Source organism: Mytilus galloprovincialis, chromosome 2 (assembly GCF_965363235.1).
Source record: "Mytilus galloprovincialis chromosome 2, xbMytGall1.hap1.1, whole genome shotgun sequence".
NCBI lineage: Eukaryota > Metazoa > Mollusca > Bivalvia > Mytilida > Mytilidae > Mytilus > Mytilus galloprovincialis.
Window position 1 is genome coordinate 46,592,777 of NC_134839.1, and position 72,089 is coordinate 46,664,865.

Consider the following 72,089-nt stretch of genomic DNA (forward strand, 5'->3'; position numbering starts at 1 on the left):
CGTAAACGCAAACTACGATGGGGACCCCAAGTTGAATTTTGACGTACAAAGTAATTTGAATAGAACTATTCGCTCACAGTAGAAGCAGAATACCAGGAGTCTATAAACTTTAACAACACGTTTATTATACGTTCTATCTATATAGCCATGATAGTAGAAAGGTCAATTACAGGTTAAAATATAAACAAAAACGGTACTATACTTTAAATCATAGCTTAAATCAATAACATAGTGATTATTCTTTGTTTATATAATTCAATTGTTTATTGTTTAATTCTGGTATCACCTAAGATGAACAAAGGTAAACAGAAAAAAACATATTAAATTACATTACATTGCGTTGTAAATTTGTTGAGGAAGCATAAATAGAGAAATACTGAACACTACTAAATTTTCAACACTTTAATTGTTTTCTCTTTTTTTTTGTAGGCATGATCTTTAGTTTTGCAAAAAAATGCTGTACTCAATTACTTTATTTGTCTTGGTCATATTGCCGTATACAAAAGGAGATCTTTTAAAAAATGCTGTAAGTATTTTTGCCATATAAAAGTATAACGTGATGATTTTGAGCACGTCACGGGTTTTCGGAATAAAGCATTTACACATGAAAAGATTGTAACACAATTGAAAAGATTGAAACAGGGAATCTAAGGAATATGATGAACAATGAACCAAAAGTTTATCTTGATCAAAAATACCATATTACCGTTGTCTTTAAGTATCTGGAAAAAAACATTCATAAAGCTGCAAGGCCTACAATTTTGTACACCAGAGTGAGTCACTTTTTATTTATAAAAGAGTCATCAATTGGAAAGTATTTTTTACGTAAATTTACGAAATGTTTTACCAAATACGATACACCTAAAATAATCTATCCCTGTGGTAGAACATCTTTAGTTTCTCTAACAATTTAATAAAAAATCATGTATTTATGAATATGAAGATATTATTGATCTGGCATATAAAAATACCAAACTCCAGGGTAAATTACATAAACGGGGAGTACATACAAACTGACATATTAAAACGTATTAACTTTCGACACGAGTGAACATCAAATGATATATTCATGACATGGTACAATGCACATGTATTTCCCAAAGAAAATGGTGGGTTAAACATGGTTTCATACAAATGAAAGGTTTAGCTAGCTATAAACCAGTTTAATTTGCCATTTCCTACATTAGGATATGCCGTTACTAATTCAGGAATATGACAGTTATTTGAGCAGTAGCATCAACACAGTGGTTGAAAAAATCTCATTCAATATACCAGGTCTATAATGTACACTACAAATAACTCGCAATATTACCTTTCAGTATCTCGACTGATATGAGTATAACTAGTCACCACTGTCGTGATTTAAAATCATGTGTCATTGCTGTCTTTGTGAATCTTGACTAAAACAATGAGATATCGTTATCCTTTCATAAATCAACTGAAGATCACAGTTTTCCTTCTGTATCTTGTTTACTGTTGTCTTGTGTGGAGACAAAGTGTTTTCTTAGTTTTCGGATCTGCTTGAAATAAGCTTTTTCATGGTTTAATATAAAAACACACAGCACTATCAAAAATGTTTAGGGGATTATATATAATATATACGAATGTATTTCCTGAATACCTTTTTTGTATCAGAATTACAACATTGCAATGTATGCTGATGTATTTATTTTACATTATTTCATATCTAATTTATGGATGATTTTATTACCAAACTGCAACTAGAAATACAGACAACAGTAGTATACCGGTGTTCACGATTCATTAATAGAACACTTCCTGCTGTTTTTATCTACCAAATATAGTAAGAAAGTGGTATTTCGTACAATGTCGATTCCATGACACGTCACATTTCTTCACAATCTGGGCTTTATTTACGATAGAATGATATTTATCTCTTATCAAAAGTTTCATAAATATAATTGTAGCATTTTTTAGCTGCATCAGTACTTGAACAATATGAAGTCAATGTCAGAAAAACACCATCTCTTCTGTACGAAACTGTAAAATGTCTAGGTAAACCTCGTCCCTCTATATAAAAACGCTGAGGTTTTAATGAAATTGACCTAATATTGTATAGTTATGCATGGTTTTCCTTCCTGGCTCGTTGATAAATATATAGACTTGACGCAAAAATATGAAAAAAATTAAAACCTATTATATTTACCAATGTTGAAAGTTAACAGTATACTTTGTTTTATCCATAAAAGATCATATTGTTTTTTTACTTGAAATAACACTCATTCAATATCTTTATAGGTAAATAAGATTAGTAAAAAAGCTAATGAAGAATGTAAAATACAAATTGAAGATCGACAGCTCGTCGGATGTGATATTGATTCAGTTAATGAAAATGTTCCATCTGGAGCTTTGTGTACCTACATAAGTGATGGTAGGATCCAATCTGATAATCCTGTAGAAACATTTGTGTGTGAACAGGGATATTTCATCTACTTACATCACAAAAGTACAGGCTAGTATTTACCATGCTGGTGAAGTGTATGATATATGAGTTTTTTTAACATCAATATTGTCTGATATATTGTACTCCGCTAATTGTGGGCTCATCTAATAGAAAAACACATCTCCTTCGTTTACTACAGCAAGGGGCGCCCTCCGTCGGACACATTTTAACATTTCAGTGTATCTTTTCAACAGTATTGTATTAGATAATACTCTGTTGAGTATAACGCATTTACGAGAATGACTGTTTTTTTTTCAAGAAATTATATGTAGAAGTTATCATTTACGTATCTTCACAGGTACAGCAAATGGACACGTGATATCGAAAAGATGGTTTTGGGTTGCTGCTGCTGCATTTGTTGGCGGGGCTATACTGTGTGCTGCATTTTGTGGTGGAGGTGGAGGTGGAGGCATACGTAAGGGATATCATCAAATCTAATTGGTCTTTTGACTATTGTGCATGTAAAATCAAATTATAAAGACGCCAGTCTATTGACTAGAAGTTGATCTTAACATGTTCATTTTTTTAGTGTCAACGTCATAGAATAATCATCTATTTTTTTTTGTTAGATTTCAAAACGATAAATTATTGAGTTTATTTATTGTTAATAAGTTAAATCAGAAAAATGTGTGAAAGGAATTACAAAACTGTACTATATAAGATCCACTACTGATCTGATTAGAGAATCTGTGTTTTCGATTGCTATTAAACATTTATATAAATAGCCTTTAACATATATTTACAAATAATATATATCATGTGCAAGTACATGTGTGTGAATTTTCAAGTTTTCATTTGTGTCAATTATCAAGTTGAAAAATAGATTAGCGCAGAATATATATGCATATCATTACAAGATAACATTGCATTGTTTTTGTTATTTACAATGTACACATGTATTATTTTCTACCCACTATATTTGGTGATATTTTGAACGAATTTTGAACATTTCCATTTAGTTTATATCATAAGACCTTTTATTTATCAACTTACAGAGTATGTTGTTAATAAACCACCTACAATTACATGTCCATCTGTAGATGGTCCGTTCTATCCGGACAAAGGGATGGATACTGTGGTTGTGACATGGGACGTGCCTATTGCAACTGATCCCGAAGGAAAGCTGGATAGGTTTGTAAAATATTTACTGAATATGTCAAAATTCAAATTAGCATTTCAGTGTAAGTTGTTGTTGGTGACATGATATTATTGAGAGCATATTAGTGATCCGAGTTCTCTAGAAAATACACCTACAAGTTTGAATACATATTGCAATTCTACATTGGGAAAACAATTACTTATATATTTTTTTTAAAATACAAGTGATCACGTAGCTCATATAGAGGTTAAGCAAGCAGACGTGTATGGATATGTGTACGTGTGACTGGGAAATCCCCGGTTTATAAATATAGATTATAACATGAATTTGTTCATTTCTGACCCCTTATCAGGCCAAGAGCTAAGCCAATGGGCCCATAAGGGTTCTGATGTAAAAATGACTTGTTATGTACTTTTTTTCATATACTTCAGCGGAAGCTATACAGTCAAGACAACTATTTAAAACTTTATAGTTGTCGAACTAGATGTAGAACGTTAATTGCTTAATCTCTCTATAAACAAAGTCAACAAAATGAGAACACAGCTAATCGTTTATGCTTAAAACAATTATGAAAGTTATAAATTGCAGGTTGTTCAACGACAGAATCCCAAGAGCAAAAGTGCAAACTTAAATGCACAACCGCCTTTTGAGAATAAGCCAGTGATTCAAAACAATAAATGATGCCAATTATATGTATATCTCAAATTATTAATTTCACCACGTTTGACTGGAGTACGATCTGAAACATGATTTTTATATAAACTGTATTATAAATACATGATATATCATGCATTAGACCAAACTATAAAAATTAAAAGAAAATAAAGAGAGCAAAATAAATTACACTTCATATAACTTTTTGGTTATATAATATAAGTTATATTATCCTTTAAAGAACTGATTTGGATGGAGCACCACCAAATTCAAAGTTTGGAGATGGTAGTCATACGATTCTTTATACAGCTATAGATGATATTGGAAACACTGCTACTTGTACCATTAGATTTCAGGTCAAAGGTGAGTTTTACTTTTTATGTCAAGATCAGGTTTGTTATAATGCATTAGGGTTTACTGTCCGTCTAATGAATATAAAGATAAAGTTTTGTAATTAGCAAGCGCTAAAGGATAAGAAACAAAAAGAACCATTGAAATGGTAAAATCAAAAGCTTAAAACATACACATCAGTAGAACAGAAATATCTTATTCCTTACTTGAGTGAAAGAAGAGTCTCTATTTTTGGTAGACTGGTCTTGAAACGTTGGACTCCAAAATTATAATTCAAATTTGTGTCAAAAGGTTTTTATATAGTTATTTGGTTAATAGAATTTCCGTAATTTCATCTAAAATGGAAATTTGAAAAATGGCGTTTAACCATCGAACAATTCTAAGATATTTATGGCGGTCAATGAAATGAGATACGCAAGTAATTAAATGGACCAAAAAGATAAGAGTGTATTTAGAACAACACAACATTTGTATGCTTTCATGTATAGGCATTTATTATACCTTTACCTTACCAAATAACCCTGTGTTATGATACTTGAAACCCCACGAACGGTATAACCAAAGTGTTTTGAAAGAGTTTTTGCAGTTTCTCCGTTATGTTAGCAGCCGCGATACGCAAATATAGTGTTGGGTGACATGTCTTTTTACAAACTGCTAACTACATTTCACGTTGAAAAATGGCGAGTATATTCATTGTGAAATATTGATGTTAAAGTTATCCTTAAATCCAGTAAACATAAAGTTTGAAAGAGTGATTAGTATATACCCCTTTCTCAAGGTTATTGATTTCATAAGGAATAAGTAATTCATAAAATTTAAGTCATATATAAATAGTCACACTAATATGGTTAACTTACTCATTTCAGTTATATATTGTTATTTCGGCGGTAGTTTGTATGCAGAGCATGGAAGAGCGATATGTCATACACCTGCTTTGTATGGAAACACCTGTGAATTTGTCTGTAATACGGGGTACCAGCTTGCAATGTCTAGTCCAACAACAAAAATATGTGAAAAAAGTGGATCGATTGGAGAATGGCAACCTTTAAATAATTTTGTGTGCGAAAGTAAGTATGTAAAAAAATAAAACAAATAACAAAAACGTAAAACCAAAGAAAGGGATGCTATAGTTTTTTAATAATTTACGATAATTCGTTCGAATTGAATGAATTAACTTTGGGAAGTGTCAGATTATGAGGAAACAAAGATCATTTTGGGCTTATCATTTTATGATCATATTGTTGACGAGGAATTATAAAAAAAAACGGAAAAAAGAAAATGAGATTTTGAGATTTGAGTCATCGAAATTTTGGCGGTAAATGGTTCTCTCTCTACTTTTTATACATAGACCATTGACATCTTTCTCTATCAATAACTATGGCAACATAACAAGGAGTCTATAAGGTTCAATAAATGGCTTTTCAAACTATATGTAATAAAATTATGAAATGAAAAGTTGAGGTAAGCGAACAAAATTTTAAATGACACTTCATGAATAAAACTAGTGAATTGTGAATATCAAACAAAAAGGTCAAAAGCAAAAGAAGCAAAAAATTTTCAATTTAGATTCCCTTTAGATTTTGCGATATTCTAAGAGAATGTTTCAAGAGAATTTAACACCTTTATTTCAGAGAAGAAGTGCAGCGATCCACCTGCGTATTGTAATGGACAGTTGCTATGTTCTGATGGAAACAATTTCGATTCTGTATGTTACCCAACATGCGCTGACGGATATTCCACAGATATGACAAAGAATTTCAGATGTAATGGTGATGAATGGATAGGTGTTGACATTATACAACCATGTCTGGGTAAGTAAAATATGTGCCACTGTCCATTGATGATATAGATTTGCCGTTTTTGGTTGTTTTTTTTTTTTTTGTAAAATAGCGTTTAACTGAGATTGATATAGTTCAGTTTAGTATTAGCATATCTTTTCTTACAAGCTTATACCTTTCACGCAAATTCATTCAAATAGAAAGATTCAGATTCTCTAGTGTGACGGGTTCTTTTTATTTGTAGGCTTACTGAAAATTCTTTTACCACCCTCAAGAATCAAACAAAAAAATCATCTAAACAAGGATTGTAAAAAAAGTTTTGATCATGATGCAATTTAATTGAATACTAATTAGAACCAAAAACTGACACACTAGTTCACTGTTTAATGAGCACACCAATATAAAGCGAAAATGTAGTTGATGTAGCTTGTAAATACTGTAGACCGTACCAAACACACCATTTCCGAAATTTCTTTGAACTTATATTTATAATGTTTTGAACTCATATACATAAAGGAGAAATGTTATATGTAACCCATTAAGAATATTGCCTATTGATATTTTATATAATCTGTTTTGTTACTTCTTTATTTAACACATGCTTTGGCTTTTGTCTAGCTGTGGCTTAAGATCATAAAATTAAGTTTATTCAATTCATATTTATATAGATTGTCAAAATTGTTTGTGTCTTTAAATCATAAAAAACCCAAATTAGTTGTAAACGACTTTTAAATTATGTTACAAGAAAAAATTCCAAAGGAAGAGAGAAATTATTATGAAAAACTTTACTCCTCAAAAGAAGACTCTGCCAAATATTCCGGTGATTCTATTTTTTTAGTGTTCATGATTAAATGGTTTTTTTCTAAAATCGAAGCAACATGAATTAGATGAAATAAATTTTACAAAGGATTTCCCCTTTCCATTAAATGGAAAGATGGTTTTAAAACCATACTAGGTTTAAAATTTCATGCTTTTGAAGAAATGGTTAGTTCTAACTGAGACTGTTAATATCTGTGCAAGCTTTCCTTTAATTTTTTAAAAGACGTCTGGGAATCGTTTAAAATATTATTATCTTAGAAAAGACAATCACGTATCTGTTTTCGACAGAAGGGTGATTTATGGAATTTATTCAATTTATATAGACTATGATTATCAATTTCATGAACTCCAAAGTATTCAAAGATGTATCATATAATTATCAATTATGGGCTTTTGACGAGGTTGATATGTGATATATGGACCTGTTGAGATTATATTGACCTAGGACAAAATCCGAGTGTCAAAATAATCTAATGGGTCCATATATTAGTATAACGTATCGACTGTCCTTAATTCGTGTATAACATATGTAAATAATGTATTCGACAAATGGAATTCAATGTTCTTCCGTATATTTTAAAAAATAAATTGCAAGATCTTTAACATGATATTGAAAATATAAATAAACAATTTTAACTTGTTTTATTGTAAACTAAACATAACAATTTTTTCTGTTAAGAACAAATAAGAACTCATTTCAGTCTACTTGCAAATTTGTTTTCGCAATCTGTGTGTCATCCACCATGATTTTTATGTGTGACGTCACAGATTTTTAATATTGACCGTCAATATACGTATAAATAGAAACATATCCTATGAAAACAGGAGAACGATACACCACACTTAATACTAATAAATATTAAATATTTCTTATTCGTATAATAACAATTATTACAATGTGATAAATTTTTATTCACTTATGTCTTATATCATGTGTATGCACTGAGGTCCACCAAAACATTAATAATGAAAAAAGAAATGTATAATTGTTATTGAAATAAAACAAACAGACCCATTGAATTGGTGGCCTTCGGCTGTTATCTGCTCTTTAGTCGGGTTGTTGTCTCTTTGACATTTTTCCAATTTCCATTGCCAATTTTATGTTTAAAATTGTTCATTGTTCATATGAACATTGGTCGTCTTTGTAAGATTAACGCTTAATTGTTGAATCATCCAATAATTTTCTTTAATGTCGTAACAGATAATAAATTCATATATTGTTTTTTTGGCGACAGATGTTCAGCCTCCCGAGTTTACGTTGTGTCCAGAGTCAGTTCATGCATTTTCTGATGAAAATGGTTTTGCAATTGTTGATTGGCCAATACCAGAAGCATTTGATAATTCGGAAAATGCAGACGATTGCGGAGGTAGCAGTGGAATAACTGTATCCCAAGTACTTGGAAAAGCTCCAAGATCAAACTTTGAAATAGGTTACCATGACATAACTTACACCGCAACAGACAATAACAATAATGGTGGATTGTGTAAATTTACAGTCATAGTTGAAGGTACGACGAATATATTCCCCTCTTTTTAGTCATAAAAACGAACTGGTTCAGAAGTTCCATACGGAGGTGTTTTTATGGTTTTTTCCTGAATAATATGTCAACATATCAAAATCCGAATAATATTTTTTAATTTCATTGATTTTTAACCAGCAGGTAAACAGGTTAGTTTCTGTTTTTCCCCATTATACCATTAATATAAACGATAACAATTGCCTAAATGCATTATATAATTATTATTTATTTTTACAGAGCTTTCTTGTGATCCGCTTGTTGTTGAAGATCAGTTTTTACTTGTTCAGTGCTTAAATGGTTATTCACTAGGATCAATATGTGAATTTGCCTGTTTTTTAAGCTACGAGCTACGAGGCGGCATGAATGTTACATGTCGAAAACATCAAAATTTTGAAAACAAAGCATTTTGGGATTGGCAAAATGGCAACGAATCTTACTGTGAAAAATTAAGTAAGTGTTATTATGTGTTTTATGTCTTCTATAGTACGTACAAATATATACAAAATAAATTATCATTCCTGGTCAACATATCCTCCTATATACAGGGGAAACAAACTTAAATGTAAAGCATCGCAATATACGTACTGATCATCAGTTTTTCGATAAGATAAATCAAGAAAAACGGTTCGGAAGCACAAATCTAATAAAGTGTTATTCGTAATCACTTAAGCTCTTAATCAAGAGACGCGGTTCTAATTTGTTGCCGATGAACTGCTAATCTATGAAGGTAAAACAAGCTCGTAAAATGTTTCGGTTTTAAAACGATTTGCAACATGCTTCTTTTTTGTGTGAATTTTCTGTTGTTAATATAGGAAATTATTAGTTAAAGGTTCCAACGCACCAAAAAAAAAGTTCACTTTACATTCAGTTTGAAATTCTGTAATTTTTTTCTCGTTTTCGTGTTGCTCCAGCTCTTGACATAATAATTCATTTGATGGGACATTTTCTCGCCATAATTGTGCATTTAGATGAAATAGATTATATTCTGAAAAATAGTCCAATATTTGGATTGTCTTTGCTTTCAAAACATCGGACACAATACTTAATGAAACTCCAATCAGATACCAACACGTCATAAAAGGGAATTGAACGAGTCGAAATTTAAAACAGTAATGCTTAGGAAAATAAGCTTTCAAAAATTTGAAAATTGTACAAATATAAGTTTATACATCAAAGTTTGAATATAATTCAATGGCAGAATTTAATGAAAGACTAAAACGTATAAATTAATCCTTTGTTTTATAAGTGTTGTTTCAAAGTAGAATTATTAAACATTGCAATTACATATTGGTCGCCTTGGCATGAAAAGGTTTAAAAACATGAAATTATACAAACGATTTGAAAAAAAATGGATTGTGCAAAAAGGTTGAATATTTCTTAAATGAAATTTGAAGCTCGATGTTTTATGTTTGTGGTGATTGCAAATATTAAGGACGATATAGAATTCAGAACACATTTTTGTCCAGTCACAAAAATATTGATGGAGGGTGACTATTTATAATGATTATGCACTTTTCATTACTTTTATAAATTAAATAAAAAATAATAAGTTTCATGTTCAAAAATCGTACTTAAATCGTATTAAATCTACTGTAAAACAGAATTCGATATTTTTTTCAATTTATCAGAAGTCATGACAGATAAGGGTGTTTTATCCCATTGAGACACTTGAAATTGACAAATTTTGGCGCAAAAAAATGCCATTTACATTTTCATAACTTAACTACGAAAAGGAATAAATGTGTAATTGTATGAAGTGTGTAAATAAAATATTAGCAAAAATATCGAACAAAAATCTGATTTCAATAAGGAGAAAGTCCATATAGTACGGTGACCAGACCCAATATTTTTTAGATTTAATCGTCAAACATACTATATGGCTATATTATATATCATTGGATTCGGAAAAATGAGTACTATTGAAATATCGATGTCGTCAAAAAGAAATGTGGTAACAGTTTTGCATAAAATGAGGTCAAAGATCAAATTCTGTTTTTATTTTTTCTTCTTCTATACTTTCAAAATTTGAAGAAATATACAACAATTTAGGTTAAATTCTAGATACATACATTTTCTTATATCAATTTTCAATGAATCATCTCGAAAATGTTAAAAAAAAAATTGAAAAGAAATCGATTTATTCTGGAAATTGGCGTTTTTCAAATATTTGTTCTATTACACAAGATCAACACATATTCTGTTAAGATAACTGTAGTTACCTTGCCGGCTAACATCCAACCTCATCAATAAATGATGAATATTATTTTTACCTGCATCCTTCTGATATGAAGGCATATTTTGCATAAGATCATTCATGAAATTCATTAAAACTAAAAAGCACTCAATTATTTGAAAATAGTTACAATTCAACATTCCAATCAAAGAGATCCACACAACAGAATTATATCTTCTGGTTAATTGTCAAGGAACATGATTTGAAATTTCTACATAATTCTGACTCTTTACAGGACCAAAGCCCCGGACATGTAAGGTTTTGTAGTGAACAAACACATGACTCTTTCACATGCAGATTTTCCTTCAATGAAGACACAAGATCCTGCAAGAACTCTGCTCTGCTGAAATATGCCTTTTAAAATACACGGGGTGTAATGAATCATTTTACTCTCGCCAACCGTATTCTAAAGGTGACCGGATAGGGGTTTAGCAATGTGTAATGCGTTTCAAATTTTTAGTTTGAAAAGAAGTACGTAAAACATACTGTTTCAGTGCCGTCTCGCAGGGAGGTAACCTGACTAAACTTACATCTTACTTGTGGTAAACTTGAATAATTATTATGACGGAGTGGTTTTAAAGAGATAGCTCTGATCATAAACCTTTGAAATTATCTTTCATGCCAAAACAAGGGCTTTATCATTGTCAATATTACCGAAACTCTAAACACAACTGAAATAGTCGTGCGTTTCCTTCGAAGTCTTGTATACAGTTTGTATACCTACTCCAAACAGAGACGAAATTGGGTCGCATCCGGTAAGTACATGTGCAGCAGGCAATAGTTTACAAATTGTTGGGGAAAGACAGACACATAGTTATTGAATGGGTGAAAATCTCCGCCCATCATTTACACTGCTAATGTTCCACATCTGCAACCACAACTCGCTTGTATGTGTCCTATTTTTATAGTAGCGAACACACAAAACAATTACAATTGTATAAGAGGTCTGTATGATTGTTCTTCCACTCTTTCACATTTCCCTTAACTCCGTGTCAAAGTTTAAGGCATTGGGTATAGGCCTTCTCTTAAATGCTGAACAAGTTACGACAGCCATAAACAGTGTTGGTATAAATAACTAAGTTTCAAACGTTCTGACTATGTAAAGCTCACATCAGGTGGTATCTTATCGGATTTGTCAAGGTTTCCCAGTCAGGAATACTTCTCCGCTCTATAATCTGATACACTTTGATGGAAGCTGTTGTCTCTGTGCGGCGTTCCCTTTCGGCAGACTTTATAGAGTTGTTCACGCGTAGCGGTCAAAAACATGTGCTACTATGTGCGCCATAGAAATTCATTGGGACATATTTTTTTAATAGAAAGCTGCAAGGTCGCCACATGTTTTACCTTTCTTAGCATTAATAAATTGAACCAATGCCATACCATCTCTTATGTAAGTTGTAAGCGATGATATAAAGGAAGGTAGGGAAAGTGCACAAGAGACTTAAGATTCGAATTGCTTCACAAAATCCGACTTGCATGATTTTCTCATGGTGCCGTCATTTTGAAAAGGGGATAATGGAATGGGTGCGACAACACATGTTCTATGATAACATCATCTCTGCATTTTGCCGAAATAAGTGCACGTCTAATTACAAGTCATGGATTTATGCGACCTGAAAGTATTTCCCCCGATTTATTTTTCAGGTTTGTGTTTGACTTTGATATTGGACTATAAAAACTCCTTGTGACCTTAAGAAAGAGCACTAATGATAAAATGTTTAGACATTTTCAAGCCTTCCTCGACAACTGTAAGCAAAGAACCTCGAATATGTCTTGAGCATGCATTTAAGAAGAGATATTGAGAAGACATTGAGAGTGGGATTCCACACCAAAGGGATCAGTCATGGATCATTTAGATGGTTCACAATGGCAATAACATGTTCTTCATCTCTGTTCATTGCTGTTGGCTTTGTTTCTTACTGTAAATTTGCATAATTTTCAGCATTTCCATCCCTTTTCGGTATTACATGACTAATGGATTCTATGAAATGTCTAGTAAAGGCCCATCTAACAAGCGCAGACTTTTGAATTGTTATGCCTACAGTGCCACCTAATCCCCTTGAGGCTTTTATAACGGTCTTTTCTGTTGCCATGTCATTGTACTTTTAAAATGTCCAGGAATCTGTCTAAAAAGCAAAGTAGTCATCTATATAAGGTGATCAAATGTTCACAGAAAATTGAAGCATATCGAGTATGTAAAATGGCATCCACCTTCGAGGAGTACGGTTGGTTACAAAAATATAATTTTACATTTGAGATGACGATCTCAAGGAAGAGACCAATTTCCCTCTCGTTCCGCTCTAACATTTGACTGCTAAATGTCTACTGCTTCAGGGAACATATCCCAGTATGTAAATGTAAGTAATACATCACATCCCAATAGCGTATATGTATCTATAAGAGGCTGTATATGAGCTTCGAATAGCTCCGTCATATGAGCGTTATGAATTTTGTCTGGCTTGAATTGCTGAAATGGTGCTTCTGAGACAAATGAATTTGATATTATTGATTAATAAAGGTACAAATGTATGGAATAACATATAAATGTTAATTATTTTACATTTTGCGTTAAAAAAAATCATGAAATTAAATAGGAACGTACTCTATTAAATGCAAAGTATTCGTAGTGTTAAACTTTTACAAAAACTCTTTAATAACGAATTAATTTTGCTAAACTTTCTTTGAAATCGTTAAAATAATATGAATAAGGTGTAACAACAATTTATATAATAACAGAAATCATATCACGGATGTTATTTTACAATGTTGACCTCAAAACTTTTCTTAGTCGATTTTTCGTTCAAGTTAATTAACGTACTTCAAAGCCCATTTTACGAAAATTGCACCGTACGATTTTTTGACGACAAGTCAAAATGTTAAGTTTAACCTTTGAACTACCAATACTGTGATTTATAGCCGTATAGTCCGAATGACAATTAAACTCCTTAAATAAGCGACTTTTCCTTACTCGGTCACCGTACTAATAAAACAAGAAAAAAATAATATCAGAAAAAATATTTTGCCTGAAGAGTTTTTTCATGAATGCTTTAAAATATATTGAAAAATATAGGCAATGCAGGGCAAAACATTCGAATGCATAGGATAAAGAAAACATTAGACGAGTAGAAAGGGCAATTTAGAAATTGAAAAAAGAAAGACCTATTAATTTTTTTTCAGCATGTCCTGATTTACCACCACCTGCTGGAGGTGCTTTGGCATGTTCAACGGCTCTGGGTAATCAAATATGTACAATGTCATGTTCAGATAAATACCAGGTAGCTAAGGGAACATCTATACACTATGTGTGTAATGATGAGCAAATCTGGCTGCAAGGAATTCCTCCGAATTGTACAGGTATGTATACATATTTGGAGAATTTCTTTGAATGATAATGGCAAATTGATTTAATGCTTTTATGATATTCAATAATATATATATATGAACATTTGATTTGGCGGCATGGTAATAAACATTATCATCCTTTACGACTGACAAAATCTCTTATTTAAAAAAATGTTTAAAAGGTATACCATCTAATTGCTCCTATACATCATGTACTGTGTGACAACCCAATATGTAGTCAACGTGGAAAGATATTACATCGACAACCGAAAGCTTAGAATGGAACGAATCTTGTGCCAGGTGTATGTTTGAAATAGCTTTGAATCAAGATATTATTTAATCCTGCATTCAATCTGCCCATTTATGGCCACGAAACCCCAATGAAAAAAGAAATGTAGCACCTTTATATGAAATAATTTAAAAATTTTATGATGCAAATATGCATTTGATATACGAAATAAATCGTTTTATGAAATCTTTTTATCACAGACAGAGTTCATCCAGCGAATGCAATATTGCCAGGTGAATTATTTTATTACTACTCAGGGGATTGTTCAGATGTTCAAGAAAGTATAAAGAACAATTTTGTAGACGTGATGAAAAGTCTTGAGGGCACTGATGGATGGGATAATATTTGTCCAGATTACTGCACAGTCGAAGGAGTGACTGTTACATGCGGTCCGTTCAACGGTCGACGCCGACGGAGCATTTTCACAAGATCAACAGATAAAGAAGTTGTAGTTGATTTTAAAGTTTCATCACAATGGGAGACAACTAAAAACCTATGGGGAAATGATGACACGCTGCAAGCCTTGGGAGACTTGATTAAACTTGAAGTGTCAAATGGAGCAGTTGACGTTAATGGAACTACTACTGGAAGTATGACATTTGGTTGGATAGAATTTCCATGTGAAATTGGTCAAGAACCAGTTTATGAAGCTGATGCTAGATGTGGTGAGTTAAGCAATTTCAATCTGATGACTCAATCAACATATATACACAAATAAAATGTCGATTGTTTGCCCAAAATTGATCTATTTGATGTTAATTGTATATTGGTCTACCTATAGCTCAATTTGATGTTAACTGTATATTGGTCTACCTAAAGTTAAATTTGATGTTAATTGTATATTGGTCTACCTAAAGTTCTATTTGATGTTAATTATGTCACCCGATCGACAATGTCGGGTGACATATTGCTTTTCCTCTGTTTCTTTTCCCCTATTATTATGTCACCCGATCGACAATGTCGGGTGACATATTGATTTTCCTCTGTTTCTTTTTAAATTTATTACAATTTCTTAACATAGGTACAATGTAAGTTCTGCAAATTTGATTAAGCGAAGTGTTGAAAGCGAAATTTTCACTGCTGTCAAAAGTATGAGTGACTCTGGTATAAGCAGAGTGATTACTGTGAGATTTAAAAATTGACATATTTCTAACCCCCAGTTGATTATTGGAGTTATGTTCTAATAGATGTGTGATCTTAGAAAAATACTGTTATTTCATGCGTTTCGTTTATCACATGTCGTTTATCACATTTCATGTCGCTTATTACATTTCATGACGTTAATAATATGGCAATTTCTTTGGAACATGCCGGAATTAAGTCAGGAATATGACAGTTGTTATTTGTTTATCAATGGAACACTGCGAAGACCCATTTATTTTCTTTTATTGTGAAAACCGATAAACCTTTTTATGTAATAACACGAGTATGTATTACTGGTTTTCAATTGTGTATTATCTGGTCTTAGCTTATAATCTCCAGGCTGTCAGTTTAGTGGTTTTTCGTATAAATATGATATTGCAGAAGTATCGTCATCTTGGAAAAAAACATTGTTGTCTTGAAGGTCATTAAAGTACAAGTTACAACCCTAATACACCTTTAATAATGCTTTCAGTCGGTTGTGCACCTGGAAAATATTTAAACGACGGGAACTGTCTTGATTGTAACAAAGGTTATTTCCAAGAGAAAGAATACCAAATAAACTGTACAAAATGCCCCACTGGAAAATCTACAGCAGATAATGGGACAAAAAGTGAAAAGGATTGTAAAGGTAAGTGATTAACTCTCATATTACACCTTAATATAGATGTAACAATTCCCCATGTAACATATTGTGTATTTTTTTTTTTAATCAAACATATTTCATAATAGCAAAATGCAAGCAGTAAATTAAAAAGAAGAAAACCAGACAAACATAAATACAACATGGCTAAGTGATACTGATTAAAAAGAGTAAAACATGAAAATTACAAATAAAGAGTAAAGATAGAATGAATTATCATTACTTTAGTATGCAACTAAATATAATTTTTGTAGATATAACACTGAATCTTTTCCGAAAACTATTTTTGCTTTTGGAAGAAGGAATAAAGAAGTACATTTCATACAATGGAACTGATGCACAAATGCTTACATGGGAAAACATTTAATTTTACTAAGAATTTATGCAGCTTTGTCCATTTTGATATATTTCAGATATGTGTCCTCCTGGAACTTATTCTAGCACAGGTGTTGAACCATGTTCACCTTGCGCTCTTGGACAATACCAGTCTATGTATGAATCTACATCATGTTTGTTGTGTGATTCATTAGAATTTACTAATTCAACAGGATCTAAAAGTAAAGAGGATTGTCAAGGTATTTGTAAATGATGTGTTATATCCTATATCATCATAATGTATTAGAATTAGAAAAATGTGACATGATGTAAAGTTTTGCTGCCTAAACTGTTATTCCTATGCTAATATATTAATTGACTATTAATGTAATCGAATAAATACTCTTTTTTTTAAATCATATTAGAACTAAGTTATCGCAATTGTGATTGTGGTATGCTTGCCAATGCGATACCTCCTCTTAAGAGACAAAAAGCAACATAAATTAACAACTAAAGGTCATCGTGCGGCATTTAACAATGAGCAAAGACCATCCTGAATAGGTAGCTATAAAAGAGCCCCAAAATGACAAATGTAAAACAATTCAAACGAGAACACTATCGGCGTAATTTTGGAACAAAATGATAAACGAAAAACAAATATTTGATACAGCTACTAACGACAAATTCTTAAAATCTTATGTTTAAATAGAAACAGCTGTTAGATTAATCGTAACCAGAAATCAAACGTACCAGACCTAAAAGTAAAAGTACACACGAAGACCTGTCTATTCGGATATATCTCACAGGATACTATAGTCTGACTTTGAGCCTACAAATATTTGCTCTTATAACTAAATAGTGCAGAGCAAAAGGCAGCTTATATAAATGTTACAGTCTCTTGTTTAAAACAGTAGCGGATCGAGCCCAATAATTCTCTAGCTCGTTGCAAACCTGCTTTCACGAGACCATCAATGATTTATATCCTATATGTAAATGTCTAAATGAAAAGAAACAGATGTTTACCAATGTTCATGACTTTTAAATAAATTTCGAAGAAACTAACCACGTGAATAAACCTGATATAACCACTTAAAGTCAAACAAAACTTAATCCAGGTAAACGTTTTTTGCTACGAATGCGCCGCCCGTCATGTGAATTCAAACTCTATAAAAGAATTCACATTACATATGATACAGTCTATAAATTTGAGATCAGATGAACTTTTTGTATCGATGTCGGTTACAATCGGTCCTTGTGTAGAAATTTGTTTAATTGTTTGTTTCATTTCTATTGTTGTTTCTTTTAATTTTTTTACAACGTTTCATTATAGGAGTAGATTTAACTTTCAAGAGTAATAAAGCTTCAGTAAAGCTTGGATCATTACTTAGTAGTTTAGACAGCTTTAGTATTGGACTATTCATGAAATGTCCAAATGCAACCAATACGACACTTCTGCTTTTGATGGCGAATTTTAAGTTTTCAGTTGGAGAGGAAATGGTCTTTACTGTAGCTGAGTAAGTACTTTGTGAATGAAATATTAAGACAAAATGTAAAATAAATTCTATATGTTTTTATGATTTGTTCCACCCTACACACTGATCAGCGCAAAGTTTTTTACTCTATTCTTCAAAACTGCACCCATATAATATGCATTATGCTGTAAAATAATTAGGAGAAGGTCCTTAAATATTAAATCATGTTATTGATGGTGATTATAATGATGCACAACACCTACAACAACGGTTATAAAACAAATATTAATATTTTCTTAATATTTCTAGACACTCTTTTCACCATGATGCATCTAATGAGGTAAATTTAAGAAAATGGTCACATATAACTTTAACTTGGGACAAACACTTAAAGGAAGTTAAGATGTATGGGAATGGTGCTAAATTGAATTCTTCAGTGTTAGATGCTGTAACACCTCAAGATGCCGCTATCCCTATTGGAAGTTTTCTTGAAATAATGTCAACTGAGCCTGGTGAGTACTTTTTTCGTTGTATGTCAGGAAAGTATGAGGCAAAGGTTTCCATTTAAGATTTGACTTCATTTAATAAATATCTTCTCTTCATTCATTCAATTATATAGGCAGAGCTAACTTTATATTTATACATTTGATATGAACAAGTTTGAGAATATACTGCTTTTAAAATTATTGTGTATATTGGTAACATTAAAATAGACCAGATACTTTATACGAAACATGAGGTATATACGAATGATTTAACAATCCATATGATCGTCTGTTTACTTGTTTTATGATCAGAATATTTTATCAGGCAGCGAATGTTAAAATATATGCTGCAATATTCATACAATGTATGTATGAATTAGTCTCGTGTTGCTCCCTTCAAAAATATATACAGTTATTAATAAATATCACTGAACGACCATTTTCTCTATCATTTGTGTATTCATAATTTGTTTGTATCATCATTTTTTACCATCCCCTCATTTTGAGTAGGCAGTCTTAATTAATATTTATGAAAACAGGTTACAAATAGATATACGGGACACGTAAGTATAGTTGCCTAAGTTCAAGTGATCATGTCATATTGCAAGTTTTCAAAGCAATAAGAATACATAAAAACCTATGTTGCTACAGCATGACACATTTAACATACATAAATGAATAAAATAAAAGAACTGACAATAAATAAACTCGTAATAGATACCAGGATTAAATTTTGCATTTACGCCAAGACGCGCGTTTCGTCTTGGAATTAAAACTCCACTAGCAGTGTCATGGACCCAGTGGTTGTTAATAAACTCATCATAGATACCAATATTGAAATCGTTACAAAAGACTCATCAGTGACGCTCGAATCAGAAAATGTTAAAAGGCCAAATAAAGTATAAAGTTGAAGAGCATGAGGAACAAAAATTCCTAAAAGTTAGCTTAAGTAATCTATTCCTGAGGTAGAAAAACCTTAGTATTTATAAAAATCGAAAGTTTTAAGACAATCTAGTCTTACTTTGAAAAAACCAATCAATATGTGTTTTGAGAATACACTTTTAATACTACTTGTGTCAATTTTAAATCAAATTTAGAAATGAACATTCGCTTGATTGTAGAAATCAAATTGAAATAGTATGTGTTTTCTATGTGTTGTATTGTTTACTCTATAACACAATATTATAAATAATTGAGGGAGAAAGACAATGTATAAACCTTGTTTGATAAAGCAATGTGACAACCAACATATATTTATTTGGCTTACAAAACAAGTTTTCATTACGGTACTTTACCATCATGGAAAACAAATGTGATTATTCAATATATTATTCATTTTAGTTAAATATGTTGAATCACTGAAACAATTGTTATTATACTGTACAATGATGCATTCACCTCGTCAAAAGTTGGGCAACGTCATTGTTTTTCAGAGAGTCATGAAATCGAGTCAATATCATTTCTAAACTTTTACTATTTACATATGTAATATTTAAACACTTTCTCTAACTAAATACGTTATATATTTACCTGTTTTGAACTGTGTCCTTGATCACTATAATCTGAAAAGGTCAATTACCTCGTCAAAGTCCTAAATTTATAAATTTTTCATTTAAGTCTTAATATATTTTTTTCAGGGTGTGCAATAAGTGGTCTATTCCTAGTAGCAAGGGTACTACCAGAAAATGAAATAAGTGCACTCAAAGATTCATGTGTAGCATCAGTATCAAATTCTGTTTATTCCATGAATGATGTATTTACCTCAGAAATGACCGGAACTGAATTATCACCCTCAGGATGTGATGGTATTATACAATATTAGTTTAATTACATCTTTTATCTAATGTTTCTTTGAATACAAAAGTCAAAACGATGTAAATGTGTGTCTATGTCCCTTCGTGAATATTACGGACGCCATCACGAGTTGGTTGACCATTATGGAATAAACGTATCACAAATGATATCGGATATGTTTCTTACGTCGTAACTACAATCCCCTTCCCTTTCATGAATATGACCTACCGAATTAGACTATTCACCGGATTTGTTATCACATAAGCAACACGACGGGTGCCACATGTGGAGCAGGATCTGCATACCCTTCCGGAGCACCTGAGATCACCCCTAGTTTTTGGTGGGGTTCGTGTTGCTTATTCTTTAGTTTTCTATGTTGTGTCATATGTACTATTGTTTGTCTGTTTGTCTTTTTCATTTTTCCCTCGGTTTTGGTTTGTTACCCCGATTTTGTTTTTTGTCCATGGATTTATGAGTTTTGAACAGCGGTATACTACTGTTGCCTTTATTTAGCCATGGCGTTGTCAGCTTATTTTCGATTTATGAGTTTGATTGTCCCTTTGGTATCTTTCGTCCCTCTTTTAAGACTATTTGAAAGGATAAGATCAATCCGATTGAGATCTGCTCAAGCACAAAAATATATGTATATAAAGGAATTATACGTAAATGCATGTATTCTTTTCCAGATTTTCTTTTGCAGCCATTTAATGACAGCTCAAACAAAACATGAGAAATAAACAAAATGACCGTATAATACGTAAATGAACTAACCTTTGCATAAATCTGTCTTTATACGTATTTTAAAATTAGAATTTACTCTTTTGTTTTTTAAAGTTAATATACATAATATTGAGTTTTTGTAAATTGTAGCAATAGATGAATGTGAAAGTAGTCCCTGTGGTAATGGCAACGTGTGTATAAACAAGAAAAGTGGTTACGCGTGCCAATGTAATGGTGGCTACACAGGAATTAATTGTCAAATTCCACCAGATTTTTGTGCTTCAAATGATTGCAATACTGGGTCTTCATGTCTCTCTCATTTTACAAACTACTCTTGTCTGTGTCCAGCTAATTCTACTGGGTTGTTGTGTGAAACAAAAATAGGTAATTACAAATAGTTGCTCTACAATACTGTAAACCAACTAATGTTTACGTTTCGTCCTTTCTGAATGGCAATTTATTTTTAGCTTGCTTTTAATTTTCTAATTGTTTTCATGTAAAGGAAGATTAAGGTTTTTCACATTCGCGTTATATTTTTAAATAAAAAGAAGCAAAAAACTTTCACTTATATCTAAAAAAAATCGAATATTTTTTCCCATTCTTAAATTTCTTCAAATGCTTGATACTAAACATGTGCGGTTACATGGCTTTAACATTTGGATCAATTTACAGTAATTGTTATGCTTAAATATATTATTGTTGTAATTAAAAAACACATGTACATTTAGGTCACAATGGATTCGAATGAGCTACTAATCATGGAAGAATAATTTTATACTTGATTTTTAGTTAAAACATCCTTATCTAACAAATGTCTTTGAAATTATACAGAAATAATCATGACTGGATAAATGCAAGTTAACTTTTATTTTGAAGCCGTCAAATCAGTTAACTTACATTTTGGATTTGGTTCTATTCGGCCATGGAGATCTATATTTCATTCGCTGATCACTCATGATAAAAGGACTGATCAAAACAAGACCTTTGAACATCTTTGAAGTTAGTTCATTGAATGGGTCCAACTCAAACCAGATTTTAGAACTCGTCTTAATTTTGCCGGTATTTTATGATGGTCTTCTAGATCTTGTAAATGGGTCTTAGATGAAATATGCGTCATAACTTGTTATGTGCTCCATAATGTGACTTCTTTGTTTTCATGGTAATTTATGTTACTTTTTAAAGTTTAAAGTTTAAAAAGTGAACTGAATTAAGATGGTTAAATAAAATATTTATAAAAAAAATTAAAACAACACGTTAATAATTTTCATTCCTCCGACGCACTTTTCTTGATGTTCCTCCACCTGCTGGAACGCTCAAAACTGAATATTTGAAAAGCAAGGATGTTTAAGAAACGACAATATCGTACATCTTTTTCACCGAAAAGAACATAAAAAAATATATTAATCCATCTAAATAAATTGAAAATTCCTTATGAAAAATCAATAATTATAGAAAACAAAAGATTACTAAATATTTCTTTTAAATCTGTAGTGCATGGAAATTGGGGTACTTGGATTAATTCATCAGATTGCTCGGTTTCTTGCGGTGGAGGATCACGTACAAGGACTCGCTACTGCAATGACCCTAGCCCTGATGAGTATGGTTTGAACTGTGTAGGAAGCAACACGTCACAGAGTATATGCAATACTGATGTATGTCCAGGTAAGATAAAAGAGACTATTTATATACAATTAATAACGACCAGCTATTTGTAGGTTGACTTACTCATATTCAGTTATTTAATTGTTGAACATGAAAGATGCGAATGCATTTATAAATATTAAAACTTATATACCTCTAAACATGTCAGAACTTAATGACAGGCATTATCCGTCGGATAACAGGTTGCTCAAGACTAACACCATTATATATATGTATTAGGCCGTGTTCAGATTGACATAAACTCGGTGTTGCGTTAGTGTAACTCACACATAAACTAAACATAATTACGTTCCCATTGATAAAACTCAATGTTTACATGTAGTTTAAATCATGTTTTGTCTACATGCAGTCGATAGCCTTGTGTAGGTTAAGTGTTAACAAAACTAGGCATTCAGAACTTTAATTATCCCATGTATATCTAAAAAAGAAACAATTCTTATATAAAATTGATACTTATAACACTTATTAATGAAGTTCTTTGCAGAAATATTTGTCTACACTTGACATATTTATTTGTTATAAAAACACTTAACGTAGCCTTATTAACCCCTAATCAAGACTCATCCATCATCATTGCCGAACACATAATTCATTTGAAAAGGTCTTCCCGAATCGATCGGACGTACACACTGACAGAAATATTTGCCACTGTTCTTTATACTCAAACAACGATTCACTCATAAATACATTACTGAAAATAGGGTGAGGTTAATTGTTTGTTTGTGTAGTATAAGATCCGTTAAAATACAATTTGGAATAAAAAAAAAAAAACATTACCCCCTCCCTTTGCCAAATACTTCTTGGAGAAAAAAAAGACCATTTGAAACAAGCAGAAAAGATAGAAATGTAGTGATCCTTAACATCGCAATTCTTTTTCTTCGTCTGTAAGCACGCTGATGGCGATCCTCCATTTTAAATGCGTAATCGAGACATCTTTGAACTACTGCAAATCATCCAAAATGACTTTCTTAAAGGAGCAACCACTTTACTTAAAAAAGGGGCGGGTCTGAGTCAGAATTTTTTCTAGCGCGAAAGTTTATAATTATTTATTTTTTTTTATGCTACCAATTCAATATTTAACACTATGATGTATGGGTTTTTTTTATTCAGAATATTAGTTCATTCTAATCATCTGAATGACACGATTTTTTTATATCAAATTGTGGAAAAATCCATCCCCCTTTTTTTAAAGTCAAATGATCGTTCCCTGACTGATAGAAAAATTGTTCGAAAGTTTCAATTAGGTTTTACGCAATGAACATTTAAATGACATATAGTTTACAAGTGTGAACAAATCTTATGTACAGGTAGCTAAACAAGGTGTATAGATGTGAACAAATTTAATGTGAAACTAGTGTAAATTACATAAAACTAATTTAATGTGTGACTAGTGTACATTACATAAAACTAATTTAATGTGAAACTAGTGTACATTACATAAAACTAATTGTAAATATGTTTACTGTACACGGCGTTTGGTGTGAACACGGCCTTAGATTGGTGATGTAGTGTATTAAATGTGTGAGTTGAAATCACGTTGAGGGACACAAAAAAATATCAGCATAACAATCTAGTTCAATCACTGTTGGGTGTATATTTAAGACTTATATATTCGTCTCAAATTTAGCCAAACAATGTAAGATATTCAATTTTGCTTTAGGAAATTTTTGTACTTTCCTTAGATAAATATTTTCAATTTTGGACCTTTAATATGATTTCCAAATGTCTTATTTTATAAAGGATATTGTTGTCTTCAACAAATTAAAAGAAAACAGTTAACATTTGAATAACATTTGAAATGCTGTAAAATCAAACAAACAAAGTAACTACAAAATGACCTTGATGACTACTATTGAGAAATACATTTCGTTTACGTCACTAAAATATAGGACATGTTATAAATTCAAGCAATTATGTTTAATATTATATCAGTATCGGATCAGTTCTTAAAATCTTCAATAGGATATGATTCCATCTTTTTAGTTTGTCCACCATATTACACAGTCATGGAGTACAAAAATAGTTTCAACTGCTCGACAGATGCTGATTTAATATCATGCGTTGTGACCTGCAAGGATGGTTATACCTTTGTAAAAGATTATTATCCGCTTGAGAAGTATGAATGTGGGCCTCAAACAGGTCACATTTGGACTGCAAGACCGCCGCCCTGTGCTGGTATGTAATATTTTGAAATTTTGTTTTTTTGTAAAACAACACTTTAAACATGTAATCAAATAACACCCAATAGTGAACTTACATGTTGACATAACGTCACATATCAGTATCTCGAGAGCTAAAAAACTTAATAATTCAGTGTCTATCCTCGTTTTTTGCTATCAGGAAAACATTCTTCAAATGCTAAAACAGAGAGAACTATATATAAAAAGAACATTCAAACTATAGGTTAGAAATAGATTGACAATGCCATTACACAAAAAAAAAAAGACAAAAGGACAAACATCTTCAATCAATATATTAGACTAATAGGTCAAAGTCGAAAACAGTCTCTCATAATTTGAAAGCATAAAAGACCCAAGATATGAGCCATTATATAAGTTTTAAAATGTATTTAGAGAACTATTAGAAATAGCCCTTAAAAACGATAAGGTTAAGATACTCTTAAAAAATCTAAGAAATAACAATCGTTCTGAACAAATGTAATAGCACTTCCATGAAACAAATAGCCGAATTGATATCTCTTTTCATACTTACTGCAGTTTCAATCCTATAAACATGTAAATACAACTGGCATTAACTTGTTTATAGTTGACTGATTATCTTTACTTTAAAGTTGTAATATTTCAATTTTCTTACAGCTGGAGACCGTCCAACGGGCATCACTACTTCAATTGTTGCAACTTACAGTGTAAATTGTGATGACCAAACAGAGATGATGTCTTCGATTTCTACAAAACTAGACGAACTTCAGTGTATTCAAAATCAAACATGCTCTGTGAAAACAGAGGTATCAGGGTGTCAAAATATTGGTAGAAAGAAACGATCTTCATCATTTGAAGTGACAATTCAGTTATATACAGATTTCACACAAATCGGCGATTTGAATTTGCAGGACTTCTTTGCTAATAATATAGGTAAAATGATTTAACTTAACATAATTAAAAGTTATTAATACAAATACTTTAAATAAAAATAAGCATTTGCTAGTATAGCTGTAAATTTATATGTTCTTCTATTACTTCAATTTTTACAAATGTATTTTTAACGCAAAATATGTCTTTCTATTATCAAGATTATATGTATCAAAAGATTTTTATAAACGTTTACATGAAAGAATCAAATTCTAGTTATTTGAACTTAAACAAAATAAAGATCACATGGGTCTGGTTTTGCTAGTATTAGCCATGTTTTCTATGTATCTGTGGGACATGTTCAATTAATCTACCCCTTGCATAGATTACAAATGTGCCGTAGCTGAATCTGCCAAAACCTTTTAGAATGTTTGGTCACCAATGCTCAAAAAAAAATTTGAAAACAACACATTTAATAATTTCTTGCGTCCGAAGCGCTTTTCTGGATTTACCTTCATCAGAACGTTCAAAGCCAAACATTTGAAATCCGAAAATGTATAACTACCAAAACGTTTGAAGAGTTATATGTCAAAATTACCTAAAATAAATAGCCAACTTCATCTAAAGCCAACTTTGCCTGAGGGAGTTGAAACCTTAGGTTCTTAATAATTTATCAATTTATAAACGGAAATGTTGCAAGATTGAAAGGCTTTTTACTATTGGCTATTTTGTGGAGGCTAATTTTATTGGAATAAATAGCCGGAGTGCCTGAATAGAACCACCGACCATCGGCAGAAAAATTGGCAATCCTAATCAATAAAGATTGGATAAGCGCACCTGCCACGTGCAGGACCTGAACTCACCATTTAGGTGTACATAGGCTAGTGGTACAGTAGTTGAACTTCTATGACTACTCAGCCAAAAGCCCTCTCCCAAAAATGAAAAGACGAAATGGAGAAAATAATAAAACTTAAATCATCAATAAATAAATAGAAAATAGCGGTATTATATATAATAAATCTAAATGAAATTTCTGCACATTGATAAATGTACCTTTTTACTTTCAGTGTCACAAGAACTTATAGATCTAATTCAAGGTTACACAGACATGAAAGAGTCAATTGACCAATTAAACGGCACAGATATATTGACGATCGATGTCAATGGCAACTTGTATACAGTAGACATTTCTACCTTATTATTTACAACGAACATTTCATGTCCCGAGGGTACAGTTAATGACGAACTGCTTTGTGGTAAGCCGATAGAAGACCAACCGTTTATCAAATGTATCAAGTGTTTTGAAATATAAATTTTCCTTTTTTAGTAAAAAATAATTAAATTGCCTTTTTATTAGTATAATGTTTCTAAATGAATCATTTATATTTAACTAAGTAGAAAATAATTTTTCGTTATCAAGATCTCGTCAGTCAAATAGATTTAATTAGTTCGCCTGGTCATAGATCTCGTATATCCAGTTTCATTTGCCAGTGCAAATAAAGTCATCCTTGATATCATGATTGAAATTTGGTGTTTGCGCCAAACATGTGTTTCGTCTACAAAAGACTCAGAAGTTACGCTTGAATCAAAAGAAAGAAAAAACACGCAAAAAAAAAGTACGAAGTTAAAGACATCCCTTACCCTTTGAATTATTTTATATAGTTCTTATGATCCGTTGTACGAAGCAGAACATGCTTATTTTTAGAAAGTATATTTAAAAGGAAGAAACTAGTTTTTCCTTTCTAATATCAATCAGAAAAGTAAATCCGTATAAATAAGTACAGGAAAAGTGGGTTACTCTCCTGATGTCGATAAAAAAATAAACAAAATCACCATGAACAATAACGAACAATAACTGTATTTTCGGCTATCCCTTGACACCATATGCGAGTATGGTCTTGAGGAAACAGTGATAGTCCGTCGGAAGGGGTCGATAAATGGCTGACCTGTGTTATGAGAGAGCCATATCTTTTGTACGTAAAATACACCTTTGTAGCTTTCGAAAAAGAGCAGGCTAATGCCGCTAAAAGGCAGCACACGCACCCAAAAGTGGAAAGGGATTGATATAAGTTGCAATAACTTGTTCCACAATCAACTATAAATAAAAAACAATTTTGATCAAAGAGCGCTTTTGTTAACTTTAATGTCGCCGTTAGCACATTTTTATTGGCAGTTGTACGTCCGAGTTGATGTAAAAAAAAATGCATAAATTATGTTTTAAAGCTTTTTTGGCGCAATTGAACCAAACTATGAATGATAATTCAAAATGTTTTGTACGTATTTTTTTTTAAAGAAAAAAGGAATATTAGAGACAACACTACCAACTCCTCCACTCAAGAACTATTTCCCAATAGCTTTATATTAAAAAAAAAGTCTCTTTGATTCCCCCTTACTATTCACATAGTCATTACGTTGTGAGTATATTTTAGGGTTCTGGCAACATTGTATCGTATTTCTTAATATGACACATAGCAATTACTAGAAAAGATTATCAAAAACTACAACGTTTGAAGATTTTGAAATAAATTGAGATTTTAGGCCAAAATATATATATTATGACAAGTAAAATAAGCAATGTTGAATCACTGATTAAAACATTATGGTTCTATTAATTTATATATGTTGCTTATCAGATTTAATCATAAGTATTCTTTAATTTATGGACTTGGGTGGTCAAATAATTGACAAAAGACTGTAATAACTTTTCAAAATATTATAGGAGGTTTCTATTTTGCAGTTGAATGTCCATTTGGAACTTACTGGAGTGGTGGTTTTTGTGTAATGTGTCCAAAGGGATATTTTCAAGACACAAGTAGACAGTTATCATGTAAAACTTGTCCAGTCGGCTATTCAACTCAATTTATTGCTTCCAGAAATGAAAGTGAATGTACAGGTAAGTCCAAGTTATAATTATATCTATAGTGCATGAGGAGTAAATAAACTCATCAAAAATACTAGGATTTCAATTTTATATTTACGCCAGACGCGCGTGCGTCTACAAAAGATTCTTTAACGACGCTCGAATAAACAATTGTTAAAGGCCAAATGAAGTACAAATTTGAAGAGGTTTGAGGATCAAATATTCCTAAAAGTTTTGCCAAGTACAGCTAAGGTAATATATTCCTGAGGTAGAAAAGCCTTATATTGGGTAACCTAACAAGCATATGTCACAGCGAAATTATGGTACTACTGTGAAATCACCACACTGCATTCATTAAGAAGGGTCATCAAAAGAGAGATACTTATACAACCAACTCATCCATCTTTTGAATAAAGTCATTCGTAAGGATATAATTTTAACGACTTATAACAGTCTTTGAGGATAGTTTTTGCAGATAGTAACATGGATGTGATTGCATAATTCAAAACAGATCTGAACATGTATAGAAATACATTATGAAAACTTATAGTTCTACATCCTGTCGATATAATGTAACTCTATTTGCAGAGCGCAAGGTCATACTTTCTCTAGACTGTATATGAAGTATTCAAATTAAGTCCATTGATGTGAAAGAATTGATATACAGTTGTTACTTTTTGTTTTTTTTTAACCTCGTTACGTTCATGACATTATTTGTGTACCTGTCATTCAGAGGTTGTCATTGGTTGCTGTCTGTTATATTTGTTTTTTGTTGATTGTTTTGTTATAATTCAGGCCATTTGATTCTTCGCTCGCCAACAGCTGTTTGTTTTTGCCATGCGAGTGCCTTCATTTTGACTAGACCCGCTTGAAATTTGAAAGTATCCACTCGTCAAAACATTGAAACGTTGAACCATTTCTGTTTTTGAAGAAGGGGAAGTGGCGCTTCTATAAATGTTCAATTTAAACCTTGTTAATTATTGTCCAAAGAAAAAAAAAATTTTTTTTTGTCGTATTATCTTCTAGTTTGAATAAAGGGAACCGTTTTTTCTAATTAAACCAGTAACATTTTCTATTCATTTCCGGAAGACTCACTAAAGTTTCCCAAACTGATTGGTTATGAACTCTTCGCCTTACAAAAATTATTCGACATGAGGATCAGCCTTGCATAGTATGCACACATGTGTATGTTGAACATGATTGTTCCTAATTCAAGAAGGTAGTGTGATTTTTTTCTTGTATCGAATATAACTTGTAGTCAGTTTATTGAGTAGCCTACGTAAAATTTTGAAATTAACTCCACTCTGCCTAGTATTTCTATTTGTATCCATCTGATGAGTAAAGCCTTTTAACTGATTTTATAGTTTTGTCTTATGTTGTACTGTTACACCACTGTCTCAGGTTAGGGGAGGGTTGGGATCCCGCTAACATGTTTAACCCTGCCACATTCTGTATGTATGTGAGTGTCCCAAGTCAGATGCCGTTTGTTGATGTGCTTCATATTTGTTTTCGTTCATTTTTTGTACATACATTAGGCCGTTATGCAGTATGGGCTTTACTTATTTTTGAAGGCCATGCACTGACCTATAATTGTAAATTTATGTGTCATTTGGTCTCTTCTGGAGACTTGTCTCATTGGCAATCATATCACATCTTCATTTTTTATATTAATCATCTATTAAAATTTAATCTTAAGTCAAATTGAAAAATGGAATTGTACAAAGTCAATGTTTATGTTATAATTTTTCAGTGCCATATACTATAACAACAGATCAATTTACGCATTCAGCTAACGAAAAGAGTGAAGGTATTTTATATTTCTTTGTATTTCAAATGAATGTGTTGTAAACCTAATGCATAATTTTCCCTTTTCCATGAGAGTTAATGAGTATATATTAAAAGAGGACTGCATTATAAGTTAAGTTTCTTTTAATTAGTTCTAAGAAGACCTTTGTAATATCTATATTCTGTTAATTGCAATTATATGTGAACTTTCTTCAATTCTAAAAGTTAATTCGTGAGTCTGTTAGAGCATTTTTTTGTGTTTACTTGTTATTGTCTGTGTTACTAATAATTCACATAACATTCATTTGATATTGTCTGTTTTAGTAACGTACGGAACCTCAAGTTTCATCATAAAGGATGATATTGCATTTGCCATTTCAAATATTATACAAAAACATTGCATTCAAATATCAATGTATTAACTTAACCTTATAAAACTTAATATAAATGAAAGCTTTTGGTGTTTGCTTTTACTTAAAAAACTAATTACAACTGCTTGGAAATTTTTTTTAATTAAATGTTATCACTAAAAGTATGCTTTAGATATATTTTCTTTATTACAAATCATTTATTTCAATTTGAATTAATGTAAATAATTAATTAGATGCATGTCATTTTTAATTACAGTTAACAATATCTGCCATTCTTATTCTAGTTTTCATACACTCACTTTCAGTTTCTAAATTAATTATAGTTCTATTAACACGGACATTGTTCTGAAGTTTGTCACATCTTTATGTTAAGAATACCCTTTATTAGATAAAAATAGACACTCTAACGCGATAATTCGACATAGGTTTTACATGTTCAGATGATGTAAGGGATAAAATCTATATAAAGCATCTTTTTTTATAGTAGAAATGTCAATTCATTTAAAAATGCATATTCCAACAACAAAGTTTGGTCTTGTGTTTTATTTGTTGTTTATTATTTTTATACAGACAAAGCTGTTGTTACACCTATTGTCGCATCTGTAGTTACCATCGTATGCATTGGCATGGTACTCGTTAGCATACTGATATATAGAAAATACTTCAGGTACTATATTATAGTTCTATATCAAATTTAAAAATCAAAAGCAAAATGAAATTGAATATCATATATATGAAATTGTTTTAAAAAAGTATATATAGATTCCTGGTATATTTAGTTCATATAAATATCATATTTATGAAATTAACGAGAATTTTGCCGAATTCAGTGTGAGTGGGAAGTGAATAGAATAATGTTCCTTCTTAAAAAAAGTAAAATCCCCAAAATACTGAACTGAGAGGAAAATCTAATCGGAAAGTCCATAATCACATGGCAAAATCAAATGACAAAACAACTAAAAAACGAATGAACAAGAACTGTCATATTCCTGTCAATTGGCACAACCGATATATAATGGTGAAATAGAACAAATCAAATCAACATATTTCATACATCTATAATAACGTTTACTTATTCTTGACAATTATTTGATTCGGAAAATGCAAATCGATGAAAATTCTTCATTATTTATTTGATTTGTATTTCTTTGTTCTAGGGAAGCACTCAGCAGTGAACGTAGCATGTCAATTAAAAGTATAGCTAGTCTACATAAGGTCCGTCCTAGCATTAATGAAACTGATAATTCAGACAACTGTATACTAAATGACTTGCCGGATGATATGAGGTACACACATCCGCCTACAAAGTGCAGTTGGTCAGTTAAATAGCACTGAAAGTTTAAGGCTATCATTGTTTTAATGTATTGTGATATATTTTTTTTTATATTTTTATATTTATATTAACTTTTTGTTTTTAACAAGCGTGATTATATTGATGTTGTTATATAAAGAGTTATTGTAAATCATACTTTTAATAGAACTGTCTTGTTGTAAATGAGAGAGAGAGAGAGAGAGAGAGAGAGAGAGAGAGAGAGAGAGAGAGAGAGAGAAATGGCAACGAAATATGATATTAAGTAATATTTATTATAGATGCAACTGACAGTAGTCTCTTATTAAAAAAAAAGAGAGAAAGAGAGAGAGAGGAAATGGCAACAAAATATGATATTAATATGATTTATTATAAATGCAACTGTCAGAATTAAAAATTATTACATACATGATTTGCAGTATTTTTTTCGTTTTTTTCTTTTAAATGTCTATACTCGTCATCGCTACAAATATTTCAGGTTTTATTATCCAATCATGACCCCTCAAGGGGCACATTCACAAAATACAACGATTTTACATTGATGATCATAGCATAACAAAGGAGCGTTACAATAACAAATTAATTAAAACGCATGTTCATACATGTCCTCTATATAATTAGATTTACTTACATTGTATAATACAGCGTTCTCTCCAAAAATATATAACAATTATTTTTATTTGTCATACAAGATAAGTAGTTGGTATAAAAAATTCTTATTTCTTAGCACGCCAGATAAGTCTTATGTAGACGAAACGCGCGTCTGGCGTACTAAATTATAATCCTGGTACCTTTGATAACTATTTACACCACTGGGTCGACGCCACTGTTGGTGGACGTTTCGTCCCCGAGAGTATCACCAGCCCAGTAGTCATCACTTCGGTGTTGACATGAATATCAATAATGTGGTCATTTTTATGAATTTCCTGTTTACAAAACTTTGAATTTTTCGAAAAACTAAGGATTTTCTTATCCAAGTTACCTTAGCCGTATTTGGCACAACTTTTTGGAATTTTGGATCCTCAATGCTCTTCAATTTTGTACTTGTTTGGCTTGTTACATGAAAAATATGCAATTATTTAGTTTATGGTCTGCTGAAGGCAAATAACCACTAACACAAGTTATAATGATGCAGGTCTCAAATGTTACAGTAACTATTTATTTTTCATATGAAAAGATACTTGATAAATTTAGCATACATTACAATTTTAACTACCAATTGTAGATTTTATATGTTGACCATTTATTTAATGTCTTTGAGCTTTTGATTTTCCGCTTGGAATTTTCCTTGGAGTTCAGTAGTTTTGTTATTTTACTTTTAAGTTATATTTGTTATTCTCGTGGGATTTTGTCTGAAGCTTGGTCCGTTTCTGTGTGTGTTACATTTTAGTGTTGTGTTGGTGTTCTGCTCTTATATTTAATGCGTTTCCCTCGGTTTTAGTTTGTTACCCCGATTTTGTTTTTTGTCCATGGATTTATGAGTTTTGAACAGCGGTATACTACTGTTGCCTTTATTTAAGTAAAATTTCCACTGATAAATGCATATTTTAAAAGAGAAAAAGACCAATGTCATCAATCAATTATCTAAATCTAAAATTTTGAAACGTCAAATAATTTAGATATATCTTCCATTCTAACATGACGTCATTCAAACGCTGTTCCGATCGTACTCTTACGTCATATGCTTTTTTGTAAATGAGCTTCCAGACGTCATAGAACGATGACGTGAAAATATAGGTATTGTACGGGAAAATACACGCTTGTGAAACCAAAAATCATCATAACAAGGAAACGTAAATAAAAGGTGCTAAAATGTGTTGTAAGCCATATTTTTGTGTATACATATAAGACATCTAAGTAAATTATAATTTGAATTAATTCAAAACTATCTTAATCCGGTTATTGTTTAAGCATGTCACTTATTCAGTTTGCTCCGTTCTTTTACGCCAATTTGATAGTTCGTGTAATTATGGGAACGGCAAATATCTGCTTCCACCTAGAGCGCTTCGATCCAGAAGAATTGTCGTACTTGTCCTGTTAGAATCGAAATAATTCATGGGGGCTTGGATATATCGTGATTTTACCACGAGTTGTCCTATATGGCGATATTTTACCCCTAGATATCGCTCAGGGTAAACTATATGTCATAAAGGGCCAACCTATGGTAAAATCACGATATATTCAAGCCCCCATGAATTATTTCTTTAACTATAAATTGTTGGAAGCATATACCGTGATAACGTAAAAAATCTCTTTTCGAGCTGATTAGGCTGTTTATACAAAATTCTCAGAAATGATCCTGAATATGTTTAATTGTCATTTGTTCCATGTTTGCATTGTGTTCTGATTCTTTGTAAATATTTTTCGGGTAAATCTATTTCTGTTTGATGTGATGCTGTTCTAATCTTATTTTAATTGTCTGTTATTTATACTGTATCTTTTCTTTGGTAATCTGTTATGTAATAGGGAAATGTGTGTTAACACCTGAGCAAACATCCAACCTCATATCTTTTGCAAATTCTTTGACCTGACAATTAAACCATCCTGATGCAACTTTCTGCCTTATATTTCAATTTCGCTAATAAATGTGTCAGTGAACAAAATCCTCAAAGTCACACATAATGAGTTCATAGTAATTTCATAGTAATTTAAATAATTTAATTACCCCTGATTTCTTTCAGAACACACCATTTGAACTCATGATATGTAAAATTAAGGATTTAGTGCTCACATTATTACATGTATTGACCTAATTTTTCCTGCTATAACCTATCTTGTAAATAAACTCCTGGGAAATACTGTGTAGCAATGCCATTGGTATCCATGTTTGAATTAAACATAAATCATAATTTAATTACAACTTTTATTTTATATATATACATCGCAGTTATAATTTGGCCCTTGGGGAAACTACTCAGCTAAAAATTTATTTTTTTGCTCCATGCCTAAACCAAGAGCCTAGCTATGTGCATACTGAAAGTAGCAAAGTATAGACCCCTGGCTTGACATCACACCAATCCAATTGGAACGATGGTTCAAAATAAATGCATGAGGCTATCAGGAAGTCTATGAGGCTATCATTTCTAGAGGCTATCATGCCTATGAGGCTATGAGGAAGCCTATAATGAGACAATGAGAAAGCCTATAAGCAGGCTATGAGGAAGCCTAGTAGTGTTGATTTTGAATTGGTGTTGGATAAATTTGTATGAAATTTGACAGTTTATCCCCAGAAATTCTTGGGGGATGAGTGAAATTTTTGAAACAACCAGTGATAAAATTTCATAAATGAAATCTATAAACCGTGCTGAGATTGATTCCCCTGTCATGGCAATATTGAAGGCGAAAGGAGGGGTCGGTGGGAGGCAAGTTTTTAGCTAAAACACTATTAGAGCCAATATTATTCTTATAACTGCTTAATCTGCATTTAAATAAATGAATACTCAAGGCAGCATACACAGGTTTTTAATACACAACTTCTTAATGGGATACTCCTAAGTGGGAGGAGTTAAAACTGCACCCAGATTAATGTATCAAGAAACAAAGGACAAAGGAAGCCAAATGCCACAAGTGGTCACTAATTAACAAGACATGTATATTTGTATTGGAACTGATGTAATTAGACCTCCTGCTAAGAACATGTGATAAACTTCACATCTAACTGATTGACATATGATAATAAATCTGTTTCATCTCAACAGCAAAGAATACACATCCTGGGAAAATCCTAAAATAATGACTACTGAGTAATTAAAATCAAACTATGTATAAACCTAACTTATATAACATATAAGTACCTATTTATACAAAATTCTCAGAAATGATCCTGAATATGTTTAATTGTCATTTGTTCCATGTTTGCATTGTGTTCTGATTCTTTGTAAACATTTTTCGGGTAAATCTATTTCTGTTTGATGTGATGCTGTTCTAATCTTATTTTAATTGTCTGTTATTTATACTGTATCTTTTCTTTGGTAATCTGTTATGTAATAGGGAAATGTGTGTTAACACCTGAGCAAACATCCAACCTCATATCTTTTGCAAATTCTTTGACCTGACAATTAAACCATCCTGATACAACTTTCTGCCCTATATTTCAATTTCGCTAATAAATGTGTCAGTGAACAAAATCCTCAAAGTCACACATAATGAGTTCATAGTAATTTCATAGTAATTTAAATAATTTAATTACCCCTGATTTCTTTCAGAACACACCATTTGAACTCATGATATGTAAAATTAAGGATTTAGTGCTCACATTATTACATGTATCGACCTAATTTTTCCTGCTATAACCTATCTTGTAAATAAACTCCTGGGAAATACTGTGTAGCAATGCCATTGGTATCCATGTTTGAATTAAACATAAATCATAAAATTTGAATAGAAGGAGATATAATGTCCACATTAGAATATTCATCGGAACGCACTCCACATGAAACATTTCCAACTTGTGGTCCTGAGATGAAAGATGCATGCTCTTGTGTATTTCCATGTAAAACGGTGTTATTTCCTCTGTTAGAAGTTTCACTCCTATTTCCAATCCCTGCATGGTTGTACCACTGTTGAAGGTTGAATTCGCGATCTCTACCTGTGTCATGAGTATAATTGTCTCTGTAAATTAGCTGTTTGAAGGTCTCTTGTAGTCCTGCAAAACACTGAGCTATGTTCCTGTCTGTTCCACCATTCTCATTTTCGTCATTTGAAACACTGCTTCTGTGTTGATGCACTGATTCTGATAAGGTAATTGGAAGAGTGCTCTCTGGTGAGGAATCTGTGTTAATCTCATCACTAACGGTCTCTGTCTGTTGTGTCTCTAAAGGTGTTACTCCATCAAAACAATTCTCTAAATAAAGTTGTTTTAACACTTGTTTTGACATACCAGTAGGTGTTCTTATTCCCTTTTTGTTAAGTTCTTCTTTTAGTTTGTTTATTGTCCAGTTTGAAGGGTTATTAGAATCCCATTGGGTCTCATACGGAGAACTCCTAGTTTTCCTTCGCACACCTTTTCCTCTGCCAGACATTTTGTTGTCAGTAATTATCCCAAAATAATATTTATTTTTCAGGTTAAATAGTCTGAATTAAATTTAGTTGTTTAAAAACTGTAATATAGCTTTGGTAAAGTAATCCAAACACTGAAAGTTCAAGTTTTTAGCTAAAACACTATTAGAGCCAATATTATTCTTATAACTGCTTAATCTGCATTTAAATAAATGAATACTCAAGGCAGCATACACAGGTTTTTAATACACAACTTCTTAATGGGATACTCCTAAGTGGGAGGAGTTAAAACTGCACCCAGATTAATGTATCAAGAAACAAAGGACAAACGAAGCCAAATGCCACAAGTGGTCACTAATTAACAAGACATGTATATTTGTATTGGAACTGATGTAATTAGACCTCCTGCTAAGAACATGTGATAAACTTCACATCTAACTGATTGACATATGATAATAAATCTGTTTCATCTCAACAGCAAAGAATACACATCCTGGGAAAATCCTAAAATAATGACTACTGAGTAATTAAAATCAAACTATGTATAAACCTAACTTATATATCATATAAGTACCTACTAAAAACAACATCTGCATCAACCGTCATTTAAACAAAGCATTGTTTAAGGTGCATATATTGTAATGCGACAGTACTTACGAAATAAATTTTGTGACTATTAAAAAAAATAATTAAGCTTAAGAAAACAAATATGTCTTTCATAATATTATCTACCGAAAAATATAACTAATCGATACCTATAAAGATTACTGTATGCCTCACTAAAAACTAATTCGATACAATTTACCCACTTTGAATCTTGATATCGCTTATTGCTTGACATTAAAATAACCTGCTAAGATAAAACAAATTACAACCATAGTATTCAACCAATGTATTCAAATAATACCTCAAAAATATATACAAGATACACAATTTACAGAAATTGGGTCCCACCAATGTATCTGATTGATACAAACAACATGTTTACTAAAAGGATACAATATGCAGACATTGTGTCCCACAAATGAATATAATTGATACGAAAAAAATAATACTAAGAGGACACTTATGTCATTACAACATATGTATCTAATTGATAACGAAACATTATATACTAAAACGGAGTCAGTTTACATACATTGTGTTAACAGATGTATAAAATTGGTACGAACCAACCTATGAAACCTCATACCTTTATTTTTTTAGTCAATTCGAAGTGTCGGTTCAAAATAAAGACTAGCTCCTATGATGTTTTTCTATAGTTGAACAACGGAATTTCTAAGAAAAATTGTTTAAAAAAGTGCATCTTGCAGCTTTGAATCAATAAAAAATTTCGCATAAAAAATGATTGCATCGCATTTAAAGTTAAAATGAATCGCATTCAGTAAACAAAAAACTGGATTTAGCTGCTTTAATTACACTTTTTTACTTTAATGCTCTTACATGTATTATAAATGAAAATTTATATTATAATTAAATTGTGACAAACATGCATTCAAATCAGTTGACCACGTTCGAGTTTGTTAATCACCGGAAAAAAACTCGTCAATTATGCGCCCCTTTATGAAGTTATTTAATAGATAGAGGGGATCGCCGGTACATCTGCACTATTACCGTTCATCAAGCGACTAAGTGATTGTCATTGTGAAGGGTAGACTAGAAATAATGTTTATTCGGTAGGTACAAACGCAGTTTTCTCCTTCATCCTTTATTCTACAAAAGACATACTCGCATACGACGGTGAAAATGAACAAACTGGATTTGTACATTATATACACTGGTTTTTGTGATTATTTTTGCCAGTGACAGTTTTTTGTATGGTCAAGATAATAGCCGGAATTGCTATTTTCACATATAAATTAAGGCAACAGTAGTATACTGGTAAAGTTGATAATAGTTAACTTAAGGTTTGAGTCAAAAGTGAAATCTTGGCTCTCTGAACATTTCTATATGTTCAATTTTGATTAACTGCAACCATGTTGATTGACAAGCGTTTTCATTGTAAAAGTTAACAGATGACGACGACAAATGCCGACTAATTTCGTCAATTGAGGGAAAAAAAAACCTACATGGGACCTGTTTATCGAAGCTCTCTTAGAATTAGGACATGTCCTAATACCAACTTATGACACATCTTAGTCCTAAGTTGGTTTATCAAACATGTCGCAACTTAGGAAAATCCTTGGATATATTAGAAATAATTTTTTTATATAAACAAATATGGCATGTATAGGTTCCATTTCATTTTTATGGCCGGGTGGGGTAATAAATATTGCCATGCTTTCTTTTGGTTGTAATATCTGTCCTTCCTTTTAATTTTTCACCTATTCGGACCTGCCTTTTTTATTAGTTTATCCTGACTGTCTTTACAAAAATTGTCATCCCCCAATTTTTTTATTTTGCAAAGTTGCTCATCCTTTTCTGTCCTGCCTTTTTCAAATTTCATCCTAGCCTTTGAACTTTTAAGTATGAAACCGTGACACTTCGAATTCAGCTCACTCAATGCATAGTGATTTTACCGATTACATATTTAGTTTTAACTATTGACAATTCCTTTATAAAACGTAATTACATTTTTTGTCATATGTTTTGTTTCGTACAGTTAAAATGTACAATTATAATATAAAAAGTAGTTATAAGCTTTTATTTTAAACTAATAATTAACTTATAATCATGATTTTTTTTTAAATCAAAGTAATTGGTTAAATTTGATACAATATTTTAAATTCTAATTTTTAATTGCTTTTTTCTTTTACACCAATACTTAAAACAGCGATTAGGACATCCAAGCTAAGATAATCCTAAGATAGCTTCAATGTGCATGCTGAGACGTGTCGTAAGTCGGTCCTTCTTTTATCTTAACTTCTGTCCTAAATAATTCTTAGGACCGATCTTATGACAGTTTCAATAAACAGGCCCCTGGTCGTTTACTGATTTTCGTATTTCTTTTAAATGGGAGAAGAACGAGTTTCAACAGGGTCAGCGTCTCAAGCTGAGCATAGATCACCCGCCATGTCATCCCATAAAGTAAAATTGTCACAATATGAAATTGGACACAATCGGTTAAAGTTGTAAATCAGACGACTAGTATTGTATGTGAAGATCCACAGACACATCATATCGGTCAACAAATTTGTGATGGTGACCGTAAAACTAATTTAGAGTTAACGTCGTTATTCTTCAGAACTCTACTGATTAGAGCAGTGTTTGTGCAAGGAATACATCAATGGTAACGACGTTCATATAAAATGGACATTCACCAGGAATCATTCTAGTTTGAATAGTTATCAAAGGTACCAGGATTATAATTGTGTACGCCAGACGCGCGTTTCGTCTACATAAATCTTATCAGTGACGCTCAGATCAAAATAGTTAAAGCCAAACAAGTACGAAGTTGAAGAGCATTGAGGACTCAAAAATTCCAAAAAGTTGTGCAAAATACGGTTAAGGTATCCATCTGTGTCAATATCGTAAAAAGATCAAGATACGAAGCATGCCTTCTAGTTTCTTTAGTTTTCTTAATCTAAAGTTCACTGGGGTATATCAGATGTAATGCTGCGTCATACGAGTACAAAAAGGATACTGTCAGTAGGGGGTACATAGAGTTATCATGGTAATTAAATGGTCAATGGTACATGCAATACATATAGACCAACTCATTTCATATTAATTTGATTAAAATTACTCATATACCATTTTTCGAAGGAAAATTAAAATAAAAAACCCACACAAATGAGCCATCAACTGTCAATACAGTGTTTCTTTGTTAAATGATCATGCAATGTGTAGGTATTTCCACGAATTCATTTTCATGTCATCCAAGGTGGAACTGATTTCCGACAATCAGTTAATTGTTACTACGATTAAATGCACTATCCTTTCCATTAACGGATTATATAATTCTATCAAAAATAAAATTATTGAATTAGGGTTATAAATAATTAAGTTAAACATAATTTCTAGGTTTAAATTAAATGAAACATCAACTACAAAATGTTTTAATATATTGTATATCATGCTTTATTTATTAGATCAGTAACAAAACTGTTTTACAGAAAAATGAAATGAAGTGTCATATAGGGTTAGATTTCAATAGATTTTAATTATTAAGTATTATTTTGTTTACATAAGTACATGTAATATTCCCAAATGAGAAAATAGGCTAGACAGAACAATGCCAAAATGATATTGCAAGGCGTGAAAGATTTATAAATTCGAGTATTCGCATAGTGATGATACAGATCTGAAGTTGCAAAACTGAAAAAAGGCTAACATGAAAGTTGTTTTAGTGGTTCTGATTTTTTCCTTTATCATACAAGGTAAGTACAAATTGTGTATTTATAACGACTCTTTCTTCATAGTTTTTAAATTAAAAATAGGATAAGAAGTATTGCCGGTTCGATATTTTGTTTAATCAAACGTTCATTGCTCTTTAAAACAAGTTTCTTTTGTAATATACATTATTGTTCAGTTGCTAATGTTCTTATATGAAAGGTTGTTTTACTGTAAATAGTAGGTTCGTGCAAGTTTTGCTACCGTTAATTGTTCGCGGTAAGTGCTAATTACCTGCAAAATAAAAAAAAAAAGGTCAACCGTTTTAGTTATTTTTATCAGTAATAATATTAGACGCTTGTTCTGCGAAAAATCTTAGTATTTTTAGTATCTACGGTATTGGGTTATTCTGTTTTGATTTTACGCCACCTGTATTTCATATTTGAGAATATAGTTGAAAATCTCATACATTTACTACTGAACAATGTATGGGTACTTTGTCCATAGTAATTGGGAAACGGTAAAGGTTCTATCATTGGCAATCATGTCTCATCTCATCTCATCTTTATATGATAAAATGAAAACTCACACGGACAGAAAAGCAATAATCTACAAAACATCTTTATGTCCAAAGAAAAGGACGGTTTAGAGCCAAATTTAACTATAAAAAATGTTTCAATTTCTTGAATTTACGGAATAAATATTGAATTTATTAGTTTAAAAAAAACTGTCACTTTTGGAATGTTTTCTATTGATATGTAATCCATTTAAAAAAGGAAGAAAGGTTCGATAAGAAGCACAGAAATAAGAGAGCGTAAGTCTGGTTCAATATTTACATGTAATGCAAAACATGATAACCTACCCTCGGACGACTTTCAAGTGGTTCATTGATTCCGACAAAATTATTGTTTCTGATGAAATCTGGTACATTTTCTTTATCAAGTCACAAAGACAAAGCAACAGCATAAATGGAGTTCGCTTCTCTCAGTTTCAAAGTAAGTAACTTTTCAAAACACTAGTTTATATTGATAGGGAATTAATAAAGGAATCCAAGGAGCAAAAAAACCGTGGTTGTTTTCGAGATATAAGCCATTGAGGTTTTGGCGGGAAAATATTCTCTCTTGACTTTTCATAGCTTTATCATTGACAGGTTAAAGTTCTCAAAAACTGTTAAAAAGTAATTAAAATTTTATAAGACTTTTACAGATGGCTTCTCATTATACTTGTAAAAGATTTACAGAAAGAAAAATGGGGGTCACCAGTCGTCTGTTTTTTTAAGTTGTTTTTTTTTCTGCCTTGTATAGAACTGATGAATTCAGCCCTATTCAAATGATTTTTATAGTTTGTTCTTATGTTGTACTGCTACACCACTGTCCCACGTAAAAAAGGACGTGGAGGGGTTCGTCGCCAGGAAACTAGTTTAACTCTGTCCTATTCTGTATGTACCACTAAGTCAGGAGCCTGTAAAACAGTAGTTGTCGTTTGTTGCTGTATATCATATTTGTTTTTCGTTCATTGTTTTGTACATAAATTAGGCTGTTGGATTTCTCGTTTGAATTGTTTTACCTTTGTCATTTTGGGACCTTTTATAGCTGACTATGTGGTATGGATTTTACACGTTTTAAAATGCCGTACACTGAGCTGTAATTATTAATTTCTATGTCATTTGCAATTGTCTCGCATCTTTTTATATATTTACTTTTACATGGCCGTAGAGGCATCATTTGATTGTCAAAGGCAACGACTGGACATTTTAACTCACGAACCATATGAAACTTAATCCTGTATACGTTTGTAAATCTATAGCTACAAAAAATAAAAACCAATGAATTAAAATTACATGTTTTTTAACAGGTATGTATGGTTGGCAAACAAGATATATAAAACGAACGTTTTGTGAGGAAACAGATGATATTTTCCCGAAGTCTAGTTGTTCGGAAAAGCGAAAATTGCATCTATTCATATGCAAAGAATGTAAACATCCAGATAATGCATATTACATTGAAGATTGTCACTATAGGTACAAATGTAATCTGTGAGCTGCATATCCACGAAAGACTTTTGTTTGGACGTTTTGCTGTACATTATTTTAAGGGATGATCAGTGACTGTGATGATGATTGAATATTGTTGAATCTAAGCAAACTATTTTCATACATATATAAACTGGGGATTGTTTCACTTAATAAATGTAAATACCTTCTACATGACAATAAATATATCTTCTGGTGAATGATTCATTTTCTGAATGATTTATAGATAAAACTCAAAGTGAGATAAATATATCATGTAAAGTTTATCGAAGCACTTCAAGTTTTTGACTTATGAGTTTGAGTGATGGCCTTTGGTATCTGTCGACTCTTTTGTTTTTCCTTTTGCCGATAAAAGCTTGGCTAAGTGTCTTTCAAATGCACAGCTGCATGTTTAACTAAATTAATGGTACAAATTGCTCTGCACCAGAAACACATTACGACAAGTTATATTTATTTTATATTATTACTTACCGTTAAAGTGAATTTTACAGTTTGCCAAAAATGAAAATTTAATTGAGATAATGAATGATATCATTCATAAACTAGGACAACCAGTCGCAAATGAAGTTACAATCGCTGCTGTCACGCTTCTTACACCAAGGTTTCGTGGCAAACCGGGGTAAGGGAAGAAACCTAATACGAACGTTGAAGAGCTGATAAAAAGTAAAATCACAATAATACTAAACTTCGATGAAAATTCAAAACGAAAAGTCTCTTATCAAATGGAAAAAAATCAAAAGCCGCAAACATGAAAAGTATAGTCAAACCCGGTAAGGGAAACATTTATGCACAAGGGAGAAACTTTCCTTAATTAAGAATAATTGCCAAAATTTAAACAGCAACTTTCAATCAAACAGTATCCGTATTTGCATCCCAATATCAAAGTACATGTTGATGGTAGTAACCTTAATTGTACATATTATGTGCAAAAGGAAATATGCAAATACTATTATTTGCTCATGTTCTTTTTTTCATATTTTATAAGTTGAAATGTCGTGCTTTGTATCGATCTGATGAGATGAGCCCTTTTTAACTGTTTTTTATAGGTTTTTTTCTTGTGTTGTTATGTTGTACACAACGTTCTCAGGTGATGGGAGGGTTCGTTAACTTCTATGTCATTTTTGTATCTGGGGGACAGTTATCTCATTGGCAATCATACTATCTTTGTATATTCAAAAGGTTGTCATCTTTTTAAGAATTGAATGCTTCCATTTGTAACTTCATTGGGGTGTAAAAGCGTTGACCAAAGCACATTTTGTATCCGCGCTTCATTCTAAAAAAAATCGCGCACGATCAAGGCTTTTACAACCCTATGAAGTTACAAAAAGAAGCATTCAATACTTATAATTACATTTATAGCTAGGATCATGAAAACACGAATTTTATCAAGTTTTTATTCAATTTACCTGTCCACTTTATTGTGGAACCTCGTGTCATCATGCATTATTGTGTAATGCAGTTGATTCAGGAATAACGCGAGATTGTAGTGTAGCCAATCAGAATAACGTATTACAATGAAACATACATCTAATGTAATTATTTATTAGTAAGATTAATTAACTGCAACACACTATAAATACAAATTAATCGCTATCAAAACAATTCCCAATTGTCCCACATTTAAACTTCCTAATTGTCCCACAAAGATATTCCCGATTGTCCCACAAAGTTTCAATACTTTTTTACCTGTAATTTCAAAAAGTGGGACAATCGGGAAGACACCGTAGGAACAGTTAAAATAGTACAACACAAAATATAGGAATAGCCAGATGACAACCTTTTGAATATACAAAAATAGTATGATTGCCAATGAGACAACTGTTCCCCAGATACAAAAATGACATAGAAGTTAACAAACCCTCCCCTAATCTGAGAAAGTGGTGAACAACTTCACAACACAAGAAAAAAAAAAACTATAAAAAAAGTTAAAAAGGGCTCATCAGATCGATACAAAGCAGAAAAATTGAACTAAAACACAGACCGGACGTGGATGAATGTTTTAAAGTACATGTGACATAGCCAAAAATAGCTATACAACTGCACTGTCAAGCAAAATTGTACTATCAGTCATGGTATATAGCACGCTTACTTTAAGCAAAGGTCTTCAGGAGATAATATTAGACATTGACAACCAGGACACTGTACACTGAATTATTTTTTTATATGTTTTTTAAAGGCACTTCATTGCTTTATACTAGTAAAGATCATTAGCAGTCCATATGAAAAATTATATAATCTTGCAATTTAAAAAAGAAATTTCCTGCACACTTATATCTTGTTTTATCTCTTTACATTTATATCTTGTTTTATCTCTTTATATTTATATTTCTGTTCAGCTTAGTTTAGTTTTTGTCTATTGTCATTAGAATGGTTTGCATTAAAAACATTCAAATTAAGTCGAATTGTATTGTCTATAAAAATTTCTAACCTCTTACATCCTTGGCTTTATATATTTGGCTTTGAACGTTCCTGATAAAAGTAAATCAAGAAAAGTGCTTTATTTAACTTCAGTTTAATGTTTAATGTTTTGTTCACAAAGCATTACATGTGCGTTAAATTCCATGGTTTGTTGTCTGACATCAGTGAAATGACTTCGCTCGAAAACAACGTTGTTATTAAATGTTTAAATTTGAACAAAACACTTACAACTTAGTAAATAATGAAAAGAGTTCTTCCTTATGGTCTAAAATAATTAGATGTTTTTAAGTAAAGCGTACATTAAAGTGTTATAGAATTGCTGCTTTGGTGTTGTGATATTCAATCTTTAAAACACATTATACGAAACCAACTGTAGTTGTTGTGTATTGACTGATTGGTACAGAGAAATTAAGACAACAGAGTTGGGAGAGTGCAATTAACTTTGAACCTGAATTAACAACTCATCTCATGGGTTAACGAAAGAGGGGCAAAAGATACTAGAGGAGGGACAGTCAAACTCATAAATCGAAAATACTGGGCGATGTCCAACCCAGTATCCTACTAGATCTTCGTAAATTCATGCAATTTTTCTACTTGGCGGATGATGTCCTCGGGGAGACAGTGAGTGAATGTATGATGGAAAATATAGGCGAAGATACTGAAAGTATTTTCAAACTCACAATATCATGCATCTAGCAAAAAAAAAAACCCGATAAATAATCAGTACACAAAACACAAATCTTTTTGTTAAAGGTTTATCGAATAATATGTTTAACATTATCTAATACATCTTCATGTTCTTTTTACCAATAACAGTATAGAGCCCAGGCTCCGTGTTGAAGACCGTACCTTAACCTATAATGGTTTACTTTTAAAAATTCTGACTTGGATTGAGAATTGTCTCATTGGTACTCATACCACATCTTCCTATACTTATATAAAAGTCACACATTTTATCCTACAATTCAATGATCCTTTGCATTTTTATTGTCAACCTTTTTGATCTGAATATTCATGACGTATTTATTTCTTAATATTAAACAACAAACCATGTGTCCGAGATGATGAACCAAATTACTTTTTTTTTTTAAATTTTTATCAGATTTATCTCGATTAATGATATTTATGTTTGTATAGAAAAAAAAAGTAATCAAGTGATTGACATTCCAACGGAAAATAAAAGTGCCCTAATGTCGATGATTTGTTTTAATCACTAGTATTAGGAAGGCCACCGATGAGTCTTCAACACAGGGAGTAAAATCCGCACCCGGTGGTGTACTTCAGCTGGCCTCTTAACAAAATATGTAATAGTTCAGTGATAATGAACGTCATGCTAAAATTAAAAATCATACAAGACTATCAGTGATTAGAGGCTCTTGACAAGGGGCAGTCAAAACATGATTTAAATCTTGTTTATATATAATTTTTAAGAACATAATTTTGTGATAGCACTGGAAATCATTTTAAAATTCGAATAGTTTGGACCAACTCTGAGTGAAACAAAATACATTTTAAGTTGTTCGTACCTTTTTAAACATACCAAATGAAAATTACTGTTATTAACGTAAATTGCAATTATTATCTTTTATTTGTTGCGATTCTGAAAATAGTAAATATATTTTATACAATGTTATGCGCCCTTCATCACTGTGTCTAAACCACACCGGCAAAATTTGCTCGGACTCGATGGTATCTAACATCCGGCACAATGACGGAACACCAATAGACAAAAGAAAGGTAAGTTTCTCCTTATTTTTTTATTCTTTTTATGATATCGAAAAATATATATACATATACAACTATTTTCTATTGTGAGATGCAATATTTTCTACAACCGTTCTATATTAACGGAGAAATAAGTCAAAATGCATGTCAAAATGACGAATTGAGTGAACCTTGCCTCGAAATTGTTTAATTTCTCGTTAAATTGTTCACATTGTACGGAAAGAAAGGTACGGGAAGATAGATATTGACACGGAGATTGCAAATTTAGTTATTATGAGCATCTCAATAATTGTATTTCTGTGTATGGAACGAAAGAAAAGGGTCATGTCAAATTAAAATAAACCGGTTTCGTCAATGTTGTTACTACACAATCACCCGGTTTCGTCTATATATATCACCCGGGTTTTTTTTTTTTTTTTGAACAAACAATTTAGGAAAAGAAACTTTGGCATGGATCTGAACATTGTCTTTCGAGAATTTAAATATATATTTATTGTAAAGTAAACTTGGCGTGTTAAAATCTATTTTAAACGGGCACTTTAGGACATAGTTAATTATGATAATACACATTTTCCTAATGAAAGGCGTATCCCTTATTTCACTTAACTTCAAACTAATTTTATATGGAATATAAATACTCAATAGCAAACACTGGTATCTAATTATTTTGTAAGATTATTATATTTTCTTTGTTTATAATAGTAGTATGCAAAGATGAAAAAATAAAAGGATGTGTTTTGATTGTGCCATAATTTTAATTTACTATACTATATTATATACACTTAGTTTACAATATTTACTATCAATTATTAATACATTTATGCATTCAATCATTGACAAACAGTCCCAAACCGACTATAGTCTATACTGTTCTGCACAAATTAATCATGCATGCAGTCCTGCCAGATTTTCTGGTACTATATATACTGTGTTACTTGAGCACTAAAGCGAGTTTTCACACTTAAGCATCCATAACATAGCCGTGAGATTTGTAACTTTCTCACCGTTTCTGGTAGGCATATTTATTTTCATAGGCATGTTTTTCACATTATTTTTACAGTTCTTATTCATTTTTTGTTCAGTTCAAATTCAATTGAAACTTCAAGATAACTTTCGAAAACAATATCTGACAGTTTTGTATTTTCAATATGAATAAAAGTTGGTTTGCAAAACATGACCGTCATTTATATCTAGGTCTTATTAAGAAGAAGTGACGATAACCACTTATCCCATAAACATTGACAATGAGACAACTTTCTTTTAGACACAAAAATTATGTTGAATTAATCAAGTTTAGGTCAGCGTATGCCTTAAACAATGAGAAAAACACACAAACTGCATGAAAGCAAACTATAACAGGGCCCTAAATTATAAATGTAAAACAATTCAAACAAGAAAACTACCTGCCTATTTTATGTTCAAAACGCATATGGTATAAAGCAACCAAAGACAACCATGGAATTACAAGCGTGTGATTCGGGAATGGACTGAGTCAAAGTATTGTCGCTGACACAAACAGTACAACAAAAGTACAAATAATAAAAAATGATGAAAAAAACTTAACTCGTCCGATGACAGAGCCTGTATAGTAAATGCGCGATGTGTGCCAAAACTTGTTTCATAGTTAAAATTATCCTTTAAATATAATAAATATACATGTATTCGCAGTTTACTATGAAGTCCACTATCACTGAACTAGTATAAATATTTTTTAAGGGGGCAGGTAAAGGACGCCACCGGATGCGGGAGTTTCTCGCTTCATTGAAGACCCATTGTGGCCTTCGGCTGTTTTCTGCTCTATGGTCGGGTTGTTGTCGCTTGGAATTTGTATGAACTTTTCATGTTGATAGACATTTTTAAATAATACGTCCACTTTGAAATAAACTGAATCCGTCTGTCCGTATATATTGTCAAAATATATTGACCAACGTCAGTGTACGATCATCATAACACAACGGCGACAGTACAGACTCGTTTTTTTTTAGTAATATTAACAAAATAATTATTATTGAATTTTGTCGATGACCTGAGACTATTATACTAATTTGTACATAGCAGTATAGTTACAATAAGGGATAAAAAAAAAATCATTTTAATGCATGGTAGTTGTAATCCTACATTCATTTTCTATGTCGATTATGCATGCATATACAGTTGTCTTATTATCAACGTTTATCCTTAAGAAGATTTATTTTTAACGATTGTAGAAAAGATTACATAGTACATAGAATGATTAGATTACTTATAAAGGTGTCCATCTTTTTGTGCGAGAAAATCACATATCAATTGTGTGTTTCGATTTTTAAGACCGTAAACTTTAATTTCAAGTTTAAACATGTTCAACATATTTTCCCATAACTCATATAGAAAACGCATATTTAGAGAGCTTTAATCTCAATGCGCTGTTAAAAAATTTCGGAATGCAAAGTAAATTAAAATATTTGTGTTCTATAAGAGTAGGAATTCAAGTTTTTGCTTATTATTTATTTGAATCTAAGACTCATATAAATAATAAGCCGTTGTCCGGTGAACGAATTTGTTTTCCAACGACCCACAAAACTCCTTTTGAACGCTGAAGTTAAATAATCAAGTATAATGTAATGAGATTATGATTTTTTTTATTTGACCAAACCGGGTTATGCATTTTGAAATCTATGACGAAACCGGGTTGTATACATTGACGAAACCGGCCAGTTCCATTTTGACATGACCCATTTTTTTCGTTCCATACACAGAGATACAATTATGGAGATGCTCATAATAACTAAATTTGCAATCTCCGTGTCAATATCTATCTTCCCGTACCTTTCTTTCCGTACAATGTGAACAATTTAACGAGAAATTAAACAATTTCGAGGCAAGGTTCACTCAATTCGTCATTTTGACATGCATTTTGACTTATTTCTCCGTTAATATAGAACGGTTGTAGAAAATATTGCATCTCACAATAGAAAATAGTTGTATTTGTATATATATTTTTCGATATCATAAAAAAATTAAAAGAATGAGGAGAAACCTACCTTTCTTTTGTCTATTGGTGTTCCGTCATTGTGCCGGATGTTAGATACCATCGAGTCCGAGCAAATTTTGCCGGTGTGGTTTAGACACAGTGTTCATGTGGTTATATGGTTTACTAATAACATTCATCAGGAACGCCTGGGACCAATCAGTTTTGATTGAAGCCACACAATATTAGAAAGCAATAATGGAACCTATATGTTGTAATATATATATATAGTCATATAACATTTCGTATATTATTTTATTACACAATTTAAAAGTATCAATGACCACTTGGACATTGTCTAGGAGGCGGAGCATACTTTGTCGCTGGTTCAGGGAGATGAAAATTGCCTTGTTTAAACTGAAATATAAAAAATGTAATAATTGGTACGTTCTGGTGGAAGAACTTATGATATACAACTTATATATTAGTACTGAAACAGTACCTGTTTCATTAAAAAAGTTCAGATTTGAAAAATTAAAAATATATGACTAACTAATCGCTAATGATAGCAGCTGCAGATCCATAATTTTGAAAGGAGTCGGGGCTAGTTAGCCAACGTTTGGACTAATGCTTCCAAAAAATAGATGAATTTATCTTATACGTATTTTTCAAAAACAATTATAACAACAACTAAAAATGTAATTTTTTAGATATCTATGTTTTTCAAGGTTTGAAAACAGAACGTGTCAAACGCTATTTAAACTTTGCTATCACAAACTTCCTTATTTTGAACAACAACATATTTACTATGTACATTTTAATATTTGTATGCTTTCAAAGCATATGCTCAATAGAAACCGACTTTAATAAACGTCATTCAAAGAACGGTTTTTATAGGTCGTGCGTTCTAAGCGCTCTTCAGAATCAGAAATGCTTAAATTATAAACAGTTAAAATCCAATGCTGAATACGTTAGGTGCTTAATGACTAAAAAGAGATCTTAACGGGATTGCCGAATTCATTTAAGGTGAAAATTTATCTAAAGGAATTGTAACCTTCATTTCTAAGTAATTTCTGTTTTAAATTTTCATTTTTGTTTCGTGTCGTATAACACACCGAGGAGTGTCAGGATTGATCAAGTAAAAGACTACTGTTAAAAGTGTTTGATGTTGAACGTTGTTTAGGTCCACTGCTATATATAACATATCCATTGGGATAATATCTAAAATTCGACTTTTCTCTCTTGAGGAAGAAGCGCTATTTTCTATACTGACGTCTAATGTATGGGTATACGATATAGCATTGCCAAACATTTTTATATTGAAATTACTGAAGAGAAACTATTGGACGAAGTGCAGTTAAATTGCTACCATTTAATGTAGATTATCGTTATTAGTTTTCTAGCAATTATGTTTGCAGACTATCTGGGATTTTTCTCTGTCTTTTTATATACTGTTTACTTACATCTATATTAGCGCTTTTGTCAAGTCCATTGCAGATATAATTGTACGTAGAATTGTCAACGATGCCATTAAAGTTATCACGAACAGATTTATCTTTCCAGTCCCAAGTATTAAGTTGTTGTACAGCATGCCAAGGAACGCTGCTTAGTTGGTCATAGTTGGGTTGACTGACACAAAACGTAACATTCACTTTCGGATAGTAGAACAAGAAAGCCAAGCACATTTCTGATGTAGTCGGTAAACCACCCTACAATATTTTTTCAATTTTGAAACACGTGTTATGTTTAGATGAACAAAAAAAAAAAGTATCCTAAGATGACCTTGTTAAACAAAAAGGCACCAACTTTGCATAAATATGTCTAAAAAACTTTTAAAATGAAAATGAAATGAAACCGTCATTGATTGAATTTATTTGCGTTTATCTCAAATTTTAACACAATAGATATTTCATGTAGTCGATACCACCTGCCATGTACAAGGTTTTAACTCATCAGCACCAATGTTGACAGATTAGTTAAACAGTGATGGAATCTTTATAGACCACTTGGTCACCGATGACCTATACCCTATTTAATCGTACAATTAATGGACAAAATTAATTCAACATAGGAGAAAACAAGATCAACAATAACGATGAACCCAGGAAAAACAAGCATTCAGTTTAATAAACTATATATTAAAGTAACTTACAACGGTTGGTTTGGTTCTTGACGAGGAATCGTAGGTACAGTCCATTGAAAGGCTGTCACCCTGTATAAATAAGTTTGAGATGTTATGTCTTCGTCTATGTGTTTAATTATCTCCTAGTTTAAGACAAGTAAGAATATTATTTAATTCTTTTTTACGTTTTGGTGTCTCTCAACTTATTTGTTCTCTAATATTTTTGTTTTTGAATTTTGAAAACTATTATGCCTTTTTATCAATGGATGTTTTAAAAGAGAATCTATGTTTCTTACGTGCTTTTCTTGTATTAAAAGCTTAAGAATATGTAGATAAAAGGTAAAAAAACAATTTTATTTTGAATCGGTCAAAACTAATTTATTAGGAGAAGCATTGCGATCCAGGCCATGATTAAAGACAAAAGTATATGAGCTGTAAAGACAAACACAACAGAAGCAATCACTTCAATAAATATAAATACCTCTGATGTAGTGACACACTAATTGTATTGTTAAAATAAATACACACAGTTATCAACAACAGCAACTTATTAATCTAGCTGTAGAATTAAAACATGACGCTTAAATAAGAATATTGCACTGAGACTAAGCTTACGTATTTGATCTCTCTTTCTTGTTTCATGGCCCTAAAATCTTGGTAATCAAAATCATAGTTGTCGTCTTTCGAGAATGGCTCAAGTTCTCTATCCCCTCGAAAATGACGTGCTGTCATCTTGGCACCCAGTAAATGGGCATGAAGAAGAACACCAAACACCTTTAAACTGTTTGTCTGATTACCAACAGCCTGTGGAAAATAAGCAGAACACAAAACACCTTTAAACTGTTTGTCTGATTACCAATAGCCCGTGGAAAGAAAGCAGAACACAAAACACCTTTAAACTGTTTGTCTGATTACCAACCGCCTTTCGAAAGAAAGATATAAGTAAGTTAAGAAAATTATTCCACTGAAAGAGAGAACAAAATCGCATTCAGTTATGTATTTCTCTGTCCTGAGTGGTACATTTATCTAACGTTTTTTGTGCAGTTCAATGTTTTTGTTGTTCTTTTCATTTCCTCTTATAGCTGATGTGTTTCTATCGGTTTTGATTAGTGACTCAGATTTTTGTACTCAATCGTTTTATAACTAGATGTATACTATTGTTGCCTTTATTAAACAAAATTTTAAATACGTTTCTCGTTTGTTTTTTTTATATATAGACGAGACCGTTGTTATTTCCTGTTTGAATTATTTACACTAGTCATTGGCTAGTCAAGGCTCCGATGTAAAGACCGTACTTTGACCTACACTTATTTGCTTTTTACAAATTGTGATTTGGATGGAGAGTTGTCTCATTGGCACTCATACGACATCTTCTTATATCTATCGATATGATGATTGTCGAAATATGACCTGTCCTTGTATTGCTGATAAAGTTTGTTACTTTCAGTTCATTTCCAACTTCTATTGTTTACGCAAAAAAATAAACAAACATGGTTTAAAACTGAATGAACTTAATATAAGATCTTGTCCGTATGGTCATTTTGTAAAATATATTTCCTTTCCATCTACTTAAATTTACGTAAACACAATTACACGAGAAAAGTATATCGGTCAAGGGCAATAACTCTTTGATGAGGTCAACATGGTTATCTGAATGTTTCGTTAATTATTGTCCTGCTGATCAAAGAAAGCAATATGTTGCAAGAGTATGTGCTTACTTGTAATTAAATATTGATGTATACATGGAATAGGTCTATTCTCAGGGGATACAAACAAATTAAAAATACAGTTAAACAGAAAATGTCTTCCAGTAGATCGGAAAATCATTTACACGTTACATCTCAGCATAATGATGTTCAATATTAAATACAAAGTCAATCCTTAACACTTGTATTGCTCTTTTTTTTTTGTTTTCTTTGTCGTGTTTTGTGTACTATTCTTTGTTTGTTTGTCTTTATTATTTTTATTTTTTAGCCACGACTTTTGATTTTGAATGTTCATCTGGGATCTTTTGTCTCTCCTTTTTCAACAACCAATATTAGGAAGTAACGAAACTTTTTGAAAGAATAGAGGACGAAAAGACAAAAGGACCTCGAGCGGATGGACATGCTACGTCAGAACAGTATACGACTTATCCAGTCAATTGGTAATACAATATCAGTGAGAAAAATATCATAGCAATGCATTCTTACCATTTTAATGCAGTCCTCGTGACAGTGATTTTTTGATACGAATCCCTTTTCGTATGGGGGAATAAACTATAAGTTGTTAACCATTGCACCAATTTGAAGCAGTCCTGCATCATACTGTCTTAATGTTGGCGTGACTGTTATTCTGAAACCTGAACTATCTACGATGCCTGTAAGTTTTGTAATCAATTTATAGTTAAATAGTAAACATTACCATTATTTACACAAAAACAAACATTTGGAAATATATTTTTGTTAAAAAAATTAGATTGCATCATCAAGAACTATTTTTTGTAGAGTCAGTTCTTTTCTATATCTATATACAGCCTTAGAATAAAGCCCTAATAATATTACACCATAGACGTCACAAATCTGTGTCCCTTTCACAATGTCCTTTTCAGTTGATTTTACAGTGTAATCTTATTTGGTGGTCTCAGGTTGCGGTGTTACACAACGGTCTCATGTTAGAGGAGAGTCGAACGCATTCTATAAGTGATTGTTCGGAGTCACGTCACATTATTGAAAGTTTACTTTCTAAAATTTCACGGAATCAGATAAACAAATTGCCATACAATTGAATTGTAAGACGTCATATTTGAGGCTGAACAAAGTGCATCAGATAACGGTCAACGATACATATCTCAACAAAGACACAGATATAAGACTGGAAATAATAAGATAAGAACCCAAACATTTGAAGAGCTATACAAAGAAATAAGAATATAAAAACAGCCAAATCCGTCCAATGTCAAATTTGTCGGAGGAAGTTGAAACCGTAGATTCATTATAATTTATAAATTCACAGACGGACAATTTTAGAGAGATTTGTAATAAATCATAACAGTACTAAAGCACTGACTCCTGAGTTGGTGTTACCCTGGGGGAGGCGGTGGCTCATAGTTCTATAGCAGCCGTATCGACTAGTTTTGTTCAAAATATAAACACTACTTACTAAATTGCATATGTCCGAAGCGCTTTTCTGAATTTAAATGGATTAGGAACGTTCAAAGCTATATTTAAAAGCCTAGGAATTATAAGAACTGTAACAGGTAAAATGATATATGACATGATAATTCGATAGTTTACAAACTGGACTTTACTATCAAATAAGTTATATATACAAAGTCAAAAACAATCAAAACCAAGGAGAAAACAAAGACTAAAAAAACCCTAGGACATTTACATCAACAGTTACAAATAATAAATAAGAAACAACACGAACTCCACTAAAAACCGGGAGTGAAATCAGGTGCTCCGGAATGTAAGCCTTTCCTGCACCGTATACGGCACCCGTCGTATTATTTCTTTGTTCAGTTCGGTAATGATGGAAGGTTATTACGACTGAGGAAGAATATCAGATATGATTTCTGTCACACTTTTGTCATAATAGCCAATCAGCTCATGATGGCGACAGTAAAATTTCTTGACTGATCACCTTAAATTGATTGATTCATAGCCCTGCCTTAGCAACTTTTGAGAAAGCAGTATTCCTCGTTCAACAAAATCAACGTACTTTGAGCTAGCTCTAGAGTAACGTATCAATTGAAACACATAAACTCCATATGCTGGTGCCGCTGAGACGTTGCTACACAGAAATGGAAAGTTGACTATAGGAAAATTAAAATCAGCGCGTTTGTCATAAATTTTGGAATCAACCTACCATCAGTAGTCATTTGGAGAAAAAGGTCTAAATATGAAGCAGATTTATCTGTGTCGGTAGTATCTTTAATTTCAAGTTCACTTGGATATAGTAAATATAAGTGATCACTGAATCTATTATTATTGAGAGACAGTACATCATCAATATTCCGAAAGGTGAAATTAAAAGACTGGACTAATTAACTGGGGAATATAAATACAAATCTATAGAGGAGCGCAATTGGTATTCCAATAGTCTGTTGGAAGACCAAAATATATACACGTAGTCTGTTACATTAGACTAATTGTTTTACAAAACTACTAAAGCATAAGTTAAATTGACCAGTATAGCGGATACCAAATGGACACCATACAACAATAAGATTAACTTTCAGTATCCATATACCTGCTTGAAAAACTCGATTGTTTCTTCGTTTGCGTTAAACATTAGCCAAGTTTGTTCTTTTGACACCTTCACTGAATAGAACTGAATTTTCTATCTGCAAATCTGAAAAATTGCAGTAAGCAGGAAATACCGACGGCATAATTTATTTACTCTGCACCCATACCTGATTTTAATGTTGGATTAGTGAAATGTGTTTCCAGAATTAGAAATCGTGGATCTCCAGGTGCATTCAATGAAAACCCAGCGTTATGAGGAAAGTCATAGCCCTGAAATATTCAATAAAAGTTGACACACAAGAATACTAATTGGAATATTTACAAAGTTATTTTGATTTTCAATGAAAATGATTGTAAAGACGGCCGGAAAAAGGGCATATACATAACTAATAACTTACTTTAAATGGACGATTCAATATGGATTATTTCTGTTATCTCCCGTTTACCAGAAAAATGATATTATCATTTTTACCCTTCCGGAGCACCTGAGATCACCCCCAGTTTTTGATTAGATTTGTATTGCTTAGTCTTTAGTTTTCTATGTTGTTCCACGTGTACTCTTATTTGCCTGTTTGTCTTTTTACATTTTTTGTCATGCCGTTGTCAGTTTAGTTTGGATCTATGAGTTTGACTGTCCCTCTGGTACTTTTCGCCCCTCTTTTATCTAAACCACATTATAGTTGTACTAGAAGTATCGTTTCCGAGTTCAAAGTAGCAATAGTCTGATAGTTGGTGCTTTTGTAATTTCTAAAAAAAAAATACTTATTGTGGACATGAAATGTTTTCAATTTTTGTTTTCAATACATTTCAACTGATTGAGTTGATATTTGAACTCGCTAGATTAGAGCGGTGCAACAGATGAGTCTTGTGTAGACGATACTTCAAACACACTTGTCGTTTCATCGCATATCATATACTAAATTCTAATGTCACTTTTCATTTCAATTATTGTTGATTACAAAAGACAAAAAATAATTTGCTAAGACAACAGTTGTGGCGGGTAACTGCAGTCCTAGAATCTTGAAAAGTTAATATATTGATGGAATGCAAGTTAAAAAAAAAAGTATTACAGTGGTAAATCACTTCATCGAACACTGGTATACTAATATTGCCTTTATTTATATAACTTACAACGCCACCAATTGCCCATGCTAACATGATATCGTTGCATTTTTCATATTTCTTTGGTCTGACACCATAACAGTTAAAGACAGATCCTTCATCGTTATCTGTTGCAGTTGGACAACTGAATACAACAAAGTGATGGACGACATCTTCATTACCACGGGTGATTATTGGTTCAAACTTTAAAAAAAATTTTGAATAAACATTGGTCTAGCAGTGTATGATTTCGTTTTCGGGTTATTGAATATAAATATATTGAATAAATTGATTGAAACATGAATTAAACAAAATGCAGGGTTCTTTATGAGACGCTTTATACAAATAAAGTTCCTGGCCTAATAATTCACTGATAAATCAGTCAGATTCCAATCTTAGTATTGATTATGTTTACAGGGATTATTAACGATTCAGACCAAAAAACAGAGATATGTTTTTTTTTGTTTTAAACTTTGAAAAAAAGAGAAATATTTATATAATTAACTAGAAGCAACCAGTTTGGTTCAACTTTATAAAAATCAGCTTTAATACATCGTAGATATGTAATTGCCTTGAAAATCAAATAAGACAGTGTCGATCAATTCGGAGTTGATAAATGTGACAGCTTATATCCCCTGATCGATATGTAATACAGGAACAGATTACTTAAGTGTAGACAAAACTTCGGAATTTTTGGTCCTCAGTGCTCTTCAACTTCATTTGGTCTTTTGTGGATAGTTGTCTCATTGGCAATCATACCACATCTTCTTTTTTTATATTCGTACTTTAATTTGCCTTCTACACTCTTACTGGTATGTCTTTTGTAGACGAACCTCGGGGTTGGCTTACACAATTTGTGCCTAGTTTATTGGATTAGTTCATTGATAAAAGAGAAAATGTAAAAAAAAAGTACCCTTATTATATGGCGCTTGGAAGGTTTTTCTGGCACTTTAAAAATTTTACATTGGTATGTAGTATCTGTATTGGCTGGAACATGAAACTGAAATAAAAATGAATATGAACAGTGTATTGTAAAGCAATCAAATCTTACATTCCGTATCTATGTTATCTGTCACTATTATCTTCTTTTCTTTTTTGCTAGCCAAATTCATAATCCTGTAGTTATTATTTTTAAGAATAGTACACTAGAACGTAAAGCAATAATCAACATGATATTGATAAAAAAAATACAACCTATAAAATAGTCGTGTCCTCTAATGATCGACATCTTGAATAACAAAAGCACTTTTGATTTCTTCAACGTATAGATGTTTAAAACGTCAATCTTTAATTTAATCAATAATCATGATAATTTTTTAAATTTTGTTTCAAGTTTGTTAAATTTTTAATCTGGTACATTTGTTGGCTATTATTCATTTGTTTCTCTATCCAATATTTTCTCTCATTTATTTGTATTGTAGTCCTGTCATGTAATATTGTCATTTTAATGTTATAATTAGCATTGCTATTAATAAAATTAACGGTACCAATTTTCTTGCACCAGATGCGCATTTCGACAATACATGTCTCATCAGTGATGCTCGTGGCCAAAATATTTGAAATCCAAAGCTTATATAAAAGATGAAGAGCTATGATCCAAAAGGTCCAAAAGTGGGAGGTTTGGCATGCCACAAAACCAGGTTCAACTCACCATTTTTATTTTAAAATCCCCTGTACCAAGTCAGGGAAATGGCCATTGGTATATTATAGTTCGTTTCTATGTGTGTTACATTTTAAAGTTGTGTTTCTGTTGTGTCTTAGTTCTCTTATATTTTCCCTCAGTTTTAGTTTACAACCTGGATTTGTTTTTTCTCTATCGGTTTATAAATTTCGAACAGCAGTATACTACTGTTGCCTTTATTTGTTTACTTTATGTTACATAAGTGTATAGAAACATATCCTTACATTGTTATGAAGTATATCGAATTGTTCTGCATCAGGTGGTAATTGGTAGTCATTTGCCTTGACCGCCGAGAGCAACATTACACTTTTAGCTCCTTGTCTGTTTGTTCCATGCCATGGCAGTGTATCGAACGATGCAGGATCATCAGGGTGGTACGAATATATAACCTTGATAGTATTATCCTTTTCAAAGTAAATTATATAAATTAGAATAATTGACAAATTTAAATTAAAATCTTAATTGCATGTACTAGTAAGTGTTTGTCTTTTGTTTCGTTTTTTTTTAACAATGCATGTTTTTTTGAATTCATAAACACTTAAAATATACGTGTTTAAAAACTAAAAAAGATTATTAGCTCAAATTAGTTAAGGTTCATGTGGACCCTATGGCTAAAATGGCCGTATTTTCACCTCAAAATTTTCTCTGAGTACAGGCATATCTGTGCATCTGGAAAAGTTTGAAGGCATAGCATGCCCTTGATAAATAGAATTCAAATGCATTGTATGATTTAGAAAATTCATAACTTAACTGGATTTTGCCGTACACTTTTTTCGTCTCTGCAGAAGATGATAAAATTAACAAACAGTTGAGTTTACCTTGATATGGTCCACTCAGGTACACAGTTTAAATAACCAATTATTGTCAGGTATCTATTGTCCATCTAATGTCCATGTCAATTAAAAATGCTCATTTTAATTCTTACCTGTAGGGAAGTTCTCAAATCTGTTTCCCAACTTAGTTTATTTTGTCACCTTCTGAAGGAATGAAAAAAGTGCACGGAAAAATCCTGGTAAGTTTTTATTTTTCTAAAACATAAAACATATTTAAAACTCATTTATCTAGGGCATGCTATGCCTGAAAAAATTTACAGATGTGCAGGTTTGTCTGTACTCAGATTAAATTTTGAGGTGAAAATACGGCCACTTTAGCCAAAGGGTCCACAAGAACCTTAAATAACTCATAGCTGAGAAGTTGAAAGAGATGACTACAATCATCCCATTGTGAACTTTACATTTTGATGAAGAAAGATGCATGCTTCATTTGAATATGGAGTATATATATCTAACGGTCAATATACAATTGAAGACTATTGTTTCCGCCAAAGTCAACGGTAATGATATTTGAAGGAATTTCCCTCAATATTTACATTTCCGACCAGTATTTAATGTACTGGTGTTTGTCTTTTCGTCTTATTTTTTACCTATTATATTAGTCTTGTTTAGTTATGGTTTTAATTATTCTTTTTTAGTTATGGTTTAAATTATATTTTTTTAGTTATGGTTTTAATTATTCTTTTTTAGTTATGGTTTAATTATTCTTTTTTATATCTCCTCACTTTTTACATTATCATCTTTTTTTCCATTTTAAATGTTTAAATAGTTCAAAAATTTAATAAATCTTCTAGACAAAATTATACTCACTGTAATTTGGTAGTCTTTGTCATCACATGTATCTAACTTCCTAACAAACTTTAATACTGTTCCAAAGTTATCTTCAAGTCCTTGTAGAAGCATCCAGTCCTGGCTTACATCAATGGTAGGAGCATAGTGACCTTCAGTATGACAATCCTATATGAATTATGGTAAATCATGAAAACCCCAGAATATCATTGATACTACAAATAAAAAGTAAAATACATTGAAAATTTGCATTCACGTATACATTTATCAAAAATACTAAATAATAAGTTTATCTCTATAAGTTTATCCCCTAAATGTTATAACATCAATGTACAAACAAACACATATACACACACACGCGTGTCGTGGATGTAAAACTGTCTATATTTAAATGACTAACCTTAAAATGAGCCGTTCCGTTGCTGTCAACCCAGCCAACAACTACATCAGATGGAAACATTTTACCATTGGATGATAGACCAAAGCCGACATATCCCTTAGTCTTAACGTGAGTCTCGAACGTTATATGTGTTGTATTAGTTTTCCAAAATAACCAATAACTTCCATCACTGTCTAGTTGCCAGCTATTCCCGAAAATCTCAGTTGGCGTCGGTTTGGAGGGCGACACATGTTGGGTAACGGCATTTGGTTTTCCTATGCTTGTACCGAACAAATAAAGAAATGCAAAATATATTGTGCGCTTCATTGTAATTTCTCTCCTCGCAATACCTTAACGTATAATCTTGCTTAAATATCTACAGACTAAAGGTGAATTACTAGAGATGATGATTTTGAAATGTGTTGTCCTATGTTAAGAACCTATACATACGTAACTTTTTTTTATCGATAATAATCAGACACAATCCACTGTAACATAGAATTTGATGTCTATTTTGAAATAAATTCTGATAAGATTGTTGAATAAATATTTACATTTAAGCTACCTGAAGCTCGTGAGTATGAAATGTTGACCATGACGACAAAAAATGTTTAAGATAAACGAGAGATCAAAATATGGTACAATTTCTTTTCTCCGTCTTATTAGTTATTAAAGGTACCATGATTATGATTTAATACGCCAGCCGTGCGTTTTGTCTACATAAGACTCATCAGTGACGCTCAGATCAAAATAGTAATAAAGCCAAACAAGTACAAAGGTGCCATAAACTCATCAAACTACTAGCTTATTTACCCTATTTTATTACAAGACATGCACAATTTTAAAAATGAGAAACGAATACAACGATGTCTAAATAATGGTCGGACTTTTAAAAAAAATATTTGATGTTCAAATTTCGTCAATTTTATATATTTGGCTTTGTCTTTACCTTTTTTTGTTTGTTTTTTTTTTAGTTTAAAAGCTATATTTTCAAATATTGGGGACTCGAAAATCACTGAAACGACATTAATTGTCAAAATGCACATCTGGTGCAGAATTTATATAATTATGTCATGACACCTTCAAATATTTTAATTGTATTTACATATTTGGAAGAATTTTTTTTCCTAAGAACACCATCTTAACATGATCTATATAAAAGAGGATTAAAAGCTCTTTTTAAAATTTATAAAATATTTAAAGGTCATAAACCCAAAATTAAAACTTTACTTCATATATTTGACCACACAGTAAAACCAATTTTAACTTATGGAAGTGAAATTTGGGGTGCTTTAGATTCAAAAAAGTTAACTGAAAAAGGAGATTGTTATTTTGAAAAATTATGTAAAGAACTGCAAACTGAATCAGTTCATTCAAAAATCTGTAAATTTTCACTGGGAGTATGAAAGAGAGGCACAAATATGGCAGTGATAGGTGAGCTAGGGAGATATCCTTTATTTATTGAAGTTATAGTTAATATGTTTTCATACTTATCACGTTTAACAAGTACAGAGGACCAATTATTGTCTGAAGCTCTCCTTGTATCAAAATCCTTATCAAACCATAGTAAGAAAAGTTGGTTCAATTCTATAAGTTCAGTAGCAAAATACTTAGACATAGATTTATCACAAGTTTTTAATGTCAAATCAAACTTCAAAAGATTTATTTTAAACAAACTTAAATTAAAGTATAATAAGTTGTGGTATTCATCTTTACACGATGACAGAAAAAATATGTCGTTTGGAAATAAACTTAGAACATACAGACTTTTTAAGAGAAATATATATTTTGAACCTTATTTGGCTATAGGTAATAGGAATCTGAGAATTCAGATGACAAAATTCAGAATTAGTAATCATAATTTAGAAATAGAGAGAGGTAGATACAGGGGACTCCAGGCAATGAATAGAATTTGTAATCTTTGTAAAAAAGAAGTGGAAGATGAACTCCATTTTTTACTTAAATGTTCATCTTTGGAAAGTGAGAGAGTTTCCATTATTTCCAACATAGTTAAAAGTTACAAAAACTTTCACAATTTAGATTATCAATCACAATTTATTTGGCTAATGTCCAATGAAGATAGTCACATTTTTAATCAAGTGAGCAATTTAATTAATAATTTAAATGTTGTTCGAAAACAACTATTAGAAACTTAGTGAGTTTATATATTTTACTGTAAAAAGACAGAGGCATAATTTAGATATTTGTAAAGCTTCTTATTGTAGGATCATAAAAGCACCAGGGGAAAAACCAGAATATTTAAATTCAGTTTCCTATATTTTTTAGGATCACTGTATTTGTCAAAGTTGAAACATGATAAATATACATTAGTGTGTCTTTCTTTTCTCTTCGTTGTAATCATTGATTTAATTGTATTCAAATAATTGTAATCATTTTGTAATCAGTTGTACCAAATTTAACTTGTGATTATTCTGCCTGTAATGGGCGTCTTTAATTGACAATAAAATATATTTGATTTGATTTATATCTAATGAATTTTGCATAAAACTTTCATCACATAGTGGTGACTTTCACTGTTATATTTAGGTTCTACTAGTTTGACATATATTATCTACATTATATTATACGTTCATCTACAGGGTAATCTTGGTGAATTAAAGCTCTATTTAATACGTTATGGTGTATTTAAATTTTGTTTTATTATGAACCTAAAGTGAACAGCTCTATATCGGTTTCTGCATACATACGTTGTGGATACAATAATGCGTTTAATACAACGGCGGAATGCTCGCCGTCGATTCAAGTACGGTACAAGAGAGTTGATATTAAACTACCAACACTCAGTTTTTTCCAGATGGTTTCACTCGATTACTGTTATCACACATAATGAGTTTGAATATTATGGTATTTTGTTGGTTGAAATATCGAAACAGTTTATATTGCTCTTCACTTGTTTTTCTAATATATTTATTGTCTGGAAGTCATGAAGTGATAAGTCTTTTTAGACGAACTTTCTGTAAATATTCGTTTGAGTCTATAATAACCATCCCCTCAACAACTTTGAAAAAAACTTTTGTCTGAGCGTCTTAACTGGAAATTTTGAAGTTCCAGTTTTGCGAGCCCATTTATAAAACATCCATTAGCGTTTGATTTGTAATCTGCTGTTTTAAATGTTGTATCTTTTCGTGTATCCAAGTTGGTTGATGTTTGTAGATGTGCATGGGTCCTATGATATTGCTCCAAAAGCCATTGTTGATCTGACAAGTGAAATATAAAATGTTGTCTTGATTCTTGTGGGCAATATTTCGAATACCTACTCCGAAAACCTAATGTTCAGCTCCACTTTTTCGCTAAATGAGAAAAATGAGTGATTCTATAGGCAGAAGTATTGCCTATGTTTGACTTGGGTAGAAGATATAAACTACTGCGAATTCATTATTATTTATGGATACCAATTTTCGTGTGTTTTGTGGTAACAGGCGAACCACGAATTTAAATATTCAACGAATTTCCTTTTTTTAATAGGCTTTCTCTACAGAGATTGGCAAAACAACGAATTGGCAAAACCACGAAATCAAAAACCCACGAATAAGCAAGTTTTCGGCAATCCACGAAAATTGATACCCACGAAAATAAATGAATCCATGGTATAAGAAATAGGAAAATGTTGTCTAATTGCCATCAAGAGACCAAATGACACAGAAATCAACAACTATAGGTCACCGTACGACCTTCAACAATGAATAAACCCAATTTGCATAGTTTGTCTATTAAACCATAGATTATTGGCTCTTGTCTTATATGCTCAAGATTTAACATTACTATGGAATCTCATTCCTTAATGTTCAGCCAATACTCTAGGTTTTGAAGATCTTTTTAGAGATAACCATATATTCTATGCGTCTTTGTATATGTGAAAAGTAAACAGTCGAATAGTCAAACATGATATAGATATAGGAAGATGTGGTGTGAGTGCCAATGAGACAACTTTCCATCCAAATAACAATTTATAAAAGTAAACAATTATAGGTCAACGTACGGCCTTCAACACGGAGCCTTGGCTCACTCCGAACAAAAAGCTATAAATGGCCCCAAGAATTACTAGTGTACAACCATTCAAATGGGAAAACCAACGGTCTTATCTACATGTATATAAAAAACGAAAAACGAGAAACACGTATAAATTACATAAAAAAACAATGGCTGTACCTGGATTGTTATTTATATGACAAAGAAAGAGTAACCGCCCTTTGACTGTGCCTTGCGTAACAGCATGGTGAACTGCTACTTCCTCTGATTGTTCTCCTTCAACTACCAATATCATTTTTCCTGTTTATTAAAACCATATCTAGTGACTTTTTTATTGACCATTTAATTCGAATTTCGCTGATTTTGAAAGTAGTATGAACCGGGATAATTTGTCAAAAGCTTTGGAAAAATCGGAGATGGCTATATCAATTTAGGGACCGGGGTCATATTCTTTCATGGGGACGTTCAATATGACTTGTAAATGGGGTTCGCATGAATAGACACATTTGTTTCGAACAGACGGATTTTTTCACACGTCCTTCGAGAAATAAGTACTGTGATTGTATATCTTTACTTAAGTAGTGTATGCATATAAACCCTGGTTTGTCTACTGTTATGATGTCATTATGAACTTGAATAAAGACTCCACCGCTTAGTGTTTCCATATTTATATGCTGTCTTACCTTCGCTTGCGTCGATGTTGGGATTTTCTTCAATTTTGTGTGTTGAACTAACAATTGTAGTTTGATAACTTGAATTTCTCGACGTGATGTATAGCTACAGAGCAACGTCATATGTAACAAAGAAACCCAAAACACAAAAAGACAAAACATATTACTAAAGTATTAAACAAAATTTCGTTTTTGAAAGAAATAATAAACGAGAACACTTTTTACCACTGGATATTTACCATCAATTCATCATAAACAACTAGCGTTGATTTCAGTTTCACTGTTAAGAAAGGCCTACTGTTGATATAACTCTTCATCACTTTAATTTCTGTATCATACTTTAAGTCAAAGGACATTGCATTTTATTTCTTGAAATAATTCTACCTTTAAAAAGAGAGCCGTAAGATACCAAAGAGATATTCAAACTCATTAGTCGAAAACAAACTGCCAAGGCCATTGCAAAACACGAAAAAGACCAAGAGACAAACAAAAGTGAACAAAGCAACTTGAACCTCAACATAAATTGTGCGTGATCCCAAGTGCGTTGATAGGGTAAGCAGATCATGATCCACACTAACAAATCATGTTAGTACCAACCGTCGATAAGTCATATTCGGTAGGTCACATTCGGAGGAAAGAAGACAAAATTGTGATAACGACAATTTGTACATATCCGTCGTCATCAGAAATAGAAACCGGTATTCCATAGCGTTGATTTATCTCGTGATATATTGTCCGTAAAAAATTGAAGGGATGTTTTTATCATTTGGAACTATTGATTTAATACCTTCATTGTGAGAAGCAACCCTCTATCAAGCAAATCATGTTAGGAAATACAAGCCATGACATATCAATTCAAATGGGAGATAAATACTTCATATGGAAGTACTGCTACTGTGTTGCTACATAGAAATGGAAAGTTCACAATTTTGAAACTGAAATCACCTCTTTTGTCTCAAAATTTTGTTAGGAGCCATTGTCTATATATAGATGGAAGTAAAGATACGAGGCAGACTAGTGATTAAGTCGTTGATGTCTACCATATTTGTTTCATTTGCGAAATCTACTTCTTTTTATGATTGTATATAACAGTAAAATGGTAGCATTTTATAAAATTTTATATTTATATGAATACAAGTGTGGACACAGATCAGTGTGGATAGTATGTTAGGATGTTTGACAGTGTTTTGTATGACAAAAGAAGTTCTATGTTTTCCCATAGTGTTCTATATTATTAACTGTGTTACATAATATGACAACCAACCTGAGCATTAGGAGAGTTGTATATATTTAGTTTTTATGTTCAAGACGGGCATGGAAGAGCTCGAGACACTAATTGCATTAATTACCAAATGATTATGTCAGATAGAATATGTTCCACATCTTTGATTTTGGATACATTTTGAAGCTAGGAGAGGAACACATAACAGGTTAATTTTTTCATAATGTGATTTTAGGAGATGGTATCTAAAAACATGTATTTGCTTACTATTTGTATGGTTCTATTTATATTACTTTGCGGAGAATCATCATTATCATAAGTAAAAGATTTCGTTTAAATGTCGAAATCGTTTCTCAGATTAGAATACATTTAATTGTTTTAAGTAAATTAAATTAATTTACTCAGATTAGAAGACATTAGTAATGACAATGCCTGACATGATGCTTGGGGCTATTTGAGCTAGAGAGTAAACTTTTGTGTTATTTTGTATTAATTAATTATTTGAAAATATTTCCTCCAAAGTAGTTCAAAGCAAGAAAAATTGGCCAGTATGAAAATTATATCATTAAAACAATCTTTGTAAGCATGCTTCAAAGACTAATAACTGCTATAGAAGTCATCTGATAAAATTTCAAGTGGATATGAACATCTACTTAAAGTCATAAGAAACCTCAAATTAAAAAAAAAAATCATGCATATGTTTTTTATAACTTTTCATTATACAACTTATGTACATATACTTTTTTCTAAGGAAAATTCTTTAATTTGTCCACATTTAGAAGAAGTTTATTTGTTTTTAATTGCTTGCTTCCAGGAAGCAATTCGCCGACATATTTTCCTGTATGCATAGTGACCTGAGCGTAACCCTCCTCGTAAAAATCCGGTGATCGCAATACGCATGGATCTGTCATTAAAATAAACAATTATCTGATTCTACATGTTAAACACATGCTCAATACCTATGCTTTTAGTTATTTATTTACTATAAGGTGACAATCGGTAAACTTCGGCTTTAAAACACGGCATTTAATAAGCAGCCATATTTGTTAAATCATAACAGCACGGCCGACACTCGGTTAACCGAGAGATTAGTCGGTTAATCTATATTGAGTATGTGGCTATATCGGCGGTGGGTCTGTTAATCGGGTTGGCTAAAGTCTGTTAATCAGGTGTTATCGAGGAAATTATTGGAAATTCTGCATGTTTCATTGTATAACTTTTTAAATATATCTTTATCATAAAAAATATTCATGTCTAACAAAACAATTCAATGTACTGAATCCAGTGGTGTAATTATTATTTTTCTAGCTTCGATGTACGATCTATAAAATGAAAAGGCGTGTTACTCATCAATAAATTTATACACATTTTACACACACAAAATGTACACAAAAAGACACGTTGGTTGAATTAACTTGCATGCGATATTTTGAACATCGAACAAAGACAGACATTATGTTTGTCAACCAAATTGATATCATTGTGTGAAAAATCTACACAAAAATCTGTATTTTGGTGACATAAATCAATCTTTATTTAAAACCTGGTCTGTTAATGGGTCGGATGTATAAAACCCGGTCTGTTAATTGGTCTGTTAAGAGTTATGAATGGCAATAAAAGTATAATTTTATTGCTGTATGGGGTGTTATCGGATCAAATGGGTAGGCTCAAGACGAGTGGCTAAAATATACGGAAACAACACATGAGCAATGAAACATAATATATACGGAAACACTGACATGAACAATGAATTTAGGCCATGAATATTGAAAACTGATATAAAAATGTGTAATATTAAAGTATTATTATACATCATGTTAAAATGCCATATTTTGATTGCCTAATACGAAAGTGTTAGTTTACTCTATCACATGGCTGAGCGGGTGACAATTTTTTGGAATATCACCCACTCGGCTAGACCAATCAAAAATCGGCAGTTTAAACGACAATGAATTGAATCTACATCAAGTTATTTTATAGACAATGCTTAAAGTTCTAATTTACTATACAACGAAGCGTGGAACGACTCAAACTTATTTCTTTTACAATTGTTGGAAAAACGTATTTCACTTGTTAATATTTTTACTTTAAAACCTATAAATCATTGTGTGTTATGCTTATTGTTGATATTAAACGCATTTGTTCACCATCGATGGGTTTCAACTGGTGATGTTTATTTCATCATGTTCATTGTGATGTATATTTCTCAGCCAGATAGGAGGCCTTTTGAAAGGGGTAGTTACCCAAAATTTAAATAAAATAAATAACAATAACAAAATAACAACAATTGAAAATATTTTTTTTCTTGATAGCAGAGCTTTTTTCCCGTTTCGGGCCTAATCCTTGTATCGTTTATATGTCAAGTCAATGCACTACTATTGTCTATTTACTTCACTTCTGATGATTTTTCAAATACCCGTTACGCTGTCAAGTACGTGACTACATAGAAAATACTTTATAATAAAACTCATCTGTTAAAGAAAATGATGATAGGGCATTCATTATAATAAATCAAATATCACATAGCTGAGAGGGTGATAGAGCAGATCGGTATCCCTCGAAAAAATATTGTCAACCTTGGCTTCGCCGCGGTTGACAATGTTTTCTCGGGACCCAATCTGCTCTATCACCCTCTCAGCTATGTGTTATTTATATCTTATCACATATTTGTTACGGATACGGATAAATTTTTAAGATTTACCTGTTATGTTTCATTAAATTGTTATAATTGAACTTTTTTCCCCTCTTTTCTTCAACACTTAGATATGTGATAAATAGCTTAAAGATTATAACATGTTTTTCCATATTTGCCCTGGTATCATCCCTCGACCCATATCGGCCCTCGGCTAAAGCCTCGAGGCCGATATGGGAGTCTCGGGATGATACCAGGGCTAATATAGAAAAGGGCATGTTATAATCTATACATATTGATTTCATCCAAGAATGGTCGCATATATCATGTGGATTCTGTTTAGGTTGTCATGAATGACACTAATTTGTATCTAAATTGGTATTAACCAGTATATAAATCAGAGATAAACGTCGTAATGTAACTAAAAATCAGTAAGTAAAATATATTGGGATGCTAGAATATATAAAGAATAAAGAAATAATAATGAGTAAGATAAAATAAAATGTAGAGAAAAGTAACAGACAATTTAAAGAATATAGAAATAAACAACACCCCCAATCCGGACCCTCATTGTATACACGAGAATTTGGATGGAAACACAGAATATATAGAATAATAGATAATGACAGTAGGAAGTGATGCATTAATAAAAAAAGATAGAAAAAAATAATAACTGTTTGAGAATAAAGACATGAAACACCCCTGGGTGTTGAAACAGTAACGGATTGCTATGTACTCATATTGGTAATAAATGCTAAAAGTTTACATGCGGACAACTGCAGTTCTCCTCTGCACTTATGTAGAAAGGAACTAAACGGAATGAAATGAATTAAAACTTAAGATAACCAAATGTAGCTGCATTCGCTCCTTTCCATTTACTTCTTTAGACTGATTTGTAAACAACAGATGATTCAGTAATAGAAGAAAAGAGCCAATCGGATGATGTTGGCGATTTAGAGTTTAACGTCCAGTGACAAATATCATGTGCATATGAGAACGACAACACGTTATATGTACCCTGTGTTGTATTAGAAAGACACTTTTGGACGGATTTGAGAACGTGCTACTTTGAACAGACACAAAAATTAAGGCTGAAGAAAACGTTAATAATAGATTCATGCATATTCCAGCAGGCAATCCATATCCATGTATTGAAGTGACACACCCCTTAATAAAATGCAAAGGAAGTCAAAATAAAAATGTTCTTACTAGAAGGATACTGTTGCAGCGTATTGTCATTTTTTTTTACTCAAGAGCATCTCATTCTTAACTTTTTTAAAGGGAAAATATAAAGGTAGCACAACTATTGTCGTGGCTAAACAACTCTTAACTGCCACAATTTCAATTGTCCAACCCATTAACAGACTTTATTCCCATAATGCTCACTAAAACGTGGTATTACTCACGTTATATTACAATTATGAAATATTTACTAATTTCAATTTATATTTTAGAACCAAAGTACGATTTTGTGTCCTTTAAATGATATCTAAAATTGTTTTTTTTCGCCTTTCATTACAAAAATTGCTATGCGTATAAGCATAAATACTACATACTTGCGCGACGCCTTTTTGTTTTACTGAAAACTGCGCAGACTATGAAATGTTTTTACAGTTGGAAAATGTTCTATGATATATATCATTTTGTCAGACACTTTTCTTTTTTTGATTTGATTCTTATAATGTACCTAAAATCTGTATATTAAATAGATTTTAATATTAAAATTGTGCGTTTTACTCTTAACAGACGTATAACCAACCCGATTAACAGACCAACCGCCGATATAGCCGCATACTCAATATAGATTAACCGACCTATCTCTCGGTTAGCCGAGTGTCGGCCGTGAACAGACAGAGAGAAAAAAAATTGACGATTATACGATATATTTGCGTAAAAAACGACAAAATCGTGCAC

At 31.7% G+C, this 72,089-nt stretch overlaps 2 protein-coding genes across 2 annotated transcripts; one reads left to right on the plus strand and one right to left on the minus strand.

Moving 5' to 3' along the window:
• Window positions 1–416: 416 nt before the first annotated feature.
• On the plus strand, window positions 417–32,537 carry LOC143063702 (uncharacterized). Its single transcript, XM_076236017.1, has 25 exons — window positions 417–526; window positions 2,260–2,473; window positions 2,763–2,879; window positions 3,460–3,595; window positions 4,459–4,580; window positions 5,435–5,635; window positions 6,200–6,379; window positions 8,401–8,673; window positions 8,923–9,135; window positions 14,096–14,272; window positions 14,750–15,214; window positions 16,165–16,320; window positions 16,746–16,907; window positions 17,978–18,161; window positions 18,429–18,631; window positions 20,242–20,409; window positions 21,269–21,502; window positions 22,610–22,780; window positions 24,764–24,955; window positions 25,597–25,872; window positions 26,877–27,065; window positions 28,547–28,702; window positions 30,420–30,476; window positions 31,396–31,492; window positions 31,983–32,537. The coding sequence occupies exons 1-25, from the start codon at window positions 455–457 to the stop codon at window positions 32,152–32,154; spliced, it is 4,587 nt and encodes a 1,528-aa protein (XP_076092132.1). The 5' UTR covers window positions 417–454; the 3' UTR covers window positions 32,155–32,537.
• An 18,285-nt stretch (window positions 32,538–50,822) lies between these two features.
• LOC143062038 (DBH-like monooxygenase protein 1 homolog) lies at window positions 50,823–62,094 on the minus strand. Its single transcript, XM_076233889.1, has 12 exons — window positions 61,682–62,094; window positions 61,303–61,449; window positions 59,884–60,063; window positions 58,892–58,978; window positions 58,009–58,182; window positions 57,045–57,147; window positions 54,908–55,007; window positions 54,699–54,702; window positions 53,264–53,452; window positions 52,679–52,738; window positions 51,990–52,235; window positions 50,823–50,943 (listed from the first exon to the last, which is right to left on the minus strand). The coding sequence occupies exons 1-12, from the start codon at window positions 61,985–61,987 to the stop codon at window positions 50,863–50,865; spliced, it is 1,677 nt and encodes a 558-aa protein (XP_076090004.1). The 5' UTR covers window positions 61,988–62,094; the 3' UTR covers window positions 50,823–50,862.
• Between the last annotated feature and the right edge of the window lie 9,995 nt (window positions 62,095–72,089).

Excerpts from the sequence above, each read along its gene's own strand:
- LOC143063702 (XM_076236017.1), top strand. The coding sequence starts at position 455 with ATGCTGTACTCAATTACTTTATTTGTCTTGGTCATATTGCCGTATACA. Across the intron at positions 4,581-5,434 it reads CATTAGATTTCAGGTCAAAG|TTATATATTGTTATTTCGGC; the intron begins GTGAGTTTTACT and ends TACTCATTTCAG. Across the intron at positions 25,873-26,876 it reads CTTCTTTGCTAATAATATAG|TGTCACAAGAACTTATAGAT; the intron begins GTAAAATGATTT and ends TTTTACTTTCAG.
- LOC143062038 (XM_076233889.1), bottom strand. The coding sequence starts at position 61,987 with ATGAAGCGCACAATATATTTTGCATTTCTTTATTTGTTCGGTACAAGC. Across the intron at positions 58,979-59,883 it reads TCGATATACTTCATAACAAT|TTTCATGTTCCAGCCAATAC; the intron begins GTAAGGATATGT and ends TTTTTATTTCAG. Across the intron at positions 52,236-52,678 it reads CAAGAACCAAACCAACCGTT|GGTGGTTTACCGACTACATC; the intron begins GTAAGTTACTTT and ends AAAATATTGTAG.